This window comes from Catharus ustulatus, chromosome Z (genome assembly GCF_009819885.2).
Source record: "Catharus ustulatus isolate bCatUst1 chromosome Z, bCatUst1.pri.v2, whole genome shotgun sequence".
In the NCBI taxonomy this organism is placed as follows: Eukaryota; Metazoa; Chordata; class Aves; order Passeriformes; family Turdidae; genus Catharus; species Catharus ustulatus.
The window spans coordinates 67,498,998-67,562,949 of record NC_046262.2 but is presented as its reverse complement, the minus strand read 5'-3'; the positions used below and the strand labels follow the sequence as shown (position 1 = coordinate 67,562,949).

The 63,952-nt window shown below is 40.7% G+C and overlaps 1 protein-coding gene across 1 annotated transcript; it reads left to right on the top strand.

The window, feature by feature from the left end:
- Positions 1-12,168: 12,168 nt before the first annotated feature.
- On the top strand, positions 12,169-42,586 carry SLCO4C1 (solute carrier organic anion transporter family member 4C1). The gene is made up of 13 exons (XM_033084680.1): positions 12,169-12,403; positions 17,182-17,445; positions 21,216-21,410; positions 23,604-23,700; positions 24,582-24,703; positions 25,569-25,684; positions 25,971-26,115; positions 30,337-30,532; positions 33,668-33,821; positions 35,334-35,521; positions 38,368-38,432; positions 40,141-40,278; positions 41,808-42,586. The coding sequence occupies exons 1-13, from the start codon at positions 12,169-12,171 to the stop codon at positions 41,933-41,935; spliced, it is 2,043 nt and encodes a 680-aa protein (XP_032940571.1). The 3' UTR covers positions 41,936-42,586.
- Positions 42,587-63,952: the final 21,366 nt, after the last annotated feature.

Here is a 63,952-nt window from a genome sequence, read left to right as displayed (position 1 = left end):
ATTACATTGTAATAGATAACTGAAAGGTATCTTATTCACTGAACTCCTTTCTTTCTTTCTTTTGTAAGGCAAACACACTTTTTCCATTTTGTTATTGAAGAAAATGCTCCCAAATAAATGAAATCAGAAAAAGAGAAACATAGATTCTAACATTTTCCTAAATACATTATTAAGAAACATTATTATGTTATTATGTTGAGGTCTAACTCAACATAATAATGTAATAATTATGTTTTACATAATATTTACATAGTATCGGCTAATCAAGTACTGGTTTCCAAGCAGATGAAGACCACAGAAGTAGCAGCAAGTAAGGTATTTCCAGAGTGTACCAATATTTGTAAACAACAATGCTAAACAAAGTAGTATTCAAATCAACAAATTTGAAATGTGAATTCATGCTATCACACAGAATATGGAAATTACAATAAACCCTGGCCAAATGTTTTGGTTTTCTCAGCAGTCAAATTTGAAGCCCTCTCCTGGAACTTCCAAATAGAAGACCAAGTGAAATTTCATTTAATTTTGTACACTTGAGACCTTGGGCAGCCACTCCTACTTCAAAGAATCAGTCAGTTTCTTAAATTTTTTCCAACTGATATAAGTCACATTATTTTTATCAGCTCTTCTATCTCAAAAAGTCAGACTTACAACATTTGCATTACTTTGGCAGCTTGAGACATTCCACTAAGCAGTATTCCTTGAAGTATTATTCTATAAATATTATTATGAATCTAATTTTATTTTAGTTTTTGAACAAAAATGAAATAATGGAATAATCACAGATTGCTTTCTTACAACTGTTTGATATATGTCACAATCGTATTGCTGTATTTACTAATTGAAGATAAAATCTCATTGCTACAGTATTTGATTTGAAGTTAATATTTACAACATGGAGTCCAAATTTATAGATATGTAGATTTGAAATAAAACCGATTTTATAATTTTTGTGTAAGAAATTAAGTAAAAGTGAATCAAGGAGAAATTGAAATATTTCACAGAACATTGTTACGTGAATTACGTCAATAACATATATTATAAGACATTAAAGTACTTAGCAGATAAATGTGGCTGGCCCAGTCTTCAACATAAAGAATGAATTGAGAAAGTTAAGAGTAGCACAAATACATGACAAGGATATGAATAATCTCTTCCTTTAAAACAGGTTTTTTTTTCTCCTTCCTGCTTCTTCAACCTCCCCACATATTTACAACAGAATCTGTGTCTCATAGACTCAACAGATAAGACTATTTCTGAAGGTTGAGGCCTAAATTTTGGAATGCTTAATTTGATTCTGAAACAGAGCCTGAGTCTCTGTGGAATGATTTTGGCATAGGGAGACCACTGCCTTTAAATCTTATTCAGACTACATGTTAGTATCAAACCTGTGGGGTGACTGAGCGGGTGGAAGTTTCTTTTTACACCATTGCCAATTTTTTAATTTATACTCTCTCACAAACATTTCAAACATTAACTTCATTAGTGGATTTAGTATTGGAGACCTTGCTTAAAGATTACGGCTTAAATAATAAAATGTGTAAGATCTCAATTTACATGCTGTCATACAACTTACAAAATGGGCAGATTATATTTATTTAAGAATTTAATTTTAAAATATTTCATATGTAACACAGTTTAATGTAATGCTGCCCCTGAAAAATAAATGCCATAATAAGTTATAAAAAAATCCAGAATCCATATTTTGTTTAATCCTAATCAAACAGGAGTCTATTTAAGGTACATAATTTAATATTAATTTTAATAACTGCATGTTACTTTATATTTTGTCATGGTTTATATTTATGTACTTTTTATTACAGTAATTTCACGAATACAAGCCGCACCAATTTGACCAAAAGTTTGGTGGAAACCCGGAAGTGCGGCTAATATTCGAGGGCGGCTAATACATGAACAATATTCTAAAAGCTGCCAACACGGAAGTGAGAGCCCGCGGCAACCCCAAGCCAAGCTGGAGCCCGGCCGGCCCCGGCTGAGGTGGGAAAGCCTGGCAGAGGCGGGGCCAGCAGTGTGGGGGCGGGCGGCAGAGCCTGGGCCAGCAGGGTGGGGCAGGGGGGGCGGCAGAGCCCGGGCCAGCAGGGCGGGGGAGCCCGGGCGAACTGGGGCTAGCAGTGCAGGGGAGCATGGCAGAAGCAGGAAGCCCGGCGGGTGGGGCTGCCTGGCAGCGGGGGAAGCCCAGCAGAATCGGGGCCAGCAGCGTGGGGGAGCCCGGCGGTGCGGGGGCCTGCAGTGCCGGCCAGGGCGAGCAAACACGGCGGCGGTGCAGACGGGAGGGGGCGGCCAGCGAGCCTGGCGGCGGCGGCAGCCCTGCCGGCCGGGCGAGCTAACATGGCGCAGGGCGGCCGGCGTGCCTGCCAGTGGCAGCGGCGGCTGGCCCGCTGGCAGGGTGAGTAAACACAGCACCGGGGTGGCCGGCGTGCCTGCCAGTGGCGGCGGCGGCTGGCCCACCGGCAGGGCGAGTAAACGCAGCAGCAGGGCGGCCGGCGTGCCTGCCAGCGGCGGCGGCGGCTGGCCCACCGGCAGGGCGAGTAAACGCAGCAGCAGGGCGGCCGGCGCGTCTGCCAGCGGCGGCGGCGGCTGGCCCGCCGGCAGGGCGAGTAAACGCAGCAGCGGGGCGGCCGGTGTGCCTGCCAGCGGCGGCCGGCCCGCCAGCAGGACGAACAAACGCCGTAGCGGGGCGGTGCTGACGGGAGAGGGGGGCCAGTGAGCCCGGCGGTGGCTGCAGCACCACCCGGCCGGCCCCGTCGGCAACCATGAGCGGGCTGAGCCTTCCTGGCCCCACCCCGAGCCACTAAACCCTGCTATGCCGCGATCCTGTTACTAATTGGCCAATTTGTGAAAGCTGCGCATGGATTCTCGCTACGAACGAAAGTGCGGCTAATATTCGCGGTGCGGCTTATCTATTGACAAAGACAGCAACATTGTCGAGGCACCGGAAGTGTGGCTTATACTCCGTGCGGCTTGTATTCGTGAAACTACTGTATATTATATTGTATTGTATTTTACTTGGCTTAAATCCAGAAAATTACTAATTTTTCTGTTTCCACTTAAAGAATTTGTTCCTCACATCATCTACTACTAGAGGTGCACCTGTCTTTTATCAGTATTAGCAGACAGTGACTTTTTGCCACCTCTAAAAATATTTCCTAAACAGTTTCATCTACATTTATGGAAGAATACTACAGTTATTGAGAGTTCATACAATCTTGATGGTGAATACAGACTGTAGTGTTCCTACTCACACAAGTGATTACTTGTTGGTTTTCATTTATTTAGAATGCTTTCCAATCTGTTCAATTCCTTCTTAAAGCTTTCCTTAAATGGTATAGCATGCTTCCAAAGAGAATATATTCTAAGTAGAATCAACAGTACACTTTCTTCTTGGTTGTAATCTAGTAAACTGAAAAATTTCTAAGGTCAGAATCAATTTTGAGAACTACTTCAGCCTCCTACATCTTCATGGATGTGAGATGCATGCTTGGAACAAGGAAAAGACTATTCTAGGGTTCAAATAAGATTACTAATAGCTTCTTGTTGGGGGTAAAATAATAGGATATTGACATAACAAAAAAAACTCTGTGTGTCCCCAGATGTCTGCCATTTCCATCTAAACAAGGATGTGAAAAGAATGAAGAAAAATACACAATAGTATTAAAGAAATAACCGATGGGGAAGATGCACAGCTGCTGCTATTTGATGTGAAGTAGTTCAACAAAATTAGAACAAATATTCATCATGTGAGTTCTTCCTTAATCAGGTCAACCAGAGTGTCCAGTCTCCAGACTCCTTCCTCCCATCCATCTCTCCTTCAGGTTTCCATGGATGTGCTCTGACAAGCTCTGACATGCTGTAGTTGTGCCGCCATGGATTAGGGGTCAGGGAGCTGCATGAGCAGGAGTGTGAGAACTTTGGTGAGGGGCTGTCCCTGCTTTCGCTAGAAGCTGCATCATGCCTAGGTCCTCCTGCCTGTGATGTTGATGCTCTCAGTGCCTCGCTCCCCAGAAGCTGCACAGCAGCAAGTGCTGCTGCTTGATAAAACCCGTCATGAACATACTTCCATCATGTTCACAGTCTAACAGTGATGAAGCTGTATTGTCTCCAAACTTCAACCACTGCTCACTTGTTTGCCCTCTATAGCAGCTTCTATTATCTTCAATATCCTTTTTTTTAATAACAGGTTGCAAATGTCCACCCTGTGTTTCTGATGCCAAGTGGAAAACACTATGGATTGTTTTCTCACTTTTAATATACCCACAATTATTCCTGAGATTTTGACTTTCCTCTGGTGACACACCCTAAGGCACTTCGGGTTTGAGGTCTCATATGGGGTCTGCATCCACACTTCTGCCCTTCTGCCTGTAACCTGGGGCTTCAGGGGAGGACAAGGGAGAGGCCCCTGCCCTGCCTTCCTGGCCGTGCTGTTGTCCTTTGCTCCTGGCTCCTAGTCCTTGACACAGCCAGTGCCCCTTGTTTCTCCCTGACCTCAGGTTGGGGTTTATGGTACCTGGTCTCTCAAAGAACCTACACAGTCATTGATTACTCCAAAACTCTGCCTGAGGCTGGATGTGAAATTTTGCTCCCTCAGGCCTCCTGAAATTCAGTGTCTCAGTGTGCCAGTGCTGAAATTGCCACCTGGAGAATTCAGGATGTTTATGGGTAAATTTGACTAAGCCACTCTTTAGCTGATCCTTAGCAATTGAGAGGTGATAGCAGGTAGGTTCATAGGCTGTTCTCCTGCACCCCTTTTCAAGTTGCATAGGTGAAAAGATGATAGCAGCCTCTCCCCTATCACCCAAACTGAAGCCAGCAGCTTTGGGTCTCAGAAGGTTTGTGAAAGTATAAATAGAAAACTAAAGAAAGGGCTGAACACAAGCGATTTCTGCATGTAATTTTAGCTATATACAACTTAGACTCTTAATGTTAAAACCACAGTCACTGGACTATCAATAACTTCTTGATGATTAGAGGCCTAAGACAGTATGTTTGTTTCACCTAGAAGAAATCTGAGCTTAACAAACTACAGTAATTTCACAACCATAAGGCGCACCGGCCTATAAGGCGCACCTCTTTTTTTGATGCAAAGATCTGGCTGTGCGCAACAAAGTAACTAATTAGTAATGAATCCCCGTGGAGCTTACTGGCAGGTGCTCAAATTGGAAACATTTTAACAGATTGGTGTAGCCTTTAAACGCAGTCCCAAACACCCTCCCCATGCATGGAGCCCAGCACACAGTTCAGGGCAGCCACAGCTCACACCTCGGGGTTGCTGCAGTTCAGGGCAGCTTGGGACCGTCCGTGTCTCGCGGCAGCGCGGCACTGCCCACTCCCTCTCTCCCTGTGCAGCTGCCGCTGGCCGGGGGCTGGGCGGTGCCTCTCAGCCTGCACAACCGGCAGGGGCTGGGAGCGGGGACTGGCTGCTCCTGTCCCCCCTCGCAGCTGGGTTCACGGCTCACCCTTTTTTTTTGCAGTGAGGAGCTGAGCCTCGTGCAACAAAGTAATGAATTACTGGCCGTTTGCAAACATTTTTCACAGACTGGCGTAGCCTTTAAATGCAGCCCCAGGTGCCCTCCTCGTGCCAGAGCCGGGGCTGGGGGCAGCTCCCTCCCTCCCCGCGCAGCTCCTGCCGGCTGTGGCTGCCCGCTCCGGCCCCTACTCGCGACTCGGCGCTCCTGCGGCACCGCCCTCCCATTGCAGCTCACACTTCCGGGGTGGCAAATGTCACAACTTTGTACATCATATAAGGTGCACCGGACTATAAGGTGCACTTTCGGGTTTGGGGGAAAATTTTAGTCAAAAGGGTGCGCCTTATAGTCGTGAAATTACTGTATTCAAAATTCAAGGAAGATATTCCAACTTTGATGCCATAATCTGGTGATAGCAGGAAGTGCCTGTAGATGTGTCAAAGTCCTCCCATGCCTTGCTGTTGGTGGCATGTCTCTTGACACTTCTGGTAGGTATTCTGCTGCATTTAGTGGGAAATCCTCTAATCCTTTTTTGCCCTATAGCTATTTTGTCACTGTTCAGGCTGTTAAATAGATTTACTGTAAAGTTTTGATTATTTAATCTTGTGTTGAATGCAGCCCTTTCTTTCTGCATGATTCTTTAACATCACCTACTTTAGTAACAACATAATGCAAAAAAGGGAATATTAAGTTTTTGGTAGAAGGCTGACAGTTTGGCTTATTTCTGTTTTCTCAGAGCTTCAGCTTCCCAACCAGGTCATTCTTCAGTAAATTAAGTAGCTATGACCAGGATATTTTAATTATATGATCTGAAACAGAAATCTTGGTATATACAATCTCTCAATCAAAAATAAAGAAATGGATATGTATTATTATGGTTTCTTGTGAACAACGCCTATTATATGATTCTATATAAAAATCAAATGCAATATAAATTATTGTGCTATGGACCTCTAAAGTGGTACTTGAAAATAAACCATTGAATGAAGAACAACTCTCTTTTCCAGTCAAATAAGTCACTTGAGTTTCTTTGCCAAAAAAAAACCCCAAAAATCAAACGAACAAAAAAACCACACAAAAAAACCCCAACACCAAACAAACAAAAAACAAACAAACAAAATCCCAAAACAAACAAACAAACAACAAAAACCAAAACCACTTGTCATTGTTTAACTTCATAATTTGGCTACTTTTTGTTAAGAGTTAACCTACAAAGAGTTTGAGATTTTTCTTAACTCATATCTGTTTGATATACTCCATGAATTAAATTTACCTGCTGAACCTGATGTTCAGTGGACTGCTCAGTAGGTTAATTGCTTAATTTGCTGCTAAAATGATTTTAAACTCCAGTGCAAATGTTCCATTGACTTTGAATTGTCAATTTCTCTTTTTTTTTCCATTTGCAGCTTTCAACTGATGTATATTTTTAATGTTATTTTCATTATTTTGTTGTTTTTTGGTTAAGGTAATTAATACTTGCAAAGCTTAAATTTTAAGAGTATTTTCTGTTCAAGGAAACTTTTGAAGGCTTAATTTGTTAATAGATCTTTTTGATAGAGATATTTTAGGGACAAAAAATAGGATAGAAAATAGGATATTTCCTTCAGCTTAATAATTTTCATGCACCACAGAAGAGTCTGGCTTTGATTTCTTGGCATCCTCCCTTGAAATTCATTGATAACATCCCAGTCCAGAGCCTACTCTTCTTTTCCCCAGAGAGATTCTCTGTTCCCTTCAACATTGTAGTGGGCCTTCACTTTGCACTTTTCAGGTCCATTTCTCTCTTGCTCTGGCGAGAACTGGATGCACAGCTCCAGGTGTGGTCTCACCCATGATGAGTACCTGAGGATTAAACCACTGAAGCAGATTTAACACAAAGGGGCTGTGTATTTTCACCTGCAATATGAACATTATACACAGATTAAACTCACTCCTGAGAAAGAACAAACTGTCATTATGGTAAGCATAGTATATAAGGTAGAAATTCTGTGAATGTTCCTGGTCTGTATATGCAGAATGTACTGTATATCACAAAACTTTACTAGCTGCCTGCCTCTAGAGGCCATCTGTTTGCTGATGAAACAATCAATGAAGCAGATCCAATTTAATTTAATTTTATTCAATCTGTGAACCTGGCAAAAAGAAAATATAAGAGACTTCCCAGTTTTAGAAAACACTAAAACTAGTGTTTCCAAAAAGAAATAATTCATTATTCTCTACTGATCTACTCATTAAATTCCAAGGGTAAGAAAAGTACATGGAACTTACTGTGTGAAAAATAATTTACTCTGAGTATGTTTACAGGTCAAACAACATGAAGGTTACAGAAAGCAGGTGAGGTTTGGCTGAACGTAAAAGATCATGGCATTGAGACAAAAACAGAAGAAGCCTTAAATTTCCACGTTGAGGTGTATTAGTTAGGCAGTTTGATAAATTATGGGAATAACTATAGTTATTAATTGTAGGATATCATTTAGCCCTCTTAGTATCACTAACCTAGCAATCAAACAAGCATACAATTACATGTATTTAACTTCAGGATACATTGGTTGAACTTCCCAAGAATTAAAATAGCATACCTTAAAAAAGATCATTATTCAAGAAAATACATCCTTTGTCATATATTCAAATTGGGAAAAGTTGATATTGCTTCTTTGGGTTCATACTGGTGTCACAATTAGGCACAGTCCAAAATAAAAGCTATTTTACCGTAATTTAAGTAGATACAAAACTCTAAACAAGTACTATTGTGGTGACAAAAGAATATGATTTTCCTGAGGTACAATGAGATTTGGAGGTAGCTTCAGCTAGTGAGATCCCACAGGAGAAGTATAAATAACTTTAGGTTTGCTTTTTTCACTTTAAAAGAAATTAACGTTTTCAAAAGGAGATCAAAACAGATAATTTTTATGTAAATAAGTAGAAAAACCCACATAGGCAATAAAAATGCTGGTTTTGCATTATTTCCAGAACAAGTACACCATCAGGACTGAAACAGGGTTAAGATCTTACTAATAATATAAAACAATGAAGATAGACTAGAGGAAAAAAATAACCAAAGCGTGAAATTCCTAGTTCTATAAGCCAATCAGGCAGGCTAATTTCTATTTTATTCTGACCCTCTCTGGTAACTAACATTCCTCTTCAAAACAGAGAAATATGCTTGGTAAAAGTGCTAGTTGCATCTTTAAACAGCAAAAAGTATGTAAAATTTTAAAATCAATTTTCATATCTGAAGAAAAATTCAAAGAAGATACAAAAGGAGAGTTTTCATTTGCCAAAAAAAAAAAAAAAAGTAACATTGGCTTTCATAGTGTTCTTTGCATGAATTCTGAATGAATTCTGACCTAGCCAAAAGAATAGAAAATTGTGCAGAGAGACCTAGTAAAGATGCAATAACTAAACAAGAAGGATTTTTGTTAGTGGCAAGGTGTCAGAAAAAAAAATTATGCAAGCATTTGAAGTCTGAAACATAAAGCAAAAACTGAAAAGCTGCCTGGAAATTGTGTTCGAAGGACTCCAGATAATCTGCTTTGCATCTTATTTTATAGCTGGTAGAGTCAAAGGAAATACTGTACTGACAAAATATTTTACTGAATTTCTGGGAGATAATCTTCTTGCAACGTGAAAGTGGGTCTGTGCTCCACCTGGCCTTTATGTGAGAGGAAAAAAATACTTTTGAAAAAAAATACTTCGAATATACATTTTCCCCATCTGCCTTATCTGATTGCAAAAACTCAATCACTCGAAATTCAGAGGATGGCAGTTCTGAAACTTCATGATGCAACTCTATTTCTTAAACAAAACCACATGTATTACTTAAACAAAACCACATGTATTATCTAACATTCCCATGATTGCAAGAAATGTGACCTGACATGCAACTGGACAACTATGACTTGTGAGGCTGCAGATTCAATAGCTGATCAAAAACAGTACTGTGAAGTTAGAAGGGCCACAATTTTATAATTCTTCCACAAATTTAGCAATCTTTTCTTTAAAATAGTGCCTCTAAAAGGCATTCCAGTATTAATTTTATTATATTCTTCTGTAATAAGCATCTTTATGTTTCTGCTAGAATATGACACCCCATCCCTCCTTTACACTTAGGATCAGAGAGGGACTTTCTAGTCAATCAGTTCTCATGTCTTTATCCTGGTCATGACTTGATCAAGCTCCATTTGGAATTTTAGAATTCTGTAAAGCCATTACTAGTTTGTTCCAAAAACTCACCTCTACTGAAGATTAAAAGCCTTTTAGTGTCAGAGAGAAAATCAATTTAGTCAGTTTGCTCATTTTTTCTGAAAGCTGCTGTTGTGTTTTGTCTTCTTCCTTATGGTTGCATAAGTGGTACCATGCAAGGTACCACTTACAAGTGATATAAGGTATAAGGATAGAAGTAGTACGATACATAGAGTAACACAGAAAATAAACTTTAGCAAGTACCTCTGATTGCAATACATACATACACTGTTGGTCATATTTGCCCTTTTGATAAGTATCTTTGGTCAAGGCAAATACTTCACCAAATTCACCTCACAATCTTTTATTTTTTTTTATCTGAGCACTCTAGATACTCCCCTAGAAACCACTTATATTTTGCTATTTTCAGGTAGGTTTTGTATCCAGTCTTAAATGCCAGGAGCTTAAACTTCTATAATGGCTTTAGATACTGTCTTAGAGTAAAGCAGTTTATAAAAACTGCTTAAATCTGCTGCATTTCTCTGTAAATAGATTTTTGGGGACATAACCAGCACAAAAACATGTTTTATTCTCTGTCTCTCTCTTCCTGTCCTTATAGCTTTCTCCTAAAATCTGTTCTCTACTAGCATGGTATAAATTCTCAAAAATTCAATCCAATTTCATTTCCTTGATTATTCAATTCCCTATTTAATTTCCAGATTAAACCTACACTGGACCCATATTGCTACCGTCCTCCCCAGTTTTCTTAAAAATGTTGTTGGCTTCATCTGAGCACAGTTTTTTTTCATACTAAGCTCCACTAGCTTCTCTTTTTGCCTTCCATTCTGTCACCTTCCTGTGGTGATGAAACTAAGCCACCATTTGGTAGAGTGACAACTAGTTTAGTATAACAACCAGCCTATCTGATCTGGCAGATCAAGGGAGGTTTTCATGTCTTCTTAGCAGTGTAATAATTTAGAAATTTAATGGGTTACTCTTATTATACAAGCACATAGGTACTTTAGCAAAGATCAGAATGCTATTTCAAATGGCATGTCTAACTAGGAGGATATAAAAGAAAACAAAAAAAAAAAAAGGAAACACAAAAAGAAGACTCTACTGTATTCTTCCTTTGAACAGACTGGTGTGCCAGCTGGTTTATGCATGTGCTTAGATCTCTCATGAAGCTGTTAACAGGGATACATCTTGATAGCCGCTTGAGGAAACAACATTCCGGATTGTAGCCTGAAATCATAATTAATTAGAGGGACTGGGGTCATCAGTGACCAGCTTCACTAGGAAGCAGCTTTCTGCACTCCTGTGGACTTGGAAAGGTAATTTCTGGCTGTGGGGGTGAGACAACACCGTGGTGGGACCCTGAGGTGCCTGAGGAGGAGGGTGCAGAAGAGCCAGGGAAGTCCATGGCCCTCCAGCTCTAGCCACCACACACTGCCCCTACAAGATGTTGCAGAAGCAGTAATAACAGATAATTTTCCACTTTCAACTTATCTGAATAAATAGAAACATATTCTTTGATCTAACGTACTTGTTTTCTTTTTACAGAAGAATCTCTCCATTTAGTTTCTGTATTGTTACATGAATACTGGAAAATGTATCCTTGTCTCTAAGAGATGGTTGGGAATTTAAGATCATGCCCTGGCTTTCACTTTCAAATCAAAGTCACTGCTGATGTCTCTGGTTTCAATGCTCTTTCTCTTGACTCTAAAATGTCTTGGACTCTTTAAAGGGAAAGGACTTTTCAGGACTAACTTGTACTGCCCAGAGATGAACACTAGTGGTGATAGCTCTCAGTCTGGATTCCCAGACTCTCTCCCAGTTATTCTTGTGCTGATGAGTCAAATAATTTATATTAAATGCAAACAAACTCAGACTTTCTTATGCCCTTGACAAATTCTCATGATTGATATCTGCAAGTCAATGTATTTGATGTGTTTAATGACTGGGAATTCCAGCACGTGGAAACTTTTTGAGGAGAAGAATAATTCAAAAGGATAGCATCTGCAAATGTCCGGAGTTTTTGTCGTGGGTAGATCATGTTGCCTAGAGTGGGAAAGTACTATATCTGGTGCATTTTGCAACTTTTCTCTTTTTGCAGCACTTACACGGAACATTTTAATGGGTTGGTTGTGGGGTTTTTCAGTGTTATTTTGTTTATTTGTTTGTTTGTGGTTTTTTGTTTTGGTTTGATTTTCTTCCGGCTTCTCGAAAGAAACATTCCTAATGACTGTTCTCAGCTACGTGATTTTTTGTTATTACTAACACTTCTTTTTTCCCTCAGAAAGGATATCCACACACCTGCCTGCTGTTGATGCAGGAGGATCGCCGTGTAGGGCCGGCTGCGGGGCAGGAGCGGGGCGGACCGGGGAGGGGCGGCGGAAGCGCCACCACCTGCTCGGCGGGCCCGGGCCGCCCTCGGGGCATTTAGCGGAGCGTTGGAGGCGCGTGCGGCTCGCAGCCGTGGCTGACAACGGCCTTGGGCGCCATGAATAGCGGCGGTATCGAGAACCCGGCATTCGAGACGCCTTGCTCTGGCCTCGGCCAGCGGTCCCACGCGGGCCCCGCCGGGGCAGGTGCCGGCGCCGTGGACCCCGCCGGGTGCGGCCCTTACCCCGAGGAGGGGCCCTGCGGGTGGGGCCCCTGTACCCCCCGAGCTCTGCAGCTCTGCAACAATTCCAAGGGATACTTGGCTGCTTACAGCCTGCTGGCCGTCTTCCAAGGTAAGCTGTCCCTGCTGCCCAGGGCACACGCTGTTTGCCGTCCCGGGGCTGCGGGGAACCGGGCGGGAGCCTGGGCTGGGTGGTAATCTTTTGGGTGGTGGGTAAGTAGAGAAAGGGCTCCTCTAGTGCTGTTGCTGAACAGGGACGATAATGGTTTCACTAGGGGAACACAGTACACTTGTGCCCGGGACGGGGAAGTTGCACAGTATTACTCTTTGTACTTCACTCTGTTTCTCCTTTTTTCTCTTCCCATGTACTTTATTGACCGCTACTGAGTCCACGGTCCTACCAGCTTTTTGCTTCATGCCCTTGTTAATGCTGCATCCCCATTCACCGAAGGGAAATAGGGCTTCATGTGCACACACAGGCAGAGAGTTACAAGCCACAGATTTAAATACCAGTATAAATATAAAATTTCTTACCTGCTTGCTCATTGAAACACTATCCTGGCCTGGTTGGGTGGAACTTCAGATAAATATGAAAGTAGCAAAACCGTGTGATTTAGTTTGGTGAATCCTTGTGCAGCTGTCTTCTTAAAAGTTAACTAATTATTTAAGTTGACATTGGAAGTAGTCTGAAGTTTAGCTTGCCCTAAATTTCTGTTCTTCGGCTTCAGAGATTCTTGTCCATATTTTTGGTTTTCTGTAATGACTGGTTAGGGCCTTAGCAAGTCTTAGACTTAAAAAGCAGAAATGCTGACCAAGCAAAGGAGAAGAATTACTGTCAAAAATATTTAAAAAATGAGATTTGTGAAACTTGAACAGTTGTCTGCCAAAAGAACCAAAAGGCCCATATTCATAACCTTTCAACTTCAATTAACTAGCTAGAAAAGAAGGGGTGTTTCCTGAACAATTTGCTTTAAAGCTCCTTGTTGTTACTCATAAAGGGATTTCTGTAGAGGGGTGGAAGGGAATGTTGGGTGTTCGATGTTAGAGGAGGGAGTAGCCTACACCAGAGAACAGGGTTTGAATGGATGGCTCCATTCCACCTAGAACCACACTGAGACACCTGGAATGGTAGGAGAAGAAGAGAATTGGAGGCTCTGCTTAAAGCCTAGAAGGATTTTAATGCTACTTGTGATGCTTGGAGAGTCTGTGCATGAACTAGTGTCCTAGTATGTGTTTCTGTGAACTTTTTCTGATTTTATCCCCTTCAGATTCTGATCTTGTCTTAGCTTATAGGCTTAGGGTTAGAAAAGAAGTATTTAGAAAGTTTTGGGATAAGTCTGTTGTTTCTTGCTTGATTTTGAAAGGTCATGCTACATCTGGTAGGATCAGAAGATGACTACTGTTGCAGTTGTTCTGCCAAATTTGTTTTCTTCACAAAAAAAAAAAAAAACAAAAAAAACAAAAAAACCAGGAGGGATGGAAGAACTTCTTACATAATTAGATTTCAATAGTAGTTGAGTAGTAAAAGACTTTTAGAATACACATATAAATTTTTGAATGGCATAAGAATATGAATAGGCAATTAAAAATGTCCTGTATAGGACACTGAAAAGATTGTTGGACTAAACAAAGTGTCTTGAATATTTCTAACATGTCTAAATGTCTTAAAACCAATAATTCTGTTCTGATCGGGTTGTTGAGCTGAATAAGAAGCTCAGCATACTTTAAAATCTTGGTTGTAGTCTGGATAGGTTCCCAATTGTAAAAACAACTTGTATCATGGCAATCTCTGTCCCTGTAGGACAGCTTCCCCCTCTGTTATCTAACTGTATATATATATACCAGGAACCTAACAAAACTAGTTCAGGTTTAGGGCCTTAAAGGAAGGAAACTTAGGATGTTTGTTGTAGGCATGGCTATTGTAGATCTTGTGATATTCTTGATGTGTAACCTGGATTTTCTGAGAAGATAATTTTCTTTGGTTGAAACATAAAGGAAACTGAGTGCTGAAGGCAAGCTGCAATTCTTTTTGATGTGTGGGAAAAACACGGGTCATCAGCAAGAAATTCAGACTTGTGTATGAAACTTTGTGAAAATATTCAGGTTTTGCACTTCAGAGTTTAGAGAAAAGCACGCAAAACACAACTAGGATTTTGAAGTTATGTGACCTAATACAGTACTCTAGTTTGGGTCTAATAATTTTATTTACTCTCCAAATTACAGAAACCATTATTGAGGAAGATAAGATATATCTATTAAACTTGCCTAATGCACCTCTAGAAAAGATTATATCTTAATTCATTGAAGATTAATGAAGTAATCCGTAACACACTTTTGATAAATGTAAGTTATTATACTAGACTTATCTTGAATGAGTGAACATAGCGGATGATTATCTGCAATGACCTGGTATGTTGTGAATCTAACTGAAAGCATGTATTTGTCAGAGTATTTTCTAACTACTCTCTAAAATAGTTTATTGTTTTGACCTGATATGCTGTATTGCAGCTTTTTAGAAGATTTCAGGTGGAACTTGCTCTAATTTTTGGCCCTTTCTATTTTAAGTACATGTGAAACCTGTATTTCCAGAATACAAAACACTTACTTTGCCTAGAATGTTTTTTATGTGACTAATACCTGCTTTCTCTATGGCACTTAAAGTTGCCTAAATGTGTGATTGCATCTAGTAACACAGTAACTAGATGTGCTGCCGTTTATAGCTGTAGCAGAAAACAAGGTATTTTGAGTACAAGAAGGACTGTTTATTTCTCATGTCATTAGTAATTTTAAGTAAATAAAACAACAGAGCTATAGTTTGTGACTGGTCCAGTCTAAGCTACCTAAAATCTTTGAATAGCATTAAACTTTTAAAGACTGATCAGACCTGGTACTTTTACCAAGACCTTTTTAATTGTTATTTTTGTGTGCCTTTGTTGAAGCCACCATTCTTACAACAACTGCAAAACACATATTTTTTGTTGAATGGATAAAAAAAAGTACTCTTGTGTTTTGAGATAGCAAGTGAAGTTGGGGTTTATAATTAATCTGGATTTTACGCATCAGTACACACTGTACCTAAATCTCTAACAGATGTGCAGGACAAAGTTTTGGTTGAGAATAGTTAAAAACGAATTTCTATACTACAATTTTAAGTATTGGGATGTCTTTAAGAATTTGTTTATCAGATCAAGTTAGTATCGGCCAGGTTCTGTCTGTCTTGAAGAGACTTCAGTAATTAATCACTAGATGATGTAAATGGAGAAGTTATGCTGCCATTTATCACATCTGCATTTTTACAGATGAAGTCTATTATTAATTAATTACCCAGTATAATTAAACGGAAGTTTTTATGGCTTTTAGGATGTAGTGACTTAAACTACAGATAAAAGACAATGCCTTCTATCTCTGTAATCCACTTGCTATCTAGCACATTTTCATACAAGTGTTTTAAAGCCTTAGTAAATGTTTGAAGTTCTGACAGATGGGAAAAATTGTTTATTCATTCCTTCATGCTGATATTGTTCTTTGGTTAATGTTTCTTAAGAGGAAAATAAAGTTGCTGAATGTGTAACTAATGGCACTTGAAGGACACCTGAATACTTGTGTCAATCCCATATGCATTTAAGTGTGATGTCTAAACTGACAGGTGAAATTCTCAGCCTTAATAAAGAGACCATAGTAGGGTATTGGAACTATGATTGTGCCAACAGTTGTTTCTATATAGAAAACTGAAATTTGGCCATTAGAAAACAGCTGGTTTATTTGGAGTAATTTTTAAAAAATATGTTAGAGTACTGTAAGGAGATGTTGAAATTTGGCTTAAGTAGTTCTACTTATGAATGGTGCAATGAAAACTAACTTAAACACATTTCTGTCACTAGTCTTGTGTTCTCCACTTAGAATGACAATAGAAAATGTTTTAATTTTAGAGTAAGAGTAACTGTAGGGCCTGTGTCAGGGAAGATCCTCATCAGTCATTTGTAAGGTTACAGAACTCAAACATCTCTGACTCTAAGGCTTCACAATTTTTTTCTTCAGGTATATATTTTATTATAGGCACAATGTAATTAGACTATGATAAAGTTATCTGACAGTGTTATAATTACAGCTATTTATCTTGTAACTGAATTGTATTCTGGGACTGCTGAAACCAAATTCCTGAAAGTTTAATTGCCTGGTCTTTTCCACAGAAACAGAATGTGAAACAGGGTAGAAGATTCAAGTTAGTTTACAAACAATGCTTTTGTAAAAATGGACAGAGTGTTTAAGCATGCACTGGCAATTGCAGTTTAAGTTAATTCTTTTGCGGATCATCTGTGGTTCAGTAGGGCAGCTTATGCAATGACTTTTTTCCAGGTTGATTGATATATTTACTTCAGGGAAATTACAGATGCAAGGGGAAAATCTTTTTTGCTCGGTTGCGCTGAAACAGCTATAAAGAATTTTTAAATAGCTTTACACTTTTTTATATCACACAGGATGCATGTTCATTCAAAAACCTTTTTTATCTTCCTTTTGTGTTGTCGGGGAGTTGTTTTTTTGTAATAGTTTGGAAACTATGTCCTGAACTTCTTCAGTTGTCGCAGGTATTCTAATGCGAGTTATAACCTTGACTAAATTACCTTTAAAGTATCTTCTGACACCATATGCATTTTGTTTGAAATCTGTGCTTCAGACAAATACATAGGTCCTGTGCAATTTGGCTGGCTAAGCTGACACTGTATTGATCTACTACGTACTTGTATCTTACAGCTAATACCTCATAAAGGAGCCTTGTATAAATATATGTTAATTTTGACCTTTCCATCATACAAGGGTAAGTTTACTTCTGCAACTCTGTTGAATTAAAGTATCTTTGACTAATTATCTCCTTTATTTTTATTTTTATAGGTATTGTGGTAAATGGCCTGATTAACATTAGTATTTCAACAATTGAGAAGCGTTATGAGTTGAACAGTTCCCTCACTGGCTTAATCTCTGCAAGCTATGACATTGCTTTTTGTGTATTATCACTATTTGTATCTTACTTTGGAGAAAGAGGGCACAAACCACGATGGCTTGCTTTCTCAGCATTTATGCTAGGAGTGGGCTCACTTATATATTCCTTACCACACTTCACTAGTGGAAAATACCAGTATGGAGGAAAAATTGAAGGTAAGCTTCTGGTTGTTTTGAAAATTACTATAAAAATTAAAATCTCTCTGTCAACTTGGTGCAACTCCTTCTTTGGTGCAATGAAGTTCATCTCTGTCCTAAAATAGGGTGCTATCTGTAACTGAAAATTTATTCTTTGAAATCCATAAGTTCAAAAGCTCCTCTCTGCAGTGAACTTTATTTTTTCAGAAGCAATCTGAGCATCAGTATCCAATCTTACTCTAAAGCAACATTTGAATAAAATGGTTTTTTTTCTTGCCTTGATGAATGCAATTAAAATTTACTTTAAAGAATTATCTGATATCTCTTTGTGACTAGGATTCAAATTAGGTCAGCAATATAGGAGAAATGTTAAAGCTTACTGTACTTAGTAAAGCTTTCTTAGACTTACCATCTTACCTGAAATGTGGCTACTTCTTGCATTTCTTTTTTTTGAACTATTAAAAGCATGTTGATTAATTCATTAACAAGTTTCTGTAAGTTCTTTTTAAAAAGTTGGTAATTTTAACTTGTGGATTATTTGAAATAAAGAAGGAACAAGCAGTACTGAATGAAGCAGTACTTAAATCACGGCTATACCTATCAGTTCTTAAACTTTTCTCACAAAACAAGACTTAGTGCCGTGTGATTCGTGCCAACTATTTGTATTTCAGTTTGGTGGCACACCTATAAATCAGAAATATTTGCAACATTTAAAGCAGGACGACTTAATCTTTTAGGATTGTTGTGTTATTGCAGTCCTCAATCAAAATCATACCTTCAAAGACTAACCGTATTAGAGTGCTCAGTAAAAAACAGTAGCAATTAAACCAGATGCTGAAAGGTTGTTGATTCTCAAATTAATTTTTTTATTAGTAAGCATTTTGTCCACTTCTACAAGCTGTCTAGATGTTAGCTTAAAAAGCAGGGCAAATTTTTTTTTCCTATCTGACAAATGAAGAGCTGAAATTGGATTTAACTGAGCAAGGTCAGAAGAAACCATCTTTGGTGTTTTGGGGGCTATGAGCAGATAATTACTTGTTAGCTCTTGGAAGAGGGACAGCTGGTTGCTTGCTTCTGGCTCTGTTACTGTCCCATTTCCCTACAATTTTGGTTTCAGTATTGACGCCTTTACTTTACTGTGATGAAAGGGAAACTGAATTTAATAGATAGAAGTTTAAATCTGATTTTTTTTCTTGTTTGGAACAAGATAAGCGTGGGAGAGCAGATTACCAACTGTTGCAACTGATGTTTCTCCTTTCAAACAATTTTAGTTGAAATTCCAAAGAACATGCTACTGTTTTTCCAACATCCATCATTGAAGATGGCTGTAGCTATTGATACCTTTATTAGGGACAATGTTTTACACAGACTTTTGAAATCTAAATCCAATTTGTGAATTGGAATGTGTTTCTTCCCCATGGCGCTGTTAGCTAACAGCTTGCCTACTTGTTTTGACTGTTGTAATGCAGGTGCCTATGCTGTTCTGTGGTGAGCACATTTAAGAACTTAAGCTCACTTAAACAAAACACTATCAAAGATAAATTACTAAGAGTGCAGGGAGTGTCTGCACCATGGGAGTCAACATAAATTTTCAGGTGCAGTACAACAGCATCTCTTAACTGTAAAGTTAAGCACAGCACAGGGTTATGGGGTGCCTGGTTTAGCTAGTTCTGAGGTTGATGAAACATTTGAACTATGCAATTAGTTGCAGAATGTAATAGCACCATATCCCAGAAGCCTTCATTTTTAATTGTTTGTGTGTGTCACTTCTAAAGATATATTTTTTTTTTAAATTAAGCTTGTATTTAATGCTTCATATTAAAAAATATTTATTTCTGAACAGGTCTTATTACTAGTTGGCTACTTGATTATAAATGTTTGTCTGTTATATGTCAGTACAGTGAGTTTTTTGTGTAGGATAACTTTAATGCAATATTTAATGTGGCTGCCAAATTTATAAGTCTAGTCTGAAATACAAAATACATCTAGCCTCTTACAGACTTCCTGGAACTTACTGCTTTATCTTGATAATAATTTACTTTTATTCTGAGTATACACATATTCTATTATACATATCTATTTGATAATTTATTTATCATAATGCCACTTCCTAGAAATAGTTGAATCCATTCCGTATTGAAAGATTTTCTAATCAATGGTCTGCTTATAATTTTAATAAAGCCACTGTGAAATGTGTTCTCTATTCTCCAGAAAGGTTTTAGACTCAATTTGTAACACAGGTGTAACCAGCTATTTGGTAACTTTTCCAGCTGACTCATGTATGTGCAATAAGGGGCTCCTCCTGCTGGTGCAACCCTAACATAATCAACTTAATTTGATTAATCAGATGGCGCAGAGGAATGTGAAAACTGTAAATATTATAAGCAGTATACCTTTAAACTTCACTCTCGGATTTTATTTTAAAAATTAAACATGTCTCTGTGATAGCAAATGTGAATTGTAGCTACTTACTTGGCACAAGGAAGGTAACTTCATTTTGAAGACATTGGGACCAACACTGAAACAGATTACCCAGGATCCTACCTAAGTTGTAAGGAAGGAAAACTTCAAAGACTCTTTTGAAGTGAGGTTTTCTTATTCCACATGTTGACCTGTTTCTGTGCAGTGGCACTGTATCATCTATTATGTGCTCCAAGAAGTAATGATTAAGATAAGTTTTCTTTGAATATGTAGTATGTGGCCAACACTTCCTTATGCTTTGTTTTGTAAGCCCGTGGTGTGGATTGATCTTGCCCCTTCTTTGCATAAGTAAAAGATGTACTGAGATGTAAAAGGACCTAAGGAAATGAAAGGCTGTAATAATTTTGTGGAGAAATAGTGTGAATTAATCAGTCTACTTATCTGACCTGGAGGACATTTTCATATATTTATTCAGTGGAACTCATTCCTACCAAACTGATGGGTTTATCCTCCTTCTAAGGATTTTATGTTGTTATGTGGAGAAATATGGAAATGTCTTGTCTATTGGTATTCTACTACCAAAAGTTCAATAATGGCAAGAGAAGGGAGAAGACACCACAATACTCCCTGTTTTCAGTTCCTCTTTTCTGTTCCTTCCTTGTAGTACCAAGTATTACAGCAGCAGACACAACCTTACGCTGCTGTACCACAACTTTCCTCTTTGCGTGTGAGCACAAGTACAGAGGCTTTATATTAACTTCTCCTTCTAGAGGCATGGCAGTGTGTGTTCTGTGAGAGATAGTGGTGTAGGTTTTTAAGGCTTTTCCCTTTTTCATAGGTAAACACTTCCCAAAAGAGTAAATGTAAAGGGAGGATTTTCTTTGCTAATGACAGACTGCATTTTCCATCAGGTCCAGATTTCCTTAGGTTGTTCAGGCTACTCTGTCACTTTAGAGTGGAGGTTAGTGCTCCTCAGAATTTTTATTAGGTATAGGAATACAGTGAAGTATCTTTTACGTAGTATTCACAGCCTCTGGAATGACCATTTGACAGGTGGTTGGTTGGTTTTATTCATACATCTGGTCAATAGTACTTTCAACAAGTCAAAGCATATTTATAAGGCTATTTCCTTCCTGTTTCCTTCCTGGAGAGGAAGAAAAAAAAACCCCTGCTAGAATTTCTTTTAGGGGATATGATATCACAGAAGGCTTGGCATATTGGTATATTAATAAGTGTGAAAATCAAAATGGGAGCCTGACATAACAGCATTCTTTTGTAGTTTAGCTTTCACTACAGATTATTCTTCAAATTGGACTGTGATGAGGTAGGTAGTGGAGTTGTAAAGTCTTGCTGTTCCTGTTTTTCAGACACATGCCAAACTGCAGAAACCATCTTTGCTAATGCCACTTGCAGTGTCAGCACAAACTCTTCGCTTCACAAGTACCTGTATGTCTTTATCCTCGGACAGCTGCTGCTAGGAGTTGGAGGAACTCCTCTATATACTTTGGGGACAGCTTTTATTGATGATAGTGTCCCAAAACACAAGGCTTCCCTCTATATAGGTAACTTTAAAACTGTTTAATAATATCTTTGTCTGGATAGATCCTAGACTGCAATGCATTCCAAGTGTTTCTATGAATTCCTCTAATTAAACAATCTTGTAATTATTACTTACGTGCATAAAGTATTTCTACATCGGTTACTGTGAGATTTAGATACTAGAGTGTTTTAGCCTTTTCAATTTTTATTCTACAGGATATGTACCATTTTGTTGCCAAGTTCGTTACTGTTTTCTATGAGTATGAAGATATTTGTTTCTCCCATTTCATATGTAACTAGATTAAAAACATATTACCTAGACTTGTAACTTGTAGGAGGAATTAAAAACTTCTCAGATTCCAAGACTGTTTTCAGACTAAATCAATATTTTAAGGGGCAAAATTGAAATAATTATCTGTTTGCATGCATCTGTTTTCCAGGCAAGCTACTTCATTTGATGACAACAGATAGGATAGATTCATATGATAAATCTTAGATGACAAAGACAAGTTTTGTTTTTGCTGTTTCTTTATTTTGAGAGAGATAATATTCCATTTTCTCTTCCTCCTCTTCCTCCTCCCTTGAAACCCATGAAAGAAATGGAGCAGAATTAGGGTTGTCTACATAACTGGAGTAAAAGTAGTGATTTGAAAACTCAAGAGAATGGTGTCAGTGTTCATTGGTCTTTTAAAAAAAGACTAATACAATAAACTAATGCATGCATTGTCTTCAGGCAATTGAGTTCAGAAGAGCAGTGTGTTCTCCCTAATATAACAAAACTGGAATGCAAGACAGTGGGTAGGTAACTAAGCCTGGATTCCTTTTCTTGCTTCATGCAATGCATTGTGTTAAAGTATGTTGTGTTGCTTTACCTTATACGAAAAGGCTTACACAATGCAAGGAAAAAACCAAAACCAAAAAAAACCCCCACAAAACAAAACCAAAATAAACCCAGGACACACTCCTGAAATTGTCCATAAATGGGTGCTAGCACCTTTTTACTTTAAACCTGCAAATCATAAGTTGGTGTTTTCTTTCTCTTCTACACTGGGTGCATTTTCATGAGGACTGGGATATCTACAACTAAAGCCACTGAAGTTAAACAATTCCAAATGGTACTTAAATTGTGGGGGAGAAAGTAGGCACTTTCTAAGCTCAGTTTGGAATTCTGTAGGATGAATATGAACTTAACTCAGACAGTTCTTATGACCATGTCACTATTTCTGAAACATGGAAAAATCTGAAACATGTATCTACTCAATATTTCTTTTTACTTACTTGACTGTCACATTTGCACTCTTGCACTCCTCTCACTCTCCTGACTCCCCCATCATTTTCTCTTACTAACTAGAAGGAAATTAAGTGCTTTTGGTCCATACATTTCAGAAACAAATGAGAAATCCAGATTATTCCACCTGAGGAAAGAGAAAGAATACATGTTTACTAATCAAGGATGGATCTAATTGCTATTAATTGCAAGACTTCATCTGCAGAGACAGTGTTTCCTGCTATCAGTCAGTGCTGAACTGCAACAGAAATCTGTCTGGTAGGCCAGGAACGCTGGTGTCACATTATTGCATCAGAAAAGTCTGGTATTCTTTTTTAGGGTATGATTACACAAGCAACTTTTTAGGTTGATGTTTTCTTTTTTGGGGGGAGGGAGTCAGGGGGTTTGTTTGTTTTGTTGTTTGTTTGGGTTTGATTCTTTAAAAGTGTCATGAGCTGTTAAGCACCTTGGCTTTGTATTTTAAGGCAGATATTACTCCTGTCAGACACTTTAATGTAACTGTCTTCTCTTTTTAGAAGATTTAGAAAACTTCTTAAGATTTTAAAACATAAATTAGCAAGTCCTTAAAGATTGTGATTAATACAATTAATAACTAATGTTCATAATTTCACTAAATATTTTTCACCACTTATCTTTTTAAGGTAGGCAAAAATGGGGAAAAAACAATCTAATAATGCTTAAAGATGCAGTCAGTGAAATGCCTTTTGCTGAACCTCTGATTTTAAGATTCTGAGAGCTGCAAATTTCCTTGTTGAGGCATAATTACCGATCTTATCTTCTATATGCTATAACGGAAGTAGTGGCAGTGAAAGAACAGGTTGACTTACAGAAACCTTTTGGTCTGAAGTTGACTTAAGAATTTTTTTAAAAGAAAGTTTAAAAAAAATTTAAGAAAGTCTTGATGTACTTGATGTGTTTTCTCTTCTAGGAATTGGCTATGCCATGTCTCTGCTGGGTCCTGCTATTGGCTATGTCTTAGGAGGGCAGCTGCTTAAGGTTTATATTGACATTCAGATCCCAAAAAGGCAAGATACAACTTAGTTTATTGCTTCCTATTTCCTTTTCCTAATAATTTTTATCCAAATATTCAGCTTTTCTCTTTGTGAGGAGAAATTTTTTTTTCAGAAAATACCATATTTTCAAGAGCTTCATTAACATGAAAACAAGTTGCACTTAGGCTTCAAGCGAGTTACTTGCCAGAGTTAGTGACTTGATGGTGAAAGTTTCTCTGTAGTGTAAATGGTTATAACATTTAAGTATTAGCTATTTTAAACCTCAGCAGCAAAAAATGCTTTTTCTTTTGCTTAGTCATCTATTTAGGGTTAAACTGCACCTACTGATTTCTTGTAGAAATGTTTCCTTGAATTGGAGTATGAGGGTTAGGATATTGCTCCTTAACTCCTAAGGAAGAGCCTGCTAGAAAATCTCTCAGTTGAGTAATTGTCCATTTTTAAAAGAAGTGTTATGAATTGTACTAATGTCTAAACCAGCAACTTCATTTGCATTTTTATTTCCTCTGTTTTAGAGCTTTCAGATCCATGCAATGGCATTCTGAGCTTCTGAACTAGTTTTGATATAACTCATAGATTATGGGGAATCTTTCTAAATCCAGCATTTCCAGTATCTTCATAATGTCTCAGAATCTTGAAATCCAAGCAAAAGAATAGTCTTCAATTGGAATGACAGTAACTAATGAATTGAAGGCTATATTTGGTGGAATTCAATATTTTTATAATTGCCCAGTGAAGTTGGTTTAAACAAGCAAACAATAAACTTAACATGTCAAACTAAGAAAACAGCAATATTAAAAGGCTTTCTGTAAATAAGTATTAAAAGGAAATACTCCAGCTCACTGAAATCTGAAATTCAGAAAGGTAAACTTGCTTTTTCTGAATTACTTTTCCAGTACAAAGGTGGATCAAGATGACCCACGTTGGCTTGGAGCATGGTGGATAGGATTTCTTGCATGCTTTTTTGCAATTTGGCTTCTTATAATACCTTTTTCATGCTTTCCAAGGCACCTACCAGGTAAAGGCTTAGCAATACTTGGCTACTTTGGAAGAGACATTTGTTCATATTTGTGGGTTATAGACTACTGAACTGAATGTTTCCTCTTTGATTTTGTTTCTCAGTTAACTGCCTTTGACTGAAATCTGAGGACAAGTATTTTTTTTGTTGTTGCTTCCCCCTCCAAGATGCAGCCTTTAAAAGGAGGCAAATCGGCTAGAGGGAGGATCTTGTGTATGGTAGTCTTGCCTATATGGCCACGCGGTTGGGAATAGATGATCTTAAAGATCCTCTTTCAACTCAAACCATTCCTTGATTCTGTGATTCTCTGTAATTATGTGCAGTAGGACTGCATATACCTAAGCATGGAGACTGGTATTCAGTTTGAAAGATGCTTGTAGCTAAGCACCTAGGACTATATTTAAAGCTTCTGTGTTACCCACCAAGAATACTATAGAAAGAGCATCCATGAGCATCCAAAGGGATTACTATGCTAATACTGAAGGAGAAATGATGGAGGAAAATTAAAAATAAAGCAGGAAATAGGAGAATGTAAGGATGATTTAAAAAAATAAAAAAGGACATTCTCTGAAGTTTTAGGATGTCCCTGATAATATCTTATTGTAGCCAAGACCTTCCACCTGATAATATCTTATTGTAGCCAAGACCTTCCAACGAAAGTGTGATGCTTTCAACAAAAATCTTCTTTCAACAGCACATTACTAATCTGTTTAAAAATCTGTATGAATAAAACAGGCAAGAAGACCTATAATATCTGAAATAGTTTTCCCAACTGAAGGAAACATAAATTTTTGTAATTTTTTGACATTATCTAAGAGTGCAGGTATTCAATGTTTTCATTGTTGATAAATATGACCATTTGTAGGAACTGCAAAAATTCAGGCTGAAAAAATCTCTGAAACTCATGATGATGGAAGTCAGGTACTGGTTCAGATCAACAATATTGGACAAAGTTTTAAAGACTTTCCTATGGCTCTCCTGGTAAGAAAAATCTCAAATTTGCTGAAATTGAATATATTCTGAGAAATGAAATTATTTTTCAGATGTTAGAGGTCTTTAAAAATGGCTTATTATGCTGTGATAGGGAAGACTTCAATGTTACTGATAATTTAATGCACATTCATTTTGTTGATGCTTGAGATTGCTAGAAAACCATATTACTGAAGTTCCATTTCAGAGTATCTACTTTTAAAATATAATGACTTCTACTTTAGTTGGTACCAAGATCAAATAATTTCCAGAGCATTATGATAATTTTTCCCCATAGATACTGTTGAGGAATCCAGTGCTTATGAGTCTAATAATAGCCAGTTCATCAGAAGCTTTAGTTGCCACTGGATTTGCCACATTTCTACCAAAGTTTATAGAAAATCAGTTTGGAAAGTCGTCAAGTGTTTCAGCAACTCTTGGAGGTAACATGGCTTTTTATTTTTATCTTAAATGTATTGTGTTGAACACTTCATTATTGGTGGAAGATAATAGGAGTATTTTTTTAATATGAGATATTTGTGAATGTACTTAGATGGAATGCAGTAATCAGAACAGTATTTTTGTTATTCTTGCCTGCCCGTAAGTACAGTAATTTCACGAATACAAGCCGCACAGACTATAAGCTGCATCTCTGGGTGTTGGCAAACATTTCATTCTTTGTCCGTAAATAAGCCGCACCTGAGTATAAGCCGCTCTGTCGTTCGCAGTGAGGACCCATGTGCAACAAAGTTACCAAATAGTAACAGAACCGTGGCATGGTGGGGGCTTTACTGGCTCAGCTAAGGCTGTGCAGGCTCGGCCCGCTCGGGGCTGCTGACGGGGCCAGGTGGCCCAGCTCAGTGGAGCCGCTCGGGGCTAGCCGCTGCCTCTGGGCTCGCTCGCCCTGGCCCGCCACTACCCTGCAGTGGCAGGCGGGGACGGAGCACCCCTGCTCCCCCAGCGGGCAGGGATGGAGCACCCCCCGCTCCCGCCGCGGCGGCAGTGGGCAGGGACGGAGCCCGCCTGCTTACCCCACAGGCTGCAGGGATGGCAGCACGGAACCCCCACCTCTCCCCCGCCTGAAGGCGGGAACTCCCCTGCCCCTCTCCCCCCGCCACGTGCTGCCGGCACTGAGTTGGCCCCACCCGCCGTGCAACACAGTAACCAATTTGTAAAAATCGCGAAATCCTGGGTTTTACTGGCAGGTGCTCGGCTTGGCACCCTGGCTGGCACTTCTGGGGTTGTAAATGTCAGAAAATTATTCACATATTAACCGCTTCTGAGTATAAGCCACATTTCTGGTGTGGGAGCAAAATTTTAGTCAAAAGCGGCTTGTATTTGTGAAATTACTGTACTCTAGTACTTAATTTATCATGGGACTAGCTCTATCTGTTGTTTGCAGTATCTGAAGACTTGATACGCATATTCAAAGTATACTGAGGATTTTGTGTGCTGATGAAACTGTAGTTTATTCCTTTCTTATTCTTGGTGAAAAATGTTCCGTTTAAAATAGGCTGAAGGAGCACTAATATCTTAGTCCCTACTGAAACAAACAAGATGAAGAGCAGCTAGAAAAAAAGTAGTTCTTATTACAAATAAGATGTTGACTTTACCTTTCTCTTTTGTAATTCCACACTGACGTTACAATGAGTTTGCAATAAAATGACTAATCAGAATGGGACAAGTCTATTACGTTGTCTATAGTTGGCTTACTGTCACCTATTTATTATCCGATATACAGAAGTAATATAGGTAGAACAGGACAGAGCTATGAAAAATTGAGTGTTGGAGAAACAGAAAACATCGGATGAAAGAGCCATGCTCAGTAGGCTCACATGATTAACTTTGACACAATGAATTCTGAAGAATAGCAATCAGATCAAGGCAGAAATGTCCATAATGCCAACAGATGCTTGCAATATGCAGATTTAGTATTTCAAGAATGTGTCCCCCTAAGCTGTAGAGTGTTGCAATATGTAACTATGGTAGTTGAGCTGTTCTTTCTCCAACAGAAATGTATTTGGGAAAGACTTCTGAATTACGGTAATTTCACTACTATAAGGCACAACAGATTATAAGGCGCACATCCGGGCAGTGGCAAATTTCACAACTCTGTACATTATATAAGGTGCACCAGACTATAAGGCGCACCTTTTTTTTTGCAGAGAGGATCTGTGCTGCGCACAACAAAATAATGAATTAGTAATGGAATCTGTGGCCACTGGCCGCCTCCCTCCCCGCACGGCTCCCGTTGACCGGTGCCGACCGTGACTGGCGACCGCGGCTGCTGGCCACCTCCCTCCCCGCACGGCTCCCAGCCACCAGGGCCGCCCCCCTCCCCGCGTGGCTCCTGGCTGCTGGGGCCACCCATGGCCACCAGCCTCCCCCCTCCCCCGCGCAGCTTCCGGCCGCTGGGGCTGCCTGCGGCCATCGGCCGCCTCCCTCCCCACGTGACTCCCAGCTACCGGGAATGCCCATGGCTGCCAGGGCCGCCCCCACCCCTGCGCGGCTCCCGGCCGCTGTGGCTGTCCCCCTCCCCATGTTGCTCCCAACCACCGGGGCCACCCGCGGCCGCTGCCTCCCTCCCTCCCTGTGTGGCTTCTGCCGGCTGCGGCCGCCCGCTCCTGACCCCTCTCATGACTTGCCGCTCATGTGGCACCGCCCCCCCATTGCGGCTCGCACTTCTGGGTTGGCAAATTTTGCCACTTTGTCCATTATATAAGGCTCACCAGACTACAAGACGCACTTCTGAGTTCGGGCCAAAATTTTAGTCAAAAGGGTGCACCTTATAGTGGTGAAATTACTGTACTTCTCTGGGCAATACTGGATTGTATTGTTGTATCAAAACAAAGCATATGCAAGTTTTACATAAAAATATATTGAAATGCATGCTCAGTTGTTAAACAAAAATTAGGAATGAAGTGGAAAACTGAGTGTTGCATTTTTTTTGTCCACAGACCTTGTTTGAATGTCTTTGAGTTGAAAATATTGGCTGTGATTATTAAATGTACAGCTTTAAAGAAATGCCTACAGTAATGTTGAAAGCTGGCTGTATCTCAACTGAGTTAACTAGTCTAAGCATTACCAATGGCCATGGAAACTATTTAAACTATCATTGACTGTGGTTTGTGAAATGCCCAGGTCTGTGGCCTGGGCAGTTTTGTTATTGTACCTGAGCTGTCTCTATAGTTGGCTGTCTTAAGTTGATGTAAATTACAGTAAATTCACGAATACAAGCCGCACTGAGTATAAGCTGCATCTCTGGGTATGGGCAAATATTTCGTTCTTTGTCTATAAATAAGCCACACCTGAATGTAAACCGCTCTGTGGTTCGCAGCGAGGACCCGCGTGCAACAAAGTTGCCGAATACTGACAGAACCGCGACATGGCGAGGGGTTTACTGGCTCAACTAAGGCTGTGCAGGCTCGGCCCGCTAGGGGCTGCTGACGGAGCCAGGTGGCCCAGCCCGGCGCTGCCACTCAGGGCCAACCGCCGCCTCTGGGTTTGTTCGCCCCGGTCCCGCTCACGGCGTGGCGCCGGCCGGGCACAGAGAGAGCGCCCCGCTCGCGCAGCGGCGTCGGCCGGGCACGGAGCACACCCTGCTCCCGCCATGGCGGCGGAGGGCAGGGGCCAAGCCCCCCCCTCCTCCCCGAGCTGCGGCAATGCTGGCGTGGGCTCCCTGCCTCCTCCCTGAGCCGCGGCAATGGCGGCGCGGGCTCCCCTACCCCTCCCCGGGCCGTGGCAATGGCGGCGCGGGGTCCCCCCGTCTCTCCCCTGGGCTGCAGAAGAGGAGGGAAGAGAGCTCTCCCGCCTCTCTCCCCACCCCCCGTGCTGCCTACAGGGAGCCAGGGCAACAGAGTAACACTTTGTAAAAATCGCAGAATGCCGGCTTTTACTGGCAGGTGCTTGGCTCGGCGCCCTGGCTGGCACGTCTGGGGTTGTAAATGTCAGAAAATTATTCACATATTAGCCGCCCCCGAGTATTAGCCGTACTTCCGGGTTTCCACCAAAATTTTTGTCAAATTGCTGCGGCTTGTATTCATGAAATTACTGTATACTGAGTTCTGTGTTGTATTATTGATTGTTGATATTAGCCATATCAAAATGCTCAGTTAGTTATTTGGAGTGCAAAGAGGATAAATCATTGTGGAGTAAATGGAGTACGACAGCAAAACTGACCCACTGATCTAGACTTCTTTAAATCTTTCAGTAGGTGTCTTCTTGCATGTTGTGCTGTCTCTTGTATAATAGTGGTTATGTTCTCTTATTAAAAGATTCATAACAGTTGTATAAAAAAGAACATGCACATGTCAGAAAACCACTGAAAGAATGAAAGAGGATTTTCTATTTTCATGGAGATGCCTACTGGTGGTCAGAGTCCCTATCCATAGTGCCTGTAAGTCATGTAGTTTGGCTGTGTTGAAGTTGGGTTTTGGATAACTATAAATTCTCCAGTTAAACCTCTGGAAAGGCTAAAGGTGATGTACCAGTAGAATAAATTACTTACGCAGTGAGATTCTGGTAGTATGGTTTGAAAACAATATCACATGGACTGCATTTTGCAGGTAACTGTTTTTTTTCTTGGCATTAAATTGCACTCTTAATTGCTTCGCAATTATGTCTTGCATTTTTATATAACTGCTCCTTGTCTTATTTTCCTCTAGGACTTGTACTAATTCCAGCTGCAGCTCTAGGCCAAGTCATAAGTGGTATCTTGGTTTCCAGGCGCAAAATGGACTGCAAAAGCATAATCAAGTTCACAATCAGGACCTATTCAGTGGCCCTTATATTAAATGCAGTGTTTTTATTCGCTAAATGTGGGAATGAACCTTTTGCAGGTGTCTCTGAAACATATAATGGGTAAATGTATTTTAATGAACTCTTGGGTTTAATGTCAATATTTATTCAATTCCCATAGTTTCAAATATTACACATCAGCTGTATTCATCCACTGTTTAAAAGTGGAAAGAAGGCAACTAGCTATTCCAAAAGTCTGCTCTCAAGTGATGAGTTACCCTGTCATGAATTAACAGAGCCAGAGGCAACACCAGCTGTTTGAGGGTCTGCCAAAGAGCCAGATGGTGCTGTGCAAAGTAATTCTAGTAGGCTGGTACTTGGGGACTGCTAGGTGCCATCTGAAAAAATCATAGGCATGAATTATGTAGTGTAAGTTGGTAAATAACTTTCCCTTATAATAACTTCGGTAAATAACAATCCTTTTTTATTGTTTTCCCAAGTACTGCATTTTATGCAAAGGCTAGGTACCACTATCTAGTATAAAAGTATAATCTGATTGTTCTTCTCCAATGCATAAAAAGGCATTTGAAGCTAAATTAGATGGGGAAGAGGAGTGGTACACTTTATTAACACAATAACATGATATGTACCGTGAAAATGCAGAAGATGGGTGGGGAGGAATTCAGTTTTGTAGGTTCTAATGCCCATGCAAAGTGGTGGAAGGTAGAAATTTACTCATATGCAAAGTGAATCAACAAAGTTCTCTACACTGGTGACTGAAAGAAAATAAAAATCCTTAAAGCACAAATTAACTCTCATTCTGATTTCATCTTAACAACTTGCTATATAAATTGACACTATTGAAATCTGACTAATATAAGACTTTGCTTCAGTGTGTGAAAAAATTCTTGTAGACAGATGACTCGGACAATTCAGAACTGTGAATCAGAATTCAGATTTTGGTTGTAGAAAGCTTATCGTTACATATTGAACAAACGAATATATATTCATCAATACAATGCTGAAGATGCAGTATAGGGAATGGTATATGAAGTTATCTGTGTTTTTATATCAGGTCCTGTGATAAGCAGCTGACAAAAGTTACAGCTGAACTAGTTTTCATCATAAGTTAAATACAACTAACTTGTATTTTACAGTTTTGTGTAACTGTATCAGTTATACAAGCAATTTGAAGTTAACCAGTCCTGAAATATATCTCTTCCCTTAGTATCCATTATAGAAAATGGCTCAGTTCTACCTTATTCAGTGTTACATGTTGAATTATACTTTACTGGACATGTGCATCAGAATAGTCAGTGGCACTAATACAGTACCAGTCCTTAAACTGTTTTCTATGAAGAAATAAAATATGTAGCAATATCTTTAAAAAATAATAAATTTATAAACTGGTGGAAGGAGCCAAGAATTGCCTCCTGCTTATACTAGTGAACGAATGCTTCTGTAAGAATAAATTATGAGACTGCTCTGAGAGTCGACTTGGAATTTGATGTCAATTTTTGTGCAGTATTTCAAGAATTCCTTCATGGCAAGCCTTCTCTTCCTATTGAAAAATAGCCTGGAAAGGTGAGGGAAGCTTTTGCAGGTTTCGTCTCAGAATCATATGAGTACAGGATCACTTGTTTGTATTAATGAAAACAGTATCTTACTTTTAGTAACACTGTTTATTACTAAATTAGGCTATCAGCAGAACTAACATGGATTATTTTGTCTAACAGGCACTTCAAATAATTGGTTTTGCCAAATTCTATTGCCCAGTACTTCTTTGGAAACTTGAAGGAACAGAAATGCAGGGGCTATTTCATACTTTTCATTTTCACATGTCTCTGGGACTCTTGTTTAAAAACTCCTATAGAGTTTTATAAGGAGCAATTGATGACCTCATCTGCTAGATTTTTTAGAAAAGCCAGGGGTATATTTTTTGTTATATTTTTCTCTGACTGTGCATAACTAAATGTTCAGTCCCTCTTTGGAGGTCAGGGCAAAGAGACACTGCTCATGTAAACAGGACAGATGGCACCAAATTGATTAAGTATTTCTAGGCTTTGCATGCCTCACAAGCTAGCAAGGCATTGAATGTACAAATTTGTGATTAGTGAATTTGCTTATGGTGCACTGTAGTTCATTCTTCATACTTAGAAGAATTGCAGTTAGTTTGCTTAGGCTTAAATCACAAATTAATTCAGTGGTATTCTGCTGTACTATAACAAAATGAATTTTATAAATAATTATGATGTCCCTAATACTCCATTTGAAGTTTGAATGTAAATTAATTCCTAGATAAACTGTTTCTCCTGTTAGTATTTTTTGCCACCTCAAATTCTCATGAAGAACCATACCTTTGAGATAATTAATGTGGAACTTCCATTTTACAGTACAATATTTAAACTCTACCAGCAGCATCAGTAACCTAGGTTTAGCTGACTGAACTTAGAATCTGTGAAAATACTTATTAATGAACTACTATTAGAAAATCAAAGGATATTTTCATTCTCTTTTTTTCTCTTCTAAGGCACTGTTATGCCTTAGGGCAGTCCTCACACAAACCAAAATGATTTTTCATGCTGATAATACAGTGGGACTACATCAAATAAAACCATATGATGACCTGTATTGAAAGTAAATGCCTGAATTGAAAGCAAATATAGTATGCGAGAGTTAAACTCTGTTAGTTATTAGCTATTCCATAAAAAGCCAGAGAAAATATTTAAGATCCTTCAGGGTGTGTCATTGCACTCTGCATGTAACATGTGCAGTTGTCTGAGTGCTTATACAATTCAGATGTCTGCATGGCAGTGTTAAAAATAGTAAAAATGAGGTGGCTTTGCAACTGGACTTAAATCAGAAAAGGGGGAAAGTCTTGGAGTATGATCGGTAGAATAAACAACTCCAAAAATTGTTCTTAATCTTAGAATTTTTTTCAATCATAACTTGAAGAAATTCAAATACCAAAGTTGAAGGGAGGGGATAATATAAGAGTTGGGCTGAGATACAGAATTTTGTCATCTCTTTTGTGAGTGGAAATTGGAGGAATAATCTTTGGATAGAAAATAACTAGATGCAAAATAAATGGAAAATCTAGAACTGTAACTACTATGTTTATTTTTAAACAACTAAGTGCATAAATAACATGAGTAGAGTATTTTAAAATTTACTATGCCATAAATATTGCATTACTTATTTACATATCTTCTGTTTTTCAGTTGCTTTATTTAATGCCTATTTACTTCTGCTTTTCAGAACAGGCACTCTACATAACTTAACAGCACCATGCAATGCTAACTGCAGGTGTTTGCGCTCCATGTACTACCCAATTTGTGGCAGAGATGAAGTCCAGTACTTTTCTCCCTGTTTCGCAGGATGTGTCTCCTATAGTTTTAATGACATGAAAAAGGTACTTTATGCAATGGAGATAGCTGGCATAGTTTAGTCTCATTTCCTATAAAATGCACTATATTTCAAAATGTCCTTCCCTACAATACAAATATAGGTTTGTTCATAGCAAAATCCAGCAATTACAATACACAGTTCACTTATGATACCACTGTGACTCCCACTGTTGGTCTTTTAATATAGTCACCATCACTATGCTGAGCCTCCCCTGTTTTTGAGAAGGCATACATCTGTTGAAGCCCATCAAGCCCATTTGTCTCTGTAATGTTTCTGGTAGTTGTCTGGCTTTTTATATTCTGTTGGGGTGAGCCACACTCCTTGCCCTTCACTCCCCCACGTTCATGCTGGTCTGGCTAACTTAGGAAAATGTTTCCACTCTCTCAATGAGCTCAGAGAGAAGCATTTACACTACTACACTTCAATTGATTCACTGAAGTGACAGAGCTGTTTCTTTTCTGTATAGCTTTCTTTGCAACAGTTCTGATGATTCACAGCCTGCATTGTTCTCTGAGCTTTCTGTGCACATCACTCTTTGCCACCTCTGGGCCTTCTTTCCTTGTAATGGTTTACTGGTTAGCCACAGTGTTTCTCACCTGTGTGAAGCCATTTTGCAAATGTACTTCTACCAGACTTTCTAATGCTGAAAATAAGCTAAATCTAAATGTACTTTAAATAAAAGTGGCAATCAAAAAAGTCAGCAATCGTCTTAACATTACTTGAAGTTCTTATCTAGATCTTTAAGCAATACAATGTTTATTGTACACCTGACAGCCTGCTTCCATGAGTTTTGAAAACTTGAATGTCAGTAGCCCCTGATGCAGGAATGGTAAGTCATGAAAGTGCCTAAGTTATTATCAAGCCTTCCTGGAACTGAGGGGCTTTCTGTGCTTGTCTCTGCTAGTACGATAAACTCTTGAATGGGGATGTGGGAGCAATGTAGGGAGATCCAAAAGGCAAGCTGACCTAAGAAAGGCCTTTGTACTTTTATATTGGAAAATGAGAGGAGGTTTTATCCATAAGAAAATGCAGGATACTAACTACTTCTTGCTGTCAAAACCTCACACTTCACTGATACATTATATTTTTCTTTGAAAACAAACTTCTGTTGATTTAGGTGAAGAGCATATTCCATTTGTTCACCTGTCCACCACTTATAGAAGTGGCCCTATATTGCTTCTATTCTTTCCTGTTTAAGTCTTAAGAGTCGAGCTTGCATCTCTGCATATGGTTTGCTTCTGACATGTGCAAGTTTTTTGTAGCTAAAAGCTTGCTCCATACAAAAAGTCAAAAAGCCAAGAATACCTTTTGCTCAGGTGAGATAGATCAGTCAAGTTCTGATGAACCAGTTTTAAAAATTAATGTTAGTGTCATATGCTCATCAGGAAATTGTTTCCCATACAGTAAAGTCAGTGTTTATTCTTGTCTTGTGTGATGCAAATACAATGAAAATTTACCAAAACAGTGTAATTGTGTCATTCTTGGAGCTAAATTTTGTCTTATAAATTATTTTTAGACATACCACAACTGTTCCTGTATTGGGAAACCAAAAAGAGAAAATGGTTTAGAGGACTTCATCCATGAAGCTGTCCCTGGGAAATGTCCAACACAATGCAAATTTTTACCTTTATTCCTGACCTTCTTCTTTTTTGCTGTTGTTTTTACATTTATGGCTACTACTCCAACAACTGTGGCCATTCTCAGGTATGTTTTTTGGTCTGAAAGAAGGGTAACATTCTTTTGAAAACTAATATCAGTGGAATACTTTTATTCCTTTTGCTTTGCAATGTGTTATTTGAACAAGGTTGTGTGGTAAGCAAGCAATATTTTAAACAGAGCACAGTCATACCGCTGTTCGCTCTTGTTAGTAGGTAAGTTTTGAATCTATTTTAAAAAAATCTTTCTAACTTGAAGCAAAATCCATTTCATGGGAGCACTCTTAACTGTTTTAGTTAAAGCAAAAAAGAATAAATGTGCCATGTACTTTAATGAAGAAAATATTTGACTAGCCTGTCTATTGATAGTGTCAGCATTTCAAATTTTATCAGCAAAAGGGCAAAATATCAATTATTCTCAACCTTAGATTCCTGTCTCGGTTCAGAGTTCTAGCTTGAAAAATTGTAGTCTGTACACAAGACTGCAAGAACTGTAGACTACTTCCCATGGTATTCATGTTGTATGTGTGGTCATGATTAACGTAAAATGTGATGGCAAGTTAATCAGTGGTTTTGCTGTCTTTCAAATTGCTGAAACTTACATGTGTGAAAGGGAGATTTTTCTTTGTTTTTATTTTTAAAATGCTTCTCATTCTGAATTTACAGCTGTTTTGCTTTATGTTGAAGTTTTACTTGTACTTATAATACATACAGTGAAAAGATGACTATGATGCATAAGCATGAAGCTTTGTGAGGATGTGGCTAGATGCCCTTTGACAGGGGCTGAGGAAATCAGTAACATCCTACAACACTACTTTGAAGTAGCCTCCTTTCCAGGTTTGGTGTAAATCTGGAATTAACAGCCTGTCATATTAGTGTGGGGGCAGAATGACATGAAGTTCTGCATTATCTTCAAAATTGAACTGACATAGTTTTATTTTAATAATTCTAAGCAGTAGTGTTTGTATATTTGAATCCTTATATAAATCAGCTGAAATAGTGGAACAATTTTTATGGAAAAAAGGACTGTAAGTACAGTAATTTCACGATTACAAGCCGCACTGAGTATAAGCCGCATCTCCGGGTGCCAGCAACTTTTCGTTCTTTGTCCGTATATAAGCCGCACCTGATTATAAGCCGCATGTTACATACAGAGTGTGATAAAAGGTATCTATTCTATCACCATCTGTTGAGGGTGGGGGCAGTGATCCTTAATCTCCGCGGCAGATATTCTGCTAATGGGCCATCCATTGAAACCAGGCAGGGCATTGTTCTTTATCTTTTCACAACCCATCCTTCCTCCAGCGAGTCATTTTCTGATAATGGCCCATTGAGTCCCACTGTGTGACTGATAAAATTAATTCATCCCACTGGAAGTTGCTACAGCCAGGGGGAAGAGTCCAACATTTCTTATCAAGATAAAAACAGAGTTTTTGGGAGCCCCTTTCTCCACTGGACTCCAGAGGAAAACTGGATTTCTCCACATCACCACTGGACCTCCGGAGGGAAAAACTGCACCTCGTACAGGAGCACAGCTCCAACTGAATCACATCTGTCATTGCAAGAGAACTGCAGCCACCATTTATTGGGACCAACACCCTGCCTGACTTTGTAAGGGTTTGGAGTTTGTTCCTTTGTAGTTCCCTAGTAAAGAGCTGTTATTCCTAATTCCCATATCTTTGCCTGAAAGCCCCTCGATTTCAAAATTATAATAATTTGGAGGGAGGGGATTTACATTCTCCATTTCAAAGAGAAGCTCCTGCCTTTCTCAACAGACACCTGTCCTCCAAACTAAAACAGCAACTTTTTGTTCTTTGTCCATATATAAGCCGCACCTGATTATAAGCCGCACTTCGAGTTCAGACCAAAATTTTAGTCAAAATGGCGCGGCTTATAATCGTGAAATTACTGTAGTTTAATTTTTTCAAAAACTAATTTGAATAGCTAAATGTCAGTAAATTTTTCAGTATATCTGGTGTCTTTTTAATGAGCCTATTTCATGTAATTTCAAACAAAAACCCATACATTCATGACAGCGTTCTAGTTCTCAAAATAATCACCTGCATGATGTGAAACTCCTTCTCCTTCTCTTAACTGCCTTTATGGATAGCAGAATTCTAACACTGCTGAAAAGTGCTCATCTTGGGTGTTTTGATGTGGGTAATTCTAACACATGCTCCTGAATATAGGAATCACTTTTGAATGTGTAAATACGGTCTTTTTCAACACTGTTTTTTAATACAGTTTATTAAAGAAAATACTTCTGAAACTAAATTATGTAAATTAACCAAGTTAATTGTATTTAACCTCTATGGTAGCACCTTTTAGGCACTATCATGAGAATATGTTTGTTCCTGGAAAAATACCTTTTAAAAAATAGGTAAGAGGTAAGTAGATAAGTGTCACTACTTGTTAAGTCATTATGTTGGTTTGCATAGCATAGGCCAGCACAATTTATTCATAAGGTAAAATGAATGTATGCAAAGGTTATGGAAGTTCATTATGTTATGTTGTGCTGTAGTCTAGTCTCAATTCATGTACTGCTTCTTTAGGTATAGTGTCTCAGGATTGCATCCTTTATTTCCTTGGTTGTTCTATGGAAAAAATGTTCAGCAGTATATCAGGGTGCTGATAGAAAGCTTCCTTTTTGTTTATACTATTTTGTTAAACTAATTAAATCTGAAATTTCTTGATGGGCTACTGGTGTCTTACCTAAACACCACTTGAAATAGTTCGGTTAGTTGTTCTGCACACTGGATTTCTAAACCTCTCAGGAATCAACAGGTGAAAAGAGTATATAGAGAAAATATATAGATAAAAAGCATATTCACTGAGGGACACAGCACAGAAGTGGGACTTGTTTACTCTGTCTTAAACTGCGAATCTTGTTTACAGGTGTGTGCCAGATAAACAGCGCTCATTTGCTCTTGGAGTACAGTTAGTGTTTCTGCGACTACTGGGTATGACTTTCTTGTTGAAACATTTGCCTCTGAATAATCTATTTAATTGACACTTTTTTCTAGACTTTTAAATAATTAATTAAGAAGCTTTCGGATCAGCTTGAAGCAGTCTGTCATTGTCTTATAGGATACACTTCTTGTAAGGTACCATCTGGATTCAAATTCCTTGCTAATAAGGAATTCATGCTCTATGTAGCCTTTCTCATTCTTATAAGCACAAACCAGGTACTGTCATTCTTTCAGGTAAAGGCATCTGCTGCTACTTCCCCCAGAAGAAGGCCTATTCTGGAAGCTGAGAGAAGAACTGATGTAATAGATAACACTTTTATGTAACATCTGAAATCCAGAAGTTAAAAGAAAAGTGAATATGTGGAGCCTTTTCCACCCCTTCCTTCCTTTAAAGTGTCTTTGACTAATTTTAGCATTTATTGAAATTGTAGGTAATTGTATATAAATAATTACAGAGTATAATGTGGGAAATATATTACTAAATCTAAGCATCTCCAACATTTCAGTAAGACAGGTGAAGCTCCTTAAGTAAAACAGAGATAAGGATAGGTATTTTCTGGTCCACATGGAATTGAATTTTCTCAGGCTCAATTAAAAACCTTACTGTAGTAGTAGATGGTTTTTAAATGACATACTTATTTTAAGACTGGGACAAGACACAGTTCCGGTTTGGACTTTATGCCAGTATTTAATACTTCAACCATTCCCTCTCCTTTGAGATTATATATCTAACAGTGTGAGATCTGCATTGCTGTATTCAAACTGATCAGTGTAAGTCATTCTGCTGATGAAGTGTAATAGAAGCAAACATTCTCACAGTAGAAATTAGCTGGAACAGTGCTCAGTGTTGTATGAGGGTCTTTCTTTTTCACTTTACTCAGAGTTCAGATATTTATGCTAGATCTCTAACTCCTGACTTCACCGTGGCATTGCTTTACACAGCATTGCTTACAAGCAACATATTTTTGCTGTAGGCTTTAGGAATCATACAGGGGTTTTAGGCTGAAGGCATAGTGAGGGACATAGCTACTTGGTTAGCTCTAGGAGTTTAAACCTTGGGTAGGTTGGGTATCCAGTGATGTACCTAGTGTGTTCATTCTGAAATTGGCTATATCTGGATGCCAGACACTTGTGCACTATAACACACAAAAATTACAGAGTTAATAAAATCTAGGCAAGAATAATTTTAAACACTGGGGGTTTTTTTTGGTGAAATTTTTACTAGAAGCTTTGCTACATCGGAGGAATGGGGAGAAATGTGTAACTGAACATTTTACACAATAGTATTTTAGTTCTCTTAATTTGGAACAGATTGGTGTGTATGGTCTGAAGAAAAGGACTTTTTTCCTTTCAGTTAAATTCCTGATTCCTGGATTAGTTGTTTTCATCACTGATTTTGATTACTTTTTTCTCACAGAAGACCAAGGAAGTTAAGAAGCCCAAGTCTTTGAATAAACTCTTGCTTAACAAAGTGAGAACTGTATAATGAATTAACTCTATGCATCCTACCTATTAACTGAGCGCAATGTTAGGTGCAGACTTACTATGTAATATGAAGCCTATGACTTCGATTAAATTTTTTTTTGTATTTGGTTCTCCCATTTTATCTTCTCCACCACTTTGGCATTTCACTGTATGCATGAAAACCAAATATGCCAAGTAACTCAAACATTCTAATGTGTTAACTGTGTTTTTTTAGGTACTATTCCTGGACCAATTTTGTTTGGTGTTGCTATAGACAGCAGTTGCACCCTGTGGGATATTAATGAATGTGAAACTAAAGGAGCTTGCTGGGTATATGACAATGAAAGAATGGCTTATTTGCTGATGGGCATAAGTAAGTCTTTTATATTAAATGCATATACTAGGTAACTGACTGCTAGATAGGAATTATTTTGAAATAAAACCTTACACTTTTCATTTTTAGCAGCAGTGTTTTTAAAATTTTTTTCATAAATGATCAACAAAATATTATGGAAGGAGTAACACCACAGTAAGTAAACCTTAAATGTTACTTAAAAAACTCTTTATAATAACACAAAATAGTTTTGGTCTTTGATCTTGCTTCATTGTCACACTTCATTTACTAGATTTTTAAGGGACTGGCTCACACTTTAGTCTGTCTTCAGGGCAATGAGCATGATTAGGAGTGTGAAGTTGATTAGAGGGATGGAGCACCTCTCCTATAAAGAAAAGGCTGAGAAAATTGGGTTTGTTGAGCCTGGGAAAGTGAAGTCTCCAAGCTGACCTTACTGAGATCTTTCGGTACCTGAAGGGGTACCTACAAGAAAGATAAGTAAAGGACTCTCTCTGACAGAAGATTGTGATGGAATGAGGGGTAATGGATTGAAACTCAGAGGGTAGGTTTTGGTTTGATATTAGGAAGAAATTATTTACTGAGAGGGTGGCCAGGCACTGAAACAGGTTGCACAGACAAGTTATGGATGCCCCATGCCTGGAAGTATTCAAGGTATGGGATACTGAACAATTTATCTAGTGGAAGGTGTCCCTGCCTCAGTAGAGAGTTGGAAGTAGACAGTCTTTAGGTTCCCTTCCAACTCTGTGATTATCTGGGTTGATGTGTTGGCAGTTAAGGTCTGGGGAGTTTTCTTCCTCTTTTTGTATTTCAGGTATTTTCCATAACTTCTATAAAGATCTTGAAAATATCTCTGAACACTAATCAGAAAAATTCCTGACTTGTTTAACTTGTTTAATCTGTTCCCTTCAAATGTGAGGTATATATGCCAGTGGGAGAGTGGGTAGGCTAAGCTTGCATCTTGCTGTTGTTGTGTCTTCTAGTAACAATGATATTTACAATGTCTAAACTGAAGTACTGATGTCTAATCCTGAAACTGAAAACGCAGTAATCACAATTTGAAGTTAAGAATCTCATGGCATATTTGTGATCAAATACAAGCCCCTGTTTTGCCCTTCTCCTTGTCCTTCCAAGTTGCACAAACGCCTTTCTGTAACCTTTTAAGAGAGCTGATGAGAATACTTAACAGGTATTCTATAGGGGAGGTTTTAGTTTCCGGAAAAGAGAATATTGATATAATAAATGACAGTACTGAAAGGAGAAATAAGAAAGACTTGTACTTTAGAATAGGGTGAAGAAATATAGAACTGGAACAAATATAATAGCTGCTGCAAGCAGAAATTGGCAGGCAGGTGAAGAGTCTGAATTCAGCTGGAGATTGTCTTCATCTGCCCTTTGCCACTCATGTAATATGCATTTAAATGGAGGCTATGAATTTCAGTCTTACAGGGTGTATGTAACTCACCATATGAACTTTTATAAATTGGTAAAACACTGTGTCTGCTACTGAAAGTGAGTGCGATAAAGACTCTCCTGTTCTTTGCATTCAGGTGCTGCTTGCAAAATCATCACAATCATCTTTGCGTTCATGGCAGTGTATTTCTACAAACCTCCACAATTAAATAAAGCCCTGCCTCGAAAGACTTCAGAAAAGATATCTGCTATACACAAAAAATGATAAGCAAATCGGGGACTTTGGAAAGAAAACTGTGAAAAGAAATATAATTACAACACTTGTACCAAAGTTCTTGTACTCTGTTGCCTAAATATAAAAGATCCTATTCAACATTTGAACAGCTTGGAATATTTTGAATCTGTGCTATTCTCAAATTTGCTAAACATTGTATAGTATTAGATTGTGGCTATCCAAAGAAGTTACACTGAAATTTGCAGTCTAATTTTAAAAGTCTAGTATGTAACTTAATTGAAACAAGATGGAATACTTTGATCATAAAACAGGAAAAATAAACTGCACTAACCTGACTGAGCCCCATTTATCTGTAAATGTTACTATAGTGGGAGAAAACAAGTAGCTTGGTGTACTGAAGGGAACTGTGTATGTTTAAAAGGGACTTAATGTGCACATATTCTGGGCTAGTGCCTTTGGGGATTTGTCTGTAGGAGCACTTGGGAATGTGTGAGTTTGGCTATGTTTTAGAAATATTTTTACATATTATCTCAATGGCATAAGTTCACTTCTTGGTATTTGTAGGAAAATGTAAATAGTTATGATAGAATAGCTGAGTTGCAAAATCAGAATATTTGTTAATTTAAGTACTTGAGTTTCTATCTGGAATATATATACAGAAACTTCCCATCCAGCTGTTTTATTTAAGCACTCTTAAAATGTTTCTATAAAATTTTAAAATAAAACCTATTTTCTTACTACATCTGTGTATGCTTTGTCATTTCCAAATGTGATGGAGTAATTCTCAACTCCAAGAAACACAATGCTGAAGACTGGCAAGAATGTGTATGAAAGCTGCAAAACTAGAATATGGCTTTATTTGCTTTTTTACTTATATTTTTATTATATTATGAGTCATGTTATTAAAGTCATATTTGTATAGCACAATACAAGTGGTCACAAGTCAACCAATGTTGTCAGACATTAATCTATATTGTCTACTACTGAAATATTCAATATTGACAAGAAAAATTCACTGAGTAAGATGCCCTCTACACTTGCTTTACTTTGGTAATAATCTTTTTTTTCTGTTGCATTGACTGTTCATGTCACTCTTACGAAGCTGTGTGCCCTCTTCCTTGGGTTCCAAGGACTGTGCTCATTGACTCTGACACGATTTTTAAACAAGTGCTAGAACAAAAGATTATGTCCTATGGCTCAATTTTCATCTAATTCTTTAAATTTTCCTGTTACATTAGGTGGAGGTTATGCAACTCAAGAAGATTCTCTATTAGTAAATAACTATTCAGGAAATAAAGCAAAATAGACTACACCCTGTGAAAGCACAAGACTTGATGGCTTTTGTGGGAGAGAAAGAAAGGGGCAGATTTGCTTGCTTCATATAGATAAATGTATCCTGGTAAGTTTTGTGCTTGTTTCCTGATGAATGGGCTCATAGCAAGAGATTCACTACTCTTGAAAAAATGAAATATTGATCCTCCTTAATGTTTGGCATTATGGCCCAAAACTATGAATTAATTTTCCAATGCTGACATGGTTTGTGCAGGGTGTAGCAGATCGTTAAAAGACATATAGTATTGTAGCTCAACTGCTTCTTTTGTTTTTGTGGACTGAGATAATAGTTTAGAGTTTCTGCTGCTTAATGTGATTGCATAGATTACAAAACCTGTGGAACAGAGTAATGAAGGCTTTCTCTTCTGAAAAAGTTATCAACAGTCTTTCCTGCACTGGAATGGTTATTTGTGGGGAGAAGAAAAGAAGAATTCCTGTTGTAATTTATAATCTAGTTTTATGACTCATTAAACATTTCCCTTGCTGGTTTAGGAGTATCACAGTGACTAGAAGACAGACCAAATAGAAATTGATCCATTTAGCTTGTTTCATAGCAATACACAGTGGAGGCAAGTAGATGATGTGTCAAAAGTTTTACAAAGGTAAATATCACAGACAAGTGTGCTGTATGTATCCGGACAAGTTCAGTCAAGTCACTAGTGCTGAACCCTACAGATCAGTACTGGGCCTAGTAAAATTCAAATCATCAATAATGAGCTGAATTAATATTGTGCTCTGGACAAGTGGCTGATAGACTGGCTGGTTTCTGCCACTGAGGGAAACCTTTAAAAGATTGAGAAAGGGGCCAACAGGAACCTTGTGGAAGTACAAAAGCCTGCACCCAGGGGCGAAATCTCATGCATCAGTAATATATAGGGGACCAGCCAGCTGGAAGGAAGCCCTTCAGAGAAGGCACAAGAATTCACGGTGGACAAGCTGACCACAAGGCAGCAATACACGCTTTCTGCAAAAAAGGTCAGGAGTGTCTTTAATCTGCATTTAGGCAGAGCACTGACAGCAGGTCTAGAGAAGTGATGCTGTCCTTACTCAGTGCTAGTGTGATCACATCTGGACTGCTGCGACCAGTTCTGGGCTCTCCAGAACAAGGATGTTATAGACTTGCTGAAATGGGTGTGGTGCAGGACTGCAGAGATAAATTAAGGGACAGGAGTATCATTCACACTGAGAGCTAGGGAAGTTCCCTCTGCCCTGCAGATCAGGCTCAAGAGAGTTCTAAGCGTTGAATCACTGTTATTAATTCCCAACTTTATGAACAGTTGGGAGACAGTGCACACAAACTGAAGACCTGGCATTTCCTCTGAACACAGGAAGTTTTTTTTTTTTTTTTACTGTGACGGTGGTCAAACATTGGAATAACTTTCTTAGGAATTTGTGAAGGTAGTCTTGGTGACTTTTAGAATCTGACTGGACAAGATCCTGGATGATCTACCCTGGCTGACCTTCCTTGAGCAGAGGGTTTGGACTAGATGATCTCAGGTGTTCCATCCTGAATGGTTCTGCTTCTGTGAGATGGTCCTCAGTGGGACTTTTGCCCCCATTCACCAATATGCTGTGTAGCTTTTGCATATGTAAAGGACATAGACTTACCTGGTTTTGCACACTGTTTTTTGGCTTCTTTTCTTGGGGTTTGTTTGTTTGTTTAGTATCAGCTCATATCATACTGAACAACACCTAGCAACTAATATTCTGTGTGTCTCACTGTGTATGTAATTATAGTTCTTTTCATTATAACAGTGGTAAAGCATTTCAAATAGAAGTGATTTTTACATGCTCTGCGAACTGCTCTGTAGAGTGGTCAGACTGCTAAATTCATAGACCTTTGAGGTTTACTACAGGTTAGGGGTTTAAGAAATTCAAGTATTGTCCAAAATAAGGATGATTTAAGACTTTTTGAAAGTTACATCTTCTAACTAGCATGATTACTTTTAGAAACATATCCTGCTATAAACAAGACTGTTCCAACTAAACATTGTGGTAGAATAGATGTTGTAATTCATCTGTGGATCAGAAGTAAGCTTCTGAAGCTAAGTATATTGCCCTATATGCCTAGTGCAAATGAATTATCCAAAACTTTACTGAAGCCTCTGCCCAGTAAATATATAGGATTCCATGAGTCTTACAAGGGAGTGACTGTAATTTACTGTTACAGGTGAGACTAAACTGATCAAAACTTTCTTATTTGTATGTTTTTTTAAACTCAAAAACCAAGAGAAAACTGCATTTTCTCTCATTTGAAGAGGAAGGATGATGATAAGGTAACCTGAACCTCTGTCTGGACAGTGGGAGTGAGCAACTGTTTAAAAAGTTAATTTTTTTTGGTTAAAGAACTTCTCCAAATTGAATAGCTTAACACCAAAGTTTACTTGCAACGGCAAGAGTATATTCTTTTTGGAGTCATAAGAAAGGGGAAAATAGGAATTTTGTTTTGCATGTGGCAACCATAAATATCATTACTTAAAAATTCAAAATATTTTGTATGCACCTGGTTTGTGAGGTCTCTTTGCACATGATCAGAAGTATCTGTGCAAAATTACCTGAAATACATTGGTTATGAACAGAGTAGACCAAAGTACATCCACTGACAAATTACAGACAGAACCTTAACAATGCTGAAGCCTATTAGATGTTTTTACATGTTCGTCTGCTGCTCACTACTACTGAGATGATTTAACAAGTTACCTTGTTTAAGGTAGGTTCAGGTGTAAACAACTGTAAGAAAATTACTGAAAAACATCTGAGTCTGAAAGCCTTCAAAAGTGCTATGGTTTTAATAGTATTTTTTTTAATAAATTAATGAGTATAGAAGGCTATCTTTTGTTACACTAGAAGAACATACAGTAAGACAGTAAGTAAGACATTAGAACTTATTCTGTTTGCCGGTTTTTTATTTATTTGTTGTGGGTTTTTTAATTATGTGTGTATGCATTTCTCCCTCCCCACCAGATGGTTCTGTTTCTGGTAAAAAATAGACAATTTTGTTGGGTGTTGCATGCAATATTGCAATTTTTTGACTGCAGAGCAGATAATATGCAGCTTTTGCAAAAATAGTTAATGAAAGTGTAACTGGTGCCTTTTGTCAGCTTGGTTTCTACTTACGCAGTGAGTGACTTTCTTTTTGTGATAAATAAATGAATATGCTTGTTTATGACTTATTTTCTTTTCATGACATGTCTGTGAAGCACACTGTGCAGCTCTGTTTTTATATGGGTAGAGTTTTTCCCCCCAAAAGACAGAAATCCAGTGGCAAAAAATACCAGTGTTAGCATAAAGAAGCTTTACAAAATTATTGAGGCAAACTGTTACTCTTGTATCTCAGTATTCCAGTAATTTCACGACCATAAGGCGCACCGGACTACAAAGCGCACCCCCTGGGAGTCGGCAAATTTTGCAACTTTGCAGATCAGATAAGGCGCACCGGACTATAAGGCGCACTTCTTTTTTTTTTTTTTAGCGAGGCTCCGCCCCCAGCTCCCCCCGCGCGGTTGCTGGCCAAGGCCCTGCCCCAACCCGGCAGCCATTGACCCCTGGACCCGCCTGTATCTGCCGCTCCATGCGGCGTCCCCGGGGCTGGAAAATGCCCGCCACTGCTCTGTGCAGCGTCCCCGGGGCCGGAGAAAGCCCACTGCTGCTCCGTGCAGCGTCCCTGGGGCCCCGCTGCTCCGAGAGTTCCCTGGTGCTGCGGGTGCCCCGATGCCAGCGGGCTCGCTCCGCGCCGCCACTGCCCTGATTCCAGTGGCTTTCCCATCCCGCGCGGCGGCCGCCCCAATGCCTGTGGGCCCCCCCCGTGGAGCCCCTCTCCCCTCACATCCTGACGCTGCTGCAGGGCCACTCCCTCCTCACAGCCCAGCACAGCCCCGCAGGGCCACTCCCTCCTCACAGCCAGGCACAGCCCTGCAGGGCCACTCTCTCCTCACAGCCTGGCACAGCCCCGCAGGGCAACTCTCCTCACAACCCGGCACAGCCCCGCAGGGCCACTCCCCTCACAGCCTAGCCCTGCTGCGGGGCCACTCCCCCTTGCGGCTCGCACTTCCGGGTTGGCGAATTTTGCCACTTTGTCCATCAGATAAGGTGCACCCGCCTATAAGGCGCACTTCTGGTTTCGGGGAAAAATGTTAGTCAAAAGGGTGCGCCTTATAGTCGTGAAATTACTGTATATGATGAGAAAACTTGGGAATAAATTATTTGTGTACTGCTTCCATGGAAAATATAACCAGAAGACCAAGTCTGCTATATAGAGGAGTCTAATGAATTTCAGCAACCTGCTCATGTGTATGCCTTTCAAAATCTGTATAATGGGAGTGTTGGTAACTTTATTAAACACTCACTTCTCTCCAGTCTACACAATACCCTAATAAATGCCCGAATTGGAAGTACAAGTAGGACATACGAAGTTTCTTTCTGGTGATTATTAATCTTTGAGCTTTCATAATTAATATATTAACTTTTAGTATGACATGGAGCTCTTGAGCAAAGGTGAGCTATTGTAACCTGGATGTGGCCGGTGGTGTCTCTGGAACCTGACCTGACCACCTGCATATGTTTTACAGTCTCTGTGTTCCAGCCCGAGAACCAGAGAAAGAGTCAGGAGACTTCTGTCGTTGCCAGAGGTGGTTTATTTTATCTACAGTAAATTCACTAATACAAGCCGCACCCAAGTATAAGCCGCTCTGTCATTCGCAGCGAGGACCCACGTGCAACAAAGTTGCCAAATAGTAACAGAATGGCGGCAGGGCGGGGTTTACTGACTCGGCTCGGGCTGTGCAGGCTCGGCCTGCTAGGGGCTGCCGACGGGGCCAGGTAGCCCAGCCCGGCGCTGCCGCTCGGCGGGGCCACTGGGGGCCAGCTGCCGCTGCCACTGGGCTCGGTCACCACAACCCGGTGCTGCCCTGTGGTGGCGGGCGGGGACTGAGCCCCCCGCCGCCTCCCAGAGCCGCGGCAGTGGCGGCCTGGCTCTCCCCCTCCTCCCCGAGCCACGGCAACGGATGCACGGGGCCCCCCCGTCTCTTCCCCGGGCTGCGGCAGAGGAGGGAAGGAAAGAGCTCTCCCTCGTCTCTCCCCGCCCCCCATGCTGCCTGCAGGCAGCCAGGCTCCACCCGCGGTGCAACAGAGTAACAGTTTGTAACAATCGCAAAATGCCGACTTTGCAGCTGCTCGGCTCAGCACTCTGGCTGACGCTTCTGAGGTTGTAAATGTCAGAAAATTATTCACATATTAGCCTCTCCTGAGTATTAGCCGCATTTCCGGTTTAGGAGCAAAATCTTAGTCAAATTGGTGCGGCTTGTATTCATGAAATTACTGTAATCTAAAAGTTCTTTCCCTGACTAGCCGAGGTCCTTTCTGCTAGTCAGCCCCAGGCACACTGCCTGCCCCTGGGATGGCATTATCTCTTTATACTATAAACTACGTAAACATTATTTACAATTATCTTCCAATACCTATCACTTATATTGTACAGTCTGGTTCTTCTCTAAACCAATCTAAAAGTGCCAAACATCACCTAAAAGATGGATGCTAGGAAGAAGGAGAAAGAAGGACAGAAGACACCCAAGTTCCTCCATCTTGACCTCAGACCCTTATTAGAAACAATCTTTAAAACCTACTTTTTCACCTTGTACTTGCACTCTATTCATTTTTTGTGACTTGTAATTCTTCATGTAAGAGTGGTAGTTTTTCCCAGGGAGAGAAATCAAAGGCACAGGGTTTCTGGGGCACCGTGCCAAGGTTCCTGAGCCCCCTGCCTGGGTCTTGAACCATCTAGGGAAGCCAGAGGGATGTCTTGCGTTCCCACACCTGGATAGCTATTAAGATGGTTGCAGGTAAAGAAGCAGGAAGAGCCTTTGTATGCGTCCACAGAGATGTTTATTTTAGCCACACGTGTGGATAGTCGAAGGTTAGAGGCAAAGAAAAAAGTTTGTGGTGAGGGTCCAGGTTTAAGTACATGGATGTTCTGGGTGGGAGGAGCATCAGAGACCAATTACCAGGGTACATAGGGTGGCACAAAGGCAGGCTTTGGGCATGGGAGCCAATAGGGAAACAGGGTGGGAGTGACTGAAAGACTGAGGAACAGTGACCAGTGGGACTGACCCAGGGAACAGAACAGAGGTACATTGGCATGACAGAACAGGGTTTACTATGAGAGAAGTCATTTGTGTCTCCCTGACTAGGGAATGCCTTTCAGGGTCTCTACAACTTTCCCTTTATTAGTTAAGAAGGCTTCTCTCAAGGATTTTAAAACTAAACGTTTGAAGAAACTGAATGAACACAAAATGACAAAAACAATCAAAAGCACTCATAAGACAATTTTTAAAATGCAAGGCATCCTCTGAGTCCCTAATGTCAACAGATTTTATGAAGCGTCTTAGAGCTGGTAGAAGGGAGGTGAGGTTTTCTTGGCATGGTTTATGAGGAAGTCATGAGTCATGAAAAGGATTTCTCAGCAAGGACTGAAATCTGCCAGCTGTTAGCAATGTGGTCGGCTCTGATGGAGTCTGTACGAGGTAGAGTGGGGGTGGTGTGCTTGTCGGAATTCCAAATAGAAATCATTAATTTTGAAGGAAAATGTTGTTACCTTAGGAGGGAGACCTTCTTTTCCCCCCTCATATCATCTCCCTCTTCTATTAAAAAGGAGTTATGGGAAAAGGGATTGGTAGCTGTGTAGCAAAGGTAGGGAGAAACATGTATGTGCGAGGAAATCATGGAGGGGAAAGGGAGGTAGGAATTTGAGGGAACATAAAGAAGGACTAATAGGATCTGGGGAAATCCCAAAAAGAGTTTGATTTATTTAGTGGATGGGAAGAGGGAATATGGGAGGGAGGCAGAGAGGCACTAGGGATTGGGGGAAGGCACTCGAAGGAGTGTGACTTAGCTATTTGGGAGGTTTTGCAAATACAGGAGGGAGCTTCTGGTTGTAGGATGGATGGTCGGTGTTTTGCACTGTCCCTGCTTTTAGGCAGCCGCTGAGGCTTGACAACTGTCAGCTTTGGGCTCTATCTCTTTGATAGTTATGTGAGGAACCTCTAGGATGTGGGTAGCAGTTGCAGTTTGGTGTATGTTTGCTACCTTGCACTGGAACTCCACCAGGTCCTTTGACATTGGCTGCTTAGGGCTTTTTTTCCTCTGTACTGCATCAAATTCCACAATCTCTCCTATGCTGCGGAGATATTTCCTGGGGTTATTCTTCTTTATAGCAGTCTGATGGACAAACACATCTTCCTTGGTATTATTTCGGGTGATGAAACCATATCTATTTTTCATGTTGAACCCAAAGTTTTTGTGGCAATGACCTTTTACTTTTGCCAGTGAGTTTGTGTTGGTGTCTGTGTTGTTTTTGTTGAATGTGTTGATGGTGGCAAGGCTGTTGGCAGCTGCAGTGCTGCTGCTGCTGTCTTGGGCAGGAGGAGGTGAGTGTGCAGGGCCCATACATCTGGTTCTCTCTGCTCCCACTTTGGTGGTGCACGTACAGGGGCAGCACGGCTGCTGTGCAAGCAATGTGGTGCTCTGGCACTGGCAGCAAGGCTTGTAGTGCGTTGTGGCTCACTGGCACAGGCAGCATGCCTCATGGGGCAATGTGGTACACTGGTGCTCATGGAGCAGCTGGCACTGGTGGCATGGCTGGTGCTGCTGGTGCTAAGGCTGGCAGGGTATGGTGGCACGCTGCACGTGCTGCTGAGGGCTGTGCAGTCTCCGAGGCCAAACCGCTGCTCCCGGCTTCCGTATCACCATTTGGCTTGGAGCGGCCCGGGTGGCAGTGGTGGGGTGGCCATAGGTTCTTCGTGGCGTGGCGGAAGCTGTTTGGCATGGTTGTGGCTACGGAGGGTGGCAGCACCCACCGCTTGTTGTGAGGTTAAAACCTCCGGTGCTCTTGACACACCACTTCATGTCAGGTTATCTTAAATGAGCAAGCAGCTAATTGTGAACTGTCTTTTTTTTGTCTCTGGTAGATCTTTTACCAAGACTGAAGAGTGTTGATATCGATCAGTGACACCTCAGCAGTTCACATAGCCAGCAGAGAAAGACCAGAGGCCCTTAAGCGATGTGTTCCACAAGAATTTTTATTTCCTGCAAAGGGTAGTCGAGCAGGGATCCCCAGAGACAAAGTGGAGACAGTCATATTTACAGGTTCAAGGAGGATTGAAACTACAACCAATAGAAAGTTATGCAAAGGACAGTATCCAATCTAAGTCAAAAGTTCTAAAGGTGAACTGACCAATTACACAAACTAATTTCTAACCGATTACCTTCCAAATTGATAGGAAAGTGACTGAATTCTTAAGGAATTCAGTTCAGCCTTGGTATCTAGGAGACCTTATCTATTAAACTACATACCAGGGGCCCAGGGCAGATGGCTATGGGGGAAATTGTATCATCCACAATTCCTTTTTCTGTATTTACTAAAAATTTACTATTATATTTACTAAAAATGTATTTCTGCAACTTTCTTGAAGCATTAAACAAAGCATGCAAACGTAACTAACACAACAACAACTATGATCAAAATCCACGAAATTCCCTTGACTAAAGATGCAGTCCATCCCATCAGTCCCCATTGACTAAAAAGGTCATGGACCCCATCAGGGGTGGTTTCCATTTTCACGTCCTTCACGAGTTCATGCAGTTTCTGGATGTTGGTGTGGATGGATGTGGAGTGTGATGAGAGGTCGAAGCAGCACATCCCTTCAAACTCATGGCAGCCATGTCCATGGGCATGCAGCAGGATGTCAATTGCGGCACAGTTCTGCAGAGAGGCATGTCTTGTGGTTTCTTCATCCTTCAAGAGATCACTCAGGGCAGCAGATGTAGCGTTGGCTTGCTTACTAAGCCAGCACCTCAAATGATCCATTTCACCAAGAGCTTTTGCTGCTGCTACCCAGGGTAGAAACAGGGAGACAGCAACTCTTTTGGGTTTGTTCCAATTGTACAATTCAGGGTTACAACTTTCCTCATATCTTTTCTCCCATTGTGCAACAGGGTGATGTTTGGGGTGAGAGTAGAAAGCCTGCCGAGGCTACAGAGTACCCCCCTGAAGACAGGAGGGCATTCTGACCCAAACTCGATCACCACAGATAAGAAACATTCCTCTGGGCAAAGTTTTGGGGTGGAGAGAGGGTTCTGAAAGTGTGTGAGCAGTGTAATTGCACCAGTCTGGGGAATTGTAAGCTTTCTTGATGGGTGAGATATCTTTTCTGTATGTGTTTTTTGTCAAATCAAAATGGGGAAAATTTTATTTTGGGCATCTAAAGTAAAATCTGACACAAAATGTTGCCTTGGATGACCTCAGGAGATCCAATTCTTGGGGCTTCTCCAGTGCATTTGGCAGCATTTTTGTCCACATGTCCCAGTTATCCACTGGATTTGGTCTCTTACCTGTGGTGCGAAGGAGTTCTGAGTTATAAATGGGTCAATCATCTGTTACCAAAGGAATTCCTACTGAACAGGTGGAAAGTGGATTATCAAGGTTGCCCATGGATAAACATAGATTGTCTTGTTTTAGTGTCTTTGCTAAAGTCAACCAGATATTTTGGTTGGGCTGTGGGCATGCGGTACGGTGAGAAGCATCCAGGCAGCAGTAAGGGCAACACCAACGAAGATGCTTTTCATCCCTGGATAAGGGTGTGGCTTCTGATTGGAACACAAGCAAAATTTCTTAACTTTAACTTGGAACAGGAGGAATGGGGTTCCTTTGTCCCTATCCCCCCCCCCACCCCCGTTTGTTTGTTTGTTTGTTTGTTTGTTTGTTTGTTTGTTTGTTTGTTTGTTTGTTTGTTTGTTTGTTTGTTTGTTTGACCTAACTCTAAGGATAGGGAAATGGGTATAGGGTTAGGAGTTTGATAAGGGTTATAAGGAGGGAACAGTGGGGTTTTTGGTAGGGTTAACAACATCTAAACACTGTTCTGTTGCTGGGCTAAGTCTGACTTATGATTTGACTGAAACAGCAGAAGGCTGTTTAGTTTTCTGTTTAGTCTGCTGTCATGTGACAGGACAATCTATTTTCTGTTTTGTGGGAGTTCTGCAGCATCTCCATCTCCAGGCACACCTGGTCTGGTTTTGAGGAGGTTTGGTGTTTGACTCAGGAGAACCTTTGTTGGTATTTTTGGTGTGATTTTTGCAGTGCCCAGGTATGGTTTTACATTTTTCCCTGGGAACCACCTAGGGCCTGAAGGCAGGGACACACATGTGTATCCCCACCCTCAGGTGATCAATTGAAAAGGTCCAGAAACTTGGTTTGTTTCTGGGTCTTTCACCAACACTGGTGGTTTCTCTGTGAGCTTAGCTTGGGTTGAGTTTGCAAAATGTCAGAGGATAGGTGGATCAGGCTCCGACACTGTGCAATTGAGGAAATTGATGACATAGAGAGCTTTGCAGAGTCTTTCAACCAGACACAACATTTCTGTGTCTTTGTACTGCTGGTTGAGGACTCTTTTGAGAGTTTGGTGGGTTCTTTCTACAATGGATTGTCCTATGGGGTTTTCTAGAATGCCCCTAGTGTGTTCAATTCCCCATTCATTGAGGAACCTTTTTAGTTCTTGGGATTTGTAAGTGGGCCTATTATCAGTTTTTATCTTTTTTGGAACTCTCAGAGTAGCAAATGCAAGGAGAAAATGCTTGATAACATGAGTGGCCTTTTCCCCTGCATGAGCTGATGCAAAAATTGCTCCAGAAAATGTGTCAACAGACACGTGCACATATTTTGACTTTCCAAAGGATGGGAAATGGATAAGATCAGTCTGCCACAGTTGGCATCTGTTCAAGCCTCTGGGATTGCCTCCTGTTCCCACAGAGGGTATCTCGTAATTTTGGCAATTTGGGCTTGGGCACAATAGCTTTTGCCTGATCTTTTGAGAGTTTGAATATCCTAAAGAGAGCAGGTACATTTTGCCTGAGCAAATATGTCAGGAACATTTGCAGATTGTGCTGGCATGGTCAGTGCATCTGCTTTCCGATTTCCTTCTGTGATAAAACCAGGGAGATAGATCAGTGTGTGATCTTACATGCATAACATGATAGGGTTGTTTTCTGTTAGAAATCAATTGAGTGAATTCAGAAATCAATTGGTGTAATTTGTGATTGGAAACTTCCTTGAAGAAAGCGTGTTCTACCCTCATGGCTATACCAGCAACATAGGCAGACTCTGTGACCAGGTTAACGTGTTCATCTTTGACTTTCTCAAAGGCTCTAATAACAGCTGCCACCTTGGCAATTTGTGGGTACCCGTCCACTCTCTGGACATCAGATTCCCTTTTTGAGTTTTAGGATCTTTCCAGGTCATCACTGATTTGTGAGAGAAGCCTGAGCTCGTTAGAGCTTTGAGGGGTGCTCTGCTTTGGACTAACTTTGTGACTAAATGAAAAACCACATTTTGATTGAAAAGTTTATGTTTTGGTAAATGGATGGAAATTTGACCTGTGTAGATATCTAGAGCAAACTGGAGACCTTCATTGGTTTGGAGCAAGTGCTCCAGGTCTCCAGTGGTGAGTGGCAGATAAATGCAGGTGAACTCACACCCCACAAGAGATCAAAGGTGAGTTCTGGCTTTTCTGATCAGGTGTGCCATGATTTCCTGAAATGTGGTAATTGTCTTTGTGGGCTGGTTGCTTATGAAAACCCATTTAAGGATTAAAGGAGGGTCTGTGAATTGAGAGTCCCATTGAAAAAACAGTCCATGGAAATGAGGGGCCTTTCCCAGGATGGCAGGCTGGAAAGGCAGGCTGGGCTTGTAGCGATGAGCTTGATGTGAGGACAGGGCTTCTTGGACCTTGATGATGGCTTCTCTGGCTTCAGGGGTGATGGTGCGTGGAGAGTCCAGGTCCTCGTTGCCACAGAGGAGGTTGGCCAGGGGAGAGAGTTCTTCTGTTGTGATTCCCATAAGGGGGCGTATCTAGCTGATGGATCCGCACAGGCTGTGTAGGTATTTCAGGGTCTTTGGGTCATCTCGAATAGTGAGTTGCTGGGGAACAATGGTTCTTTCTCAGATCTGGAGTCCAAGGTATTTCCACAGGCTGGTATACTGTACTTTGTCTTCTTGAATTTCAAATCCTGCTTTTTGGATAGTTTTGATGGTGGAAGTGACTGCTTTGTCCAGGTGAGTCTTGTCTGATGCACAAATCAGTATGTCGTCCGTGTAGTGGTATATGATTGCATCTGAGAATGCTTCTTGGACAGGGGAGAGGACGAGAGCCACATACCATTGGCATATGGTAGGGGAGTTTTTAAGTCCTTGAAGGAGGAAAAGCCAGTGATATCTTTTAAGGGGAGTCTATCTGTTGAGAGAGGTAACAGAAAAGCCAAAACGCAGTGCATCGTGGGGGTGCAGTAGAATGCTGAAGAAACAGTCCTTGATGTCAGTGTCAACAAGAGTCCAGTCTAGAGGCACCATTGATGGTAAGGGCAGGTCAGGCTGAAGGGGACCCATTTCTTCAATGATATTGTTTATCTTGTGAAGGTCATGGAGAAGTCTCCACCTGTTGGTCCCATGTTTTTGCAGAACAAAGACTGGAGAATTCCAAGGACTTGTGGTCTCGGTGATGTGACCTTTGGCAAGTTGTTCTTGTACCAGGATGTGCAGCACGTGTAATTTGACCTTAGAAAGGGACCATTGTTCTGTCCATACAGGCTGATCACTTTTCCAGGTAAGGGGTGGAATTTCAGGATGCACACATTCAACAATAGTCCCAACTAAAAATTCTAGCAGTGAACTTTGACAGAAGTCCCCCATTGGGATAGGGCATCCCTGCCCCATAGGGTGATGGGGGCCCTTACCATGAATGGGCAGATGGTGACCAGCTTGCCTTCAGGGCCTTCAGTGATGACGTTGTGCTTGCTCTGCATTGACACAGCAACACCACCATTGCCTGATATCATGCCTGCCACTGGTTGCAATGGCCAGTTTGCTGACCACTCCAAGCGAGCAATGATGGTAACATCAGCACCAGTGTCCAGCATTCCTGGTCAGGTGATTTTTTTCTCCCTTGCAGAAAATGTTGCATTCGAGGATGGGTTTGTTTGTTCCCATAATTTGCATCCACAAAATTGTGGGGTTGAGTGGAATCTGTTCCATGTTGTTTTTTTGGCAGCAGGAAAGCTTGTGCGACTGGAGTTTTCTGTGGGAGATAAAAAGGGATGTCCACACATCTAAGTTGAACAAATATCTCTTGTCAAGGCGAAACAGATTGTATTTTCGATAAAACAAAAACTTGTGATGGACCATGGAAAGCGTCACCTAGAATCAAAATCTCCCAGGGACCATCGGCTGGTTGTCGCTTTCCTGTGGGAACACAGTAAAAGTTCTTATCTGTAAAGTTCAAACATAAATTGTTTACCAACTGGTGTCTTGAGCCCATCTATAACGCTCCATATGTTGGATCTTCTTGAGGTAATCTGGAATCCCCTGTGTCAGTGGGTTTGAAGTGTTCCCTGTTTTTCACAGGAGGGTTGGGGTGGAAAACAGCTTTTGATTTGTTGTCATTGCGTGGAGCTGCTGCTGCGCTCCTGGAGGTGTTTTTTGGTACTGTTTGTTCTTTTGTTGTTTCTGGGGTTTTTGGAAATTATTATTAGGATTTGGAGAAGCTGTTTTTTCTGGACAGTCCTTTACAAAATGTCCAACTTCTCCACAGTAAAAGTAGTGAGCATTTTCTTTGGAATTTACCATTCAAAAACATCTGAGACTCCCTGTGAAATCCCTTTTGAAACTGCTTGGGCTACTGTGTTTTCAGTGGATGTGTGTTTTGGGCAGCTTTCCACTATCTGTTCAATAGTTGGCTCTGTGTCTATGGGCAGAGCTCTTAAAATAGGTTTACATTGTTCATTTGCATTGCACAAGGCAACTTTTGGCAGCAATTCTTTCTGTGCCTCAGAACTATCAGTCTATTTTTCCAGGGCATCCTTAAGTCTGTCCACAAATTTTATGAAACTCTCATCAACACCTTGTTTTATAGTAGAGAAATGCAAGGTAGGTTGAGTCATCAGGTTTTAGAAGGAATGAGGTCTTTGCTGCATTAGCTATTTCTTGCAGAACCTCTTCAGGGTGCATATCAATTTGTTTTGAAGGTTTCTCAAACTCACCTTCACCAGCAAGTTGTTGAATGGTGTGTTTTCTCCCATTTGTAATTTTGTCATATTTATCAACTAATGTTAGTAAATGTTTTCTCCAGTGTCTTTCCCACAACATGAATTCAGCTGAAGTGATGAGACATCTGGATAAGTTTTTCAGATGATGTGGAATTAGGGTGTGTCCGGGAAACGTAGCATCTAAAGAATTTTTGAAGATCTGAGAGGATCTCCTGTGTTCCAAGGCTAATTTTGACAGATTGTTTATATATTTTGGGTTGAAATTGTGCTACTCTAATTCTGGTTGAGCCCCAGGATTCCTGCCTTTCTTATAAGTAACTGGAAAAATAGAGATTTTTTGAGCTAATTTCCACTGATCTGAATTAGCAGCTTGAAGTTGCACTTCAGTCCAAGGATTGGGTTTATTTGCATTTAAAGCATTTGGTTCAGAACTAGTGTGTTCTGAATAGGAAATGGTCTCTTGGCAACAATGTTCATGGCTTGTAGAGGATTCAGGCATGTAGTTAAGTGGGGGAGCAGTGGGTTGTATGTTTTCAGGGGGATATGTGTTTTGTGGTACTGGACATGGGTAAGGTTGGTGGTATGACACGGTTTGACCAGTAGGTGGTGGTGGTGGTGCAGCAGTGATCGTAGCTGCCTGGGAAGAGGAGCTAAAACCCAGGGGCTGCCTTTGGTAGGGTTGGAGGTGTTCACTACGCATATACAGAAAAGCGGTGGCCACCCTCTCCGGTGCAGGCGGGGAGGGACGTGGGGGGCCCAAGGTTTGGGTTATGGGGCATAGAGGGACTCGGTAAGGAGGGTAAAAAGTACCCGTGGCATGGGAGGGGGGAGATGGGGCTGTCGCGAGCGGCTGCGGGGGAGTAGGGAGTAGGCTGAGGGGTCGTGACGTCACCATCTGCGTGGCTGGAACTGCGCATGTGTTTGTCTCAGTCATGGTGGCGGCCGGGGACGGGGAAACAGCTGGGCCCCGCGCGGCAGGGGCTGTGGGAGGGAACGCGCTCGGTGCGGCTACTGCGGCTGTGGGGGGAAGCGGGAACGGCGCAAATTGTGTGTGCAGGGGCTGGGTGGTCAGGGCGCTGCCGAGCAGGGCGGAAGCACTGGTGGCGAGAGCGGAGCGGGATCAGGGTGGACTGGGACAGCGGTGTTACAGGGCGGTGGGAGCGGTGAGGTGCCGGCGGCCACAGGTGCCGACGGCGGAAATTGCGGCTGCAAGGGCGGTGCGGGACGGGTTGGCATTGCATTCTTGGGCGCAGGCAAGGTGGGGATGGGGGGTGAGGGCTGCGGGGCCCGCGCTGGCGGTCTGGGGAGGGGCTGGTGCTACCAGGGGGAAAGGGAACAGCGGAGCAGTTACGAGGGTGACGGGGGAGGGTGTGTGTGGGATCGCGGATGGTGGGGGAGCGGCAGGGGGTTGTGAGGGGACAGGGGGAGGAGGAGGGGGTGCGGGCAGGGAGGAGGAAGCAGGGAGTTCTGTGGAGTTCGGCGGAGCAGAGGATGATGCTGCAGCTGCTGGGGGAGGGAGGGAAGAGATGGGGAGGGGTGGGAGAGCTGTTGGAGCTGGCTCTATTGGGGGAGGGATGATTATAGGGGTGGGAAGGGAGGGGGAAGGAGCTTTTTCTTGGTCAGGAGGTGAGGGGAGGTGACGGGGGAAAGAGGCTGGGACAGAGCGGGATTATTTTAATTTTGTGAGTTCGGCAGGGGATTTTGAGTGGGAGGAATCTGATTTTTAACTGCATGTATGATATGTTGGAATAAAGGACTATAAGAAGAAACATGAAAATTTCTTTGAGTTTGTAAAGCGTAAATGTGGTTACCAATTGAATCTAAAAAGGAGGGTGAAGGGATAGTTGCAGTGTTACTGTGAGGAAATTCAGCAGAAAGCCATTTAATTAAATGTTTTAAGTTAAATTTAGAAAGGTGCCCTTTTGAGAAGGTGAAATTGTTAGAAGAAAGGAAACTTAAGATATGGGTATAGAGATCTTTGTTAATATGGGAAAGCTTGAGTTTTGTGAGTTTGTTCCCCATATTTTGGCAAACCAGAATAAAAAAGAGGAAACAAAATAAAAAAAATAATAATAAAAAAATATCCCAGAAAGTGACCCAAAGTTTCCAGTGCGGGTATTAGAAAGCAGAGACTGAGAATACTCATGGATTCTTCAGTCAACAGAGTTGAGCTACTGGTTTGTTGCTGACTGCATTCAGGTCTCAGGTCCAGAATTCTGAGGTTATCTGATGCACCTTCAGGGATGACTGCTCTTTTTAAAACAAAGGGTGGGCTTCTGAAGGGATTTGGCGATAGTAAGACAGAACAGTTCACAAGAACTGCCATTCGTCAGTGTGAAAACCGAGTTTCAGGCACTGTCTAGGCGCCACAATATGAAATGTGGGGATTTTTTTTGTCTCTGGTAGATCTTTTACCAGCACTGAAGAGTGCTGATATCAATCAGCAACACCTCAGCAGTTCACATAGCCAGCAGAGAAAGACCAGAGGCCCTTAAGCGATGTGTTCCACAAGAATTTTTATTTCCTGCAAAGGGTAGTCGAGCAGGGATCCCCAGAAACAAAGTGGAGACAGTCATATTTATAGGTTCAAGGAGGATTGAAACTACAACCAATAGAAAGTTATGCAAAGGACAGCACCCATTCTAAGTCAAAAGTTCTAAAGGTGAACTGACCAATTACACAAACTAATTTCTAATCAATTATCTTCCGAAGTGATAGGAAGTGACTGAATTCTTAAGGAATTCAGTTCAGCCTTAGTATCTAGGAGACCTTATATATTAAACTACATGCCAGGGGCCCAGGGCAGATGGCTATGGGGGGAATTGTATCATCCACAGCTAATATTTGCTAAAAGGCTGTTTGTTACAAAATCGCATCAGTCTCAAAAGGCACAGTCACAGACATTAAAGTCCATGCTAAGTTTTGGTATAGAGTCCCAAACAGAAGTAGAAGCTGCTCTTGTCAAGGTCCTAGGAAGCTGATATTGCTGCAGCAGCTTCTATCTTCTTCTTGGGTGTTGATGATGGCCAGCAAAGCAAAGCAAAGCAATAGCAAAAAGCAGTGGCCAGACCTGTGGGAAAAAACAATGGCAAAAAGCAAATGGCAAAAAGCAGTGGCAAAAGCTGTGGCAAAGAGCAAGAGCTCTCCCCAATACATACTCCTATATAGGATTTTTCCAACAAGCTAGGACGTCCAAAGACTTTAATTCAATCTCTGTACTCTGGTTTCTCTCTGAAGAATTCAGAGAGAGACCTGGCTCACTGACTCCAACAGCCCGTGCCACATCTTGGAGTGCCAGGGTAACCATGGTGAACATGTCTGCTCCCTAGGATACAGTCCTCTCCAGTTTTGCAGAGCTCCCCAGGCTGTGCAATTGCAGCAGGCTCCTAAGTGTACATTCTTTGCCTTTGGTTTTAAGTGACTGGTTTAGCTGTAATTTGCCAGTTGGGGGTCGTTCTTCTAACTCCACCATCCTTACTTCTGTGACTGGGACTGTGGGAAATAAAGTGGAGAGGGGGATGTGCCGGTGGGCAGGGTCCCAACGGGAGGGGAGGGACCTTCCGGGGAAAGGGATGGAAGGGGAGACTCTGTGCCTGCAGCCACACCGTCTCCGCCATCTTGGGTGCATGAGGGTGGCCACGTGTCTATGACCATGGAAAGTCCTCCCCAATCTCTAGCTCTCTCCAAACTTCTTCCAAAAAAATATCATTGTTTAGAAATGAGTTCCGTGAAACATAGGGAAAAATGTTCAAATAACCAATGTACAAAACATTTCAAATCCCCCTTTAAAAAACAAGAATTTACTTGACAAAGGGTCTTTTGGAGGTAAACTTCCTGAATGCATGGTTTTTTGAGGCTTTTTTTTCCAAGGTGCTTGTAGTTGGAAAAATACCTGTTGCTGGAGTGTGCATGCATTAATTGAGAAAAAATGTGGCTTTTCCCCCCTCCCCCTTTCAATTAAAAGAACAAGTATAAAACTGCTTGGAACACCTTCGGAAACTTCTAACTAAAATTTCTGTAAAACTCACAAACCATAAGAAGCAACTGCTATGATCACTCTGGAAATATTTACAGAGATTTTACTACTGGGCCAGAAAGTTTATCACATAATGGGATTGTTCATAAGCATATTGAAGCCTTAAGCATCAGTTTGCTGGCAATAAACTCTGATGGAAATGAATGTGGACTGGATAGAATTTGATATAGTAGAACATCGGTCCAAGTGCTGGAGTTGAGATGTATTTGTCAGCTACATACAAAAACTACAAAAATAATGGATACTTGGAAACACATAGCTAAATTTTAGACCATTGTTACTTAATCAAAGTATTTTGTGTCCATTAATAGCAAATAGTTAATAAAATTGAATAAAAAGGGGAAAAGTTACTTACACATTGCAGTAAGGTGTTTTCATATTCACTTAGTTTTGCACTGGTGTTGTTTCCTATTCTGCTAGAATATATTATCATTATTTGCTATATGCTAATGAAGAATATTGTACCATGAAGTCAATTTCAAGAGAAGTCACATAAAAAAGAAATGAAATAAGTGCAGCAATGATTATGGGAAAAAATTGTGTGATAGCTTTGGTGGACACTCAATGTAGTACCTTACATCTCTATAATTAATTTACAGTAATTTCACGACTGTAAGGTGCACCGGATTGTAAGGTGCACTTCCGGGTGTCGGCAAATTTATGAACTTTTGCCCATGTATAAGGTGCACTGGACTATAGGACGCACATTTTTTTTGCAGCAAGGATCCGGTGCTGGCTACCCCCGCGCAGTTGCTGGCTGCGGCCCCGCCTCCACCCGGCTGCCACAGCCCCGCAGGCCTGTGGGTCCATCCCCACCAGCTGCCACAGCGCCGCGGGCCTGCCCCCACCCGGCTGCTGTGGTCCCGTGGGCCTGCCTCCACCTGGCAGACATGGCACCGTGGCCCCGCGGGCCCACCTCCACCCAGCAGACGCGGCACCACGGCCCCGCCGGCTCGCCTCCACCCAGCTGCCGTGGCCCCATGGGCCCACCTGCACCCAGCAGCCACAGTCCTGCTGGCTCCTCCCGCGTCTTGCGGCTCACACTTCTGGGCTGGCAAATTTCCGAACTTTGTCCATATATAAGGCGCACCGGACTATAAGACACATTTCCAGTTCGGGCCAAAATTTTAGTCAAAAGGGTGTGCCTTATAGTCACGAAATTACTGTAAGTAGAATTTGGTGTTCAAGTAGCAAAGATAAATCTAGAAAGAAGGAGGTTGGAATTAGTCTTTTCTGCTGAAATTTCAAAATTGGTAGGACTACTTAAAATATATATTTATGAAGAAAGGTGCATTCTTGCTGAAAGACATCTTTAGAACAATAAAGTAAGTCAACGGACTTCTCTGCTCCCATAGATAAAGAGACAGTGATTTAGACAGTCACCAGAGACACTTTTGTGGGCTTTCATTAAATAGGAAAGATTCAAAGGAAAACAAGGCAGAAAGGTCGCAGAATGGACCTGAAAGGTTGGAGTGGGACATTTAGGGACTTACCAATGTGTTGTTACCTGGACCCCATCTGATGACATTTCATCCCATTGTACCATAATGTACCATACTGTGCTATTTGAGAGAAAGAGTAAAGAACTTACCAAGAATAAGTTGCAATAAGAACATTGGAACTCTTATCAAAAACATTTATTTTACTGCTGTGATAAAGTAATATAATTAATTTCCTTATTATGTCTGTATCCAACAGAACAACAAAAATTATGTTTTAGACAGCCTTCCTAGGTCCAGCTGTGTTCCCAGAAGGACTTGGGAGTGCTGGGGATGAGAGCTGGACATGAGCCAGCCATGGGCACTCCTAACCCACACAGCCAGGTGCATCCTGGGCTCTGTCCAGAGCCCTGTGGGCAGCAGGAGAAGGAGGGAATTGTGCCCCTCTGCCTCACCATGGTGAGATGCCACCTGCAGAGTGACAGGGTGAGTTGGGCTGGGTGGTCCTCTGAACTATCTGGTCTAGTGGCCCATGGTAGTGGGTTGGAGTGAGAACCTTCTTTGAACCCTAATCATCCTATGATTCTGTAAACATCCAGTGGCAAAAGGGTTTCCCTGCCTGTTTGCTCCTCTGCCTTTTATTATTATATATACAACTGCAGATTATATTACAATAATTACATCATACGAAATTATATCTAAACAAAATTCTGATGCAAAGTTTTGACAAAAATTTCCCTTGTTTTACTGCTGTTCTGTTGGTAATCTCTCTTTGAAGTCTATTTGAAATCATATTTTAGAACATGATAAGGATCTAGACTGACTTTTTGTCCTTTGGAGTTTTGTTTTCCCATTTGTCTCTTTGACAATTTTAAATCTATAATTTCTATCTAGTGTTCACTCACTGGGAAAAGAAAACATTGGTTCTGTTGAGAGCAAAATAATCTACAAATTCTCTCTTGCTTCCAGGCAGAGGTAAAGTATCAACATTTTTAACCTTTGTTCATCTGCCTTTGGTTTTAATAAGAAAATTAGTTTTAGTTTTTAAACTCTTTATCCTTCCAGTGTTATAAGACTTCAGATGATCACCTGCTATACAAGTAATACAATGATATTTCCACAGAAAATGGAAATAAAATTTCTTTACTTACTCCT

Excerpts from the sequence above, each read along its gene's own strand:
- SLCO4C1 (XM_033084680.1), top strand. The coding sequence starts at position 12,169 with ATGAATAGCGGCGGTATCGAGAACCCGGCATTCGAGACGCCTTGCTCT. Across the intron at positions 17,446-21,215 it reads GTATGGAGGAAAAATTGAAG|ACACATGCCAAACTGCAGAA; the intron begins GTAAGCTTCTGG and ends CCTGTTTTTCAG. Across the intron at positions 21,411-23,603 it reads CAAGGCTTCCCTCTATATAG|GAATTGGCTATGCCATGTCT; the intron begins GTAACTTTAAAA and ends TTTCTCTTCTAG.